Source organism: Gorilla gorilla, chromosome 11 (genome assembly GCF_029281585.2).
Source record: "Gorilla gorilla gorilla isolate KB3781 chromosome 11, NHGRI_mGorGor1-v2.1_pri, whole genome shotgun sequence".
Classification (NCBI taxonomy): domain Eukaryota; kingdom Metazoa; phylum Chordata; class Mammalia; order Primates; family Hominidae; genus Gorilla; species Gorilla gorilla.
The window spans coordinates 76383837-76455925 of NC_073235.2; the positions used below are offsets into that span (position 1 = coordinate 76383837).

A 72089-nucleotide genomic window follows, 5' to 3' on the forward strand; every position below is an offset into this window, starting at 1 on the left:
GAAAACCAAATTGTGTAACAGGTAGCATGTCAGTTTATATATTTTAAAACCAAATGTTATTCCATAATCATTTATGCAACAACCCCAAATTTCAAACAATATTGAACACAATACAAATTTTTCATAAAACAAAACTTTTAGGTCTGAGTAGGCAGTACTGGAATTTAAACTACAATTAAGAGCCTAAGGGGATGCTTGCCCTATTTTAAGTGATTGTAACGCAGGAGTGTTTAACAGAACCACTTGAGCAGCTGTTTCAAAACACATATACACTCCATCTCCAAAGATGTTGATTTAGTAAGCTGAGGTGGCTACCAGGCCTATGGAATCTCTAAAATGCTCCCCAGCAATTTCTAATGAACAATACTGTTTAAGAACTATTTTCTATGAAATAGGCTTGACATGCTTTCAGCTTATATGTATGTGTATTTTTAAGTATCTTAAGCATTGCCAATATTTTGAAAGACCAAAGTTATTTACAGGGCATCTGACTTTCTGCGGTAGGTGTAGCTCCTTTAAAAGGTTATGTGCTTTTTGGTTGAGTCACTTTTCAGTAATTAAGCCTCAATCTATAGAAAATGAGATGCTCTTTAAGTGATATTTTCTTACATTAAAATTTGAGGTATACAGACAATCGAGTCCACTAAATGTTACAACAGGAATTATTTGTACATAAATATATTCAATATGCACTAACTCTAGCCTTTACAAAAATAAAGCAATTGACAAAACACCTATTAGAGTATACCTACCCTGAGAATTATACTCATACACAATACTAATAGGTTTTATAATCAGAAAAAGTTGACATCAGAGCAAATCTTCAAATGTTGTTTCCAGAGTATATTCAACATTTTAAAATATAAAAATAGAAATATTTAAAATTATCTACACTGAGGTTACATAACTTTGGTAAAAGTTCCAAAGTTCACTAATATATTCCTAGTGGGCACTAAAAAAATCTAAAACTTTATTTAAATAATTTTCAAGACTACTTATTTTCTTCATTGCATTCATTCTCCACGAATTCATAAAATATGCATGGACACCTATCGATTCAAAGTACACCATAAACTTAGTGTAAAAATCCAGTATTACTTAAAACATCTCTACTATCATTCAAATGGTTTAATCTGACTTAATGGGCAGTTTGCTCAAGTGAACCACCTGCTGCTCACTTAATTCTCTTCACATTAATCTTAATTTTAAAATTCTAAAAATTACCTAAAGGATTTTAAGATTCAAAATCTAATCCCTGTAACTTCAAAATAATTGTCAATTCTAGTGGTTCCTTTATATTATTCCAAGTAGAACTTCCTATTTTACATCACAAGCTTAAGTCTCACATTTAGAAAAACTGTCCATGTTTATGCGTGTCTAGAGTTCTCCAATGCAATCAGGTATTACAGACAGAGTCAGACTGGGCCTGGAAAACAGAAAATGGACATCTTTACCCCCACTGTATACATGTGTTAAGAAACTTGATTTTTACTTTAAAACATCTACAATACACAATCACATTAATACTCTTTCCTCCTACTCTGCCTTTATCATGATGAAACACATGCAAATTCAAAACGCAACTTTTTCAAGTAACTCCTGCCATGGTTACCAACGCTTGTCTTATCGTTTTCAGGAGTCTTAATGTAAATTCAGGTTTTCGATAAATCAAAATATTCTGCATTGCTTTAAAACGGAAAACAAAAAAATTGCAAAATGGTACTGATAAAACTGATATGAATCAATGTGGGCTAAGGGCTAAGACTTTTTTTCAAAAATTGTATTTAATAAGCTCATTCTTATTTACTCTAGGTAAAAAATTAGTAAATGACCAGTGTCTCTATATATCTCTTCTTCAAATAAATGCCTGTTTACAATTCAGTGTCTAAAATCAAGAATCTAAAAATAAAAAGCCAAGTTGAAGAAAAATAAACCACCAATTCTTACCCCATACCACTGCAATATTTTTTATGCATAGGAATACAACAAACTCAAAAGAAAAAAAAATAGTGTTTTATTAACTACCACACTGTTATAATACACTTTAAACGTACAATAAGGTAGCCTTTAAATTTGAGGTGGTCTTAAGAATAACAAATGAACAGAATTCCAAATTTTTGAAATAGGTGAACTGCTGCAGTTACAGGTATACATTTAGGAAAACTGTATAGCTCTTACAAGACCAGCAATGTAACTTTATTTTGTACATTTTTGAATTGAAAATATAAACAATAATTAAAAAATAAAAAGAAAATACAGCATAATAAAAAACATACGTTTCTCAATTAAATGTACTGGATACATATAAATTTTAAGGGAAGAAGCAAAAAAGGAAAATGATTGATATTTAAGTGCAGACTGACTACCTAGACAAAAAAAAAAGACTTAAAAAAATATCATAAAACCTCTAGTTCTTCTATGACTAATATCCATATGGTTGGAGTATCGTCACTATGGAAGTGATTTTGTTATGTTTGCATATGTTATACTTTACTGGTAATTTACATGATGGCTTTTAAGGCCCTGGGAGACATGGTTTTTGGAAACAAGATTGGATAAAAATCACTGCTAAGACGCAATACACCTTATTTTTTTGGTCCTCCAATAGTCAAGAAAAGGGATAATTCACTATAACATTCTCTTACCACCCAAATGCCTCAACTTATACATTTTAAACTTTTTTAAACATTGGTTATATTGCCCAACTTCGTTATTGAAAGAATATTAACAAGACATTATTTTGGCAAATTAAATCTTAAACATGGCTTTTCAACAGGATTTAAAAGGTGACTATCCCTAGAGTTCCATGTTAAAATGTAGTTTTCAAAATCTTACAAGAGTAATGCTTAAAATATTGTACATAGTTAACCTAATTAAAATAATTAGCTTCAAAATGACAAATTGATAAGCTAAGTAAAGCCTACACTATGTAACATTTGCTTGGAAACTTGATTTGTCAGTTATGCATAATAAAAATTCCAGTCATCAAGAAAATTACAAAATTTTTTATCATAACATGATTTCTTTCACCCACCAGCTTTTTTATCTTACAATAGATAAATACCAACATGTTCTCATTTTTACACTAAACCACACAGGATTGATGCATTTGGTTAGACTACCATTCGCATTGTTAAATTCAATTTTCTCTTTATATAACTTGGTAAAATTTCATTTCTTCTAGATTCCAAAAGTACCTACAAAACCCATGCAATTTTACCATTTTTAATATACTATGGAATATCATACAAAGTAAGGCATTTCAGTGTCATGTATAACCAAGTTACTGTCAATCCAAAAATTTTTGCACATCAATAAAAAGATATCTAAGAACTTAGGAACAATATTCTTCTCACTACTGTATAAAAATAACCACAATGAATAAGTATTTGTGTAATATTTACTCCATTGTCTCATTTCCAGAAACTGTGACAAGCTGTAAAGGTATTTCAGTGTTGGTAAGGATATCTTGATTGCTGGTAGCGGAAGTATTAACAGTTCCTATCCCTGAAACAGAACCTTGTTGAATATTTGCAAGGATAAGCGTTGTTCCTCCTGCAGTAATCAAAGTATCATCTCGCGCAGCTTCCACAGATGCCAGCACTGTACTGCTAGAGTGAATACCTTTTTTATTCTGGTGTGTTTTAATATGTTTGGCAAGGTGGTCACTTCTCATAAAGCGTTTTGAACATTCTGGACAAACAAATTTCTTCTCACCTGTTAAGAAAAAAATTAAGTTACTTGGTTTTAAAAATTCAACTTTAATAGCTCAATCATCTCCCCCAAAACAGAAAGTAAGTCAATGCTGACAGGTGAGGATGGGAGCAGGGGTCTATTAAAATTGTATTCATTTTACAAGCTACCCCTGCCAGATTTCTCTTACAGAATATTTCTTCTTAAATCTTTCATCTTTACTTTTTGATGAATAGCAATCTTCAAACATGTATTATATAATAGATGGATATTCAAATAAGACTTTAATATCTCAACTACGCTAAGAGTTTGTTTGAAATACCTGTGTTAAGATGCCAGCTAAAAAATAAGCATCTATAACACACTTTAAAGTCTAAATAAAAGTATATTCTTTCACGCTATAATTAAAATACTAACATGCCATGTTCATGATACTAAACCTTCAACTCTTAAATATGAATTAAAGCAACAGGGTACTTCTAGATTAAAGAAATGACACCACAAGCTTGAGATCCAAAAAGAATGAGTAATCCTTAGAAAAATGAATCTGGCTAGCTGACTTGACTTCAGCTACAACAATCAAGAACAAGTCTAATATGTCAAGATGTTAAAGCTGTTAAAATCCTGATGCCTAAATTTATTTCCCAGCATGAATAAAGTAAGTTTAAATACAAAAGACAGACTGAACTTCTATTATGTTGAAGATCGACTCTGCAAGATTACCAAAAGAGAAGACAAAAGGCCAACCTAAAAGGAATTCAGAGAGAAATCAATAAAAATCAATCAATAAATCTAGTAAATATTTTCTTAATTCCTTTCTTCAAAAATGTCTTAGCCTGTATCCTTTGTTCTAGCACCTCTACTCTACATAGGTCTTTATCAGACCTCATGCTTCAGTCACATCCTAGTCTCTCTCTCTCTCCAGACTATCTTCCTTAAAGACCAAATTTTATTACATCAGAAAACTTCAAGATTATATTAAGTGATATGGAAATGCAAGGGTAACTTGCAGATGATGTAACAGTTTAGATGCTCCACTGCCTAATTTACAAGGACCTTTAAAATGTGCCTCAATCCTACTTAACAGAAATGTTTTGTAAAATCTCATCCTCATTCACCGCTACAAAAAAAAAAGGTCTCTCACTTCTTCTATTAACATACCACCATTTTTCTACTAAAGTATTTCCCAGTTTCTCTTGTAACATTAGTCCTGAGAGGTACTCCATGGCAAACGGCACAAGGTTAGGAAAGGCTACACACACATTACATCACTAACTTATAGATGCAAGCTGTCCATCTAGCATTTAATTTAAAGGTCCGAAGAGGTACTGCCTTGAAGGTACTTATACCCTCTTTGGCCCACTATTTCCTACACTTATTTGATCATTGACCTTTTTCTCCCTTTTATATTATTCCTTTTTACAACCTGCTGATAAAATCCTACTGAGGAAAATTCTGTTAACAGGGCCATCGTAAGGTCTATTATCCCATACTTTACTATCCCAAGCAGTAATTATCTCTGTTTCTGAGCCTTTTCAACAGCAGACTGCAACGCAAAATCTTTTTCTACTTTTTTTTTTTTTTGAGACAGGATCTCACTTTGTCACCCAGGCTGCAGTACAGTGGCATGACCTTGGCTCACTGCAACCGCCGCCCCATGGGCTCAAGCAATCCTCCCACCTCAGCCTCCTGAGCAGCTGGGACTACAGGTACACACCATCCGCCCGGCTATTTTTTGTCTTTCTAGGAGAGACACGGTTTCACCATGTTGCCCAGGCTGGTCTCAAACTCCTGAGGCTCAAGCAATCTGCCTTTCTTGGCCTCCCAAAGTGCCGGGATTACAGGCATGGGCCAGCATGCCCAGCAGCCTTATCTACTTTCTTAATTGTCTGTTGCAGTTTCATGTAGGTTAATCTCATCTGTCTACCTACCCAATGAGAGAAAGGAACTAAAACAATTAGAGCATCTGTATACTACTACAGACCTCATAGGTAATTTTATACAATACTGAAGGCCAAAGTAGGATATATGAAGCAATGTCAGAGATAGTTTATTCGCTTAACCTAATAGGGAACTTGGATTGGAATCCAGATGACTTCAAAATCCATGTTGTTCTCCATTTTACCATGCTTCTTCCAAGCTCTCTAGGGATTGTAAATACATATTTTTCAATTCTCCAGTGTTGAGCATAGACTGATGAACACTTTAATCATTTACATGGTAGTAGGAAAAAACTATCTCTAAGTTAATACTGTTAGGTTTCAGTGTAGATCAGTCACAGGTCCATTTCATTTAACAACCACACAACACTATGTAAAAATAATATAATCAGAGAAAGTCTTCACATCAACATTGCCTTGGTTATTCCTCAGTGAAATACCTTTCCCTTACCTCAGAGATACTAAAAACAAAAGGTGAAATGCCCAAATATGTCAGAAGAAACAGTATTTTTTGTTACAGTGTTAAGGGGAAAGAAAAAAAATAGGATAGATCAAGAGTAAAAGCTGACAACTAATTAAAAATGTTAACAGAATAAAAATAGTATAAATGTGGTTTAAAGCATTCAATAATGTCAACAAAAGCCACCCAAAGTCTACTTAAATATAACTTTATTTTAGAAGATAAGCCAGACTGACTTGTTCTTTGGAATTTGTGTTATTAAGATGGTGTTACTAAAGGTAAAAATTGGATGTAATTCATTGTATTTTAAAGATTCAGTTCAGTAAGGAATGCTAATAAAAAAGAAGTCAAGGCAGTTATGTAGCCCTATAATTCATTTTTGTCTGTTAAAAGTAAGTATTAGTAACCTGTATGTGTTCTTCTGTGCCTCTGTAATTCATCACTTCGAGTAAATCTTTTACCACAGTACATCCAGTTACAAACAAAAGGGCGTTCTCCAGAATGCCAACGCAGATGAGCTCTCAGATGTGAGGTCTTCCCATAGACTTTACCACATCCTGGTATATGACAAATGTGTTGCTTCTTTTTCCCAAGATTGGTACCTCTAAAAAACACACACAGAATAATATATACTTATATGAAAATATTCAAATGGACATTACCATTTATATCATATATCCCCATGTTGAATTTTAAATAGAAGACATTATCATTACAAAGTCAATCAGAAACCAAAACCATTTAAAATCAGTTTAAATGAAAATTTATGTATTTCAAGCATATACATTTTATATATTAACCTTACTCCAGAATTAATGTGATTGTTGTCCAAATGTAAATATGCTCAAGAATTATGTAATTAAAAGGACATTTCATATGTAAAGAATGTACAATAAAGCTATTTATTCTTCTATCAGAACCATTCACAAATTCTACGCATAAGCCTGATCCACTTAATTATATAGGAAACTAAATGTGGTCTGTATTCAAAAGTCGTCAGATAATCAAAAATATATTTAAACCAAAGAATGAATACGTAACTGATCACAGGTACAATTAAAAGATATAGGCAGCTTTAGCAGACTTTAATATGATTTAAGAATATGTATTCATATTTGTGTGGCCACACTCTGAATATACACTGACTTGGAGAAAGCTTTTTTTTTAAATCTAGCTAAAGCAATGGTCTGAACTCCCTTAGCATTAGATGAGATAAATACAAATCAAAATTATCTTTACATTTAAAATTCCCTTCATATTAACCATGTAAAAGATACCCAAAATTAGACACAAGAGATATAATAAAATACAGTTTTCTCCACATCACAAAATTGGACATTTATTACATTTCAGTATTTGATACCAAGAGCAGGGTTTAGAAGATATGAGATTAGATGGGTGAACAGAGGTATCTTAGCCTAAGCAAGAAGAAAACTTTTTTGATCCCAGAATTGATCATTTGAATAGTATTAAACACTACAGAAAATGTTATTTCTCAACCTTTTAAAATAAAAAAAAAAATTAGGCTTGTTACTGAATAAAAATAAATTAGTTTTTAAAAAACATGACACTTTGGACAAAACAATTTGTATAAACTTTACAATGTTTCTGAGTTTTTTTAAAAAAGTACATTTAGCCCCCTCCCCAACTCCCCTCCTCCCCCAATCTCACAGTTTAGGCATATCCTGTAAAACTTTCTATAGCCTGTAAATCCTCCTGTATACAATACACCTATCGTTTTTCAAATTTACTGGAAAAATGCATATTTCCCCACATTTATATTTTAATGTACTCACACTCAGTAGCATGTGAAATTGCCATAGGACAAACAGTGCTAAACGGTGCAGTGCTGGCTGTTAGATGCCATAGGTGTTCTGAACAGGGAGACATCAATGTGGGCTCCAGTAGTTAGAGAAGGCTTCGTGGAGGAGGTGGGTAGGATTTAGATAGAAAGGAGGGAAGGCATTCCAGGCAGAGGAATAGCATAAGTAAAGACAAGGAGGAGTCATGCTGTTGTCTCAAGGGCAAGGATGTCATAATCTAACACAATTCTAGTTTCTGCTCCAGTCCACCCCCAATTTCTACAACTCTCTTCAAAGAGCTGAGTTGAGTGAAACAGGTTTTTCTGGCTCCCTTGCAATGCCAAAGTCTTATTAACCAAAGCCAATATTGATTCCATTTAATTTAGATTTTTAAATTTATTATTTAAAAATCCCTAAGAAAAACAGCAATGTTTGTGGCTACTGGTGTACAAACCAATTTTACATATCGTGTTCACCATAGCAATTTCACAGAGAACCCAATTCAGTTCACTCGTGTACTCATTATTTCATGCCTCTCCTCTAAGCCTACCACTCAGGTCAATAATCAACGCGCTTTTACAAACTCAAAAGTGCATTTCACAAACTTAGCAAAATTTAGCATGGGAACACTAACAAAGCACAAGACTAACAAATTAACAGCAACAGATCTGGGTTCTCAAAGAAGCGAGAAGCTAGGGAAGGTATTTTTAACTGAATTATTAGGAAATAAGAAATATTATTTGAAAATGGGACAGGCATCTAAGAAAGAAAAAAACATAGGGGTGGGGTTGCACACATATTTAAGGAAAAAGCTCAACATCCAGGCCCAAAATTCTATTTAAAAAGAAAATTTCATTCAAAGTAAGATATAGATATGGTAGATGTGGATTTACGGCATGTCATACCAAGGCTTGAAGGGAGAGAACTGAAGTGAATTTCTCAACAAAGTTCAGGTAAGAAAAGATTTAAAGTTTTCTTCTTGATTAATATCCACACCACTAATGCCTATAATATAGGAAAAACTAATAATTTTACGTTTTTATTCTGGAGTGTCTAAACTTGTTCCCAATAATTTAATAATGCTAAGATAGAGTGGAAGCTAAACTGTGGGTAGAGGAGTTAAGAAAAGTTAAGTAAATACACTCTCTTCTGCTCAGGGTGGGAAAAACAGGACATAAACTGAAATGCTGACAAAGAAAACAGATTGTGCACAATTTTAAAAATATGGACTGATGTTTAATCCATACAAAACCTATATAACAATCATGCCTCTAGAATGTATTTTACTTACAATTATTTGTCTCTCACTAGGTTATCTCTCACTAGTTTAAACAGTCTCTGAAAGCTGGTTCTGCTCAATAAATATTTCCTAAATAATTACAACTTTTAAATATTTTATATTTTACGCCTTACTTTAAAAGGTAAACAAATAAAATTTACTTCTCTAAAGATGAATAAAATCAGTTCTCTAAAAATGCCATCTTGCCCATATTCTTTAAACAAATAATGGTTGCAAAAAAGACAAATATTCTAAAAAATTTTTTTAATTACTATCTGTATCAACTTGCAGAATACTTTAGAATAGTTTGGATTTACTACCTATGTTATGCTTCTATCAATTAGGTACAATTGTCATTTATACAAGTGTGTCTATCACACATATACTGCTGGAATTTTGTTCAAACAAGCTCTAAGAAACAATATAGTTTCTTTTCTTAGGAATCTCAATTTTTCTTGCTTAGAATAAGTGAGCTATTAAAGAATGAAGTCACAAAAGTTCTAGAAAAAATATAAATGAACATTTTTATAATTCTCAGAATATGGAAAACTTGTAATAGCATGGTAACAAGGCATCTAATAAAGGAAAGGCTGACCAACTTTAATTTTTTGTGCTTAAAATGTTTGCAAGGTGTAAGTGATGGAACTGTTTCTTTACTTGTGTAATAACAATGCATTCTATAAACCACTGACAAAGGCAATGTAAAACTGGGAAAAAACATTTGCACGTGACAGAGTTACATAAATTAACAGATTTACAAAAAAAAGAAAGAAACAATTCAAAAAATAAATTTTAAAATGGCAAAATAACATCCCCAAAAATGCTCAACCTCACCAAGTAATTTAAAAATATACTAAGACAATATTATGGTATTTTTCATCCGTCAGACTTTCAAAGGTTAAAAATAATTGTAAAATTCATTGTTGGCAAAGGTGTGGGAAACTAGATACTCTCACACACTGCTGGTTAGAGTATAAACTAGCCTTTCTAGCAGACAATTCCCTTTAACCCAGCAATTTCACTTCTGCCAACTTATACAAATAAAATAATCAGACAAATGTGCAAAGACATACGTGTAAGATTATGACAATAAATTCCCAACAAAAGATGTTAAATCACTCTACATCCATACAATAGAATACAACAGAATACTATACAGCCATAAAAATGATTCAGACTATATAGACTTGAAAATATGGTCACAAAAATTCTCAAAACAAGAACAGACATATAAAACAGTGAGAATAAGATGATTCTACTTTAAAATACATGTAACATCTTAAAGGACATATACAAACACGTTACTAGCTTAACTTGAAGTGGGGTGGGATTTTGGTGTTTTTAAATGTCCTATGTGTCTACATTTTTATGAGCATGTTTTAGTTTAATAAACATAAACTAATTAAAACATTTTCATTTTAAAATAAAGAGTAAGTGAAACAAAGGCCAGGCCTCCGTTAGATTTGACTTTTGTGAATAATTTATCTTAAAAGCCCCTCTAAAATGAGTTTCAGAAAAGTTACTGCCTAGTTAGAATTCACAATTTTAATTGACCAAAATATGTCAAAAAACAAAATTTTAAACTAATTACAATAAACATGAATACCTAAGGATCAGATGTAGAAGGAGAGTCACTTGGGAGGCAGTATAGTTTAATGGTTAAGGCTCTGGAGTAAAACTGGGTCCGAATCCCTGTTGTGTGTGCTCTTAGGAGTCACTCAACCTCTCTATGTCTCACTTCTAACACCACTGGGAATACGGTAAACTCTCAATGTTACCAGTTGTTAACAATTATTATTACTGGAAAGGGCTGGCCAATGTGCAACTCAAAGGCAGATAGAAAAGCTCTATTAGATCAAGTTTGTTAACTCTATTAAAAGTACATTTTATCTACTTAAACAGTGCATTTCTAAGAAAGGTATGTTAATTTTCACCATGACAAGGGATTTGGTTAAGTATGGCTTTAGAGTTCTATCCGTTTTTGCTCTATATATTTCAAAGCTGCACAAAAAAGGGACCGTGACTATTAAATCTTCTTGGTGGAAATTTAATATTATTAACAAGAAATACATCTCTGTCTTATTTGGGGCTTTCACCTCAATCCCGTCTCGTGTGATATATTAACACTGCTATCCAAGTTTTCTTTTTGTTAATACTTGCCTAATAAATCTTTTTCCATCCCTCATCTTCAATATTCCTGTGCCAATTATTTGAGGTGTTCTTTATAATTAACATCAGTCTGGATCTTGTTTTTTTTTTTTAAAAAAATATGATCTGAGTCTCAATCTCTTCATTATTAAGCTCAGTACATCCATATTTAACATAATTTCTGATCATTTTGAGTTTACTCCAGTCATGTTATTCTGTCTTAATGTTTACCTTTAAAAAGACTGAACTGAAATACAATCCCATTTTTAAAAAAATTCAATCTATTAAGGCTTATTTTTCACTTCTATTGAAAATGGAAATACTTATGCTTATCAGCCATTCCTGAACTTAATTTTTACGTAACTACTATTCTCAACCTAAAAAATCAACTTTTTATCTATGTTTAGGCAAATTCCATTGCTGGTTTGCAAACAGGCTAATTTCTGATCAGTGTGGGCCTGTTAAATGGCATCTGCTGTACTATTTTTGAAACAGCAAACTAATAATTTTAGTTTAAAAAACATTGAGAACTGAAAATCCAATTCCATATATTTTGTTCTCTAACTTCTGCCACACGCATACACACACACCAAAAATGATCATGTAATAATTTCTCATAATTAAATGACATAGCATGCAGTATTTCAAAAATCAGAATGATATTAGCACTCTTAAAAATATATATGTGTTTCATGTATGCATACCTTCCACCACCTTCTTTACAGTTGGGACAGGTGCAAGCTACCCTCCGAAGTCTTTTTCCTTCTTGATGTTGTTGGTCCCCTTCTTCATCTACCACCTGTACTCTTAAGTGTGTTAGGTCATTGGTATTCAAGGTAGAATCACCACTGAGCTGCCACTCTTCAGGATCAGGTTCTTCTTCCTTGATCCTAATATCTAAAGGGAAAAAAAAAAACAAATACAGATGAGAAACAACCAAATGGCCCAAAAAGACAGCATGAAATTACATGTCTTCTCCCAGTGTTACAACCTTGCATACACTACTTCTCGTGCCTAGACTGTTTTCCAGTTATTTTGTTCCTCATCTAACTCACCTCTATCTATTCTTCAAGACTAGTTGGAGAGTAATCTCCTGTATAAATGCTTATAGTAGAATTAATAACATTAATTAGTTCATATGTCCCTTTAGATAATAAATGCTTCACTCAAAGTTCTCGGAAAATACAATCTCCCTAAATGAACAAGTCTTCTGTAAGAAGGAACTTCCAATATAGGTAATAATCTACCTGGAAAAACTTTCTCCTCTACTTTTCTATGCCTTTTATGTGCAAATAATACATAAAGAGATGTTACAAGATTAAGTCAGTTCATATAGATGAGACCACAAAGTGCTCACTAAAGACAATTAATTGCCCAAAAAGTGTTATACCCAATTTCTAATCACTGCACTCATTCATACACATCTGGGTATACTTTCAAATTCTCACCATAAAATCAATTAATGTAGTAAGCCCTAAATAATTCTCCTTTGCATACCAACTTAATACAGATACCTTAAAAATAAGTCTTCAGTACCAGGCACTTAAGTTTACATCTTCCTTGGTATCCCAGTATAGATGACAGGAAAACACTTTTTTTTTTTTACTGTGCTGTATTAGTGTCCTACATGGTGGCTAGTTATTCTTAGAAATCCACTATTTATAAGGCTCACGAGAAACGAAAGTAATAATCCATCAAAATGACCCATAAAAGTAAGAAAAGGTATTCAACATTGTTAAATATCAGGGAAATAAAAATTTAATTCACAATGAGATATCATTACACACCCACAGAAATGACGAGAAATTTTAAAACAGACCGTACAGACTGTTGGCAAAGAAGTGGAACAACTGAAACTCCCACAGTGATCGTAGGCGTGTAGATCAGTACAACCACTTTGGAAACTCTTTCATCTATATCTTCTAAAAGTGAACCTATATATACGCTATAGCTCAAACAATTTCCCCCTAGGTACACAACCTACAGAAATGCATACACTTAACACCAAAATACAAGTACAAAATTTACAGCAATGTTATTTGTAATCACCCTAAACTAGAAAAACTCACATATCCCCTAGTATTGGAATGGAAAAACAAATCATATTTGTTCATACAATGGAACATGTTAAAACAATGAACATTAACAACAACTTACATGCAACAGAAATGAATCTCTCAAAGCAATTTCCAACAAAAAGAAGCCCCCCCGCACCCCCTATGTATTCCCTTTATATACAGGGAATGGGATCGTGTATGATATTTATATAAAGAAATTTTCATTTATATAAGATTCATAACAATTGGCAATGATTCCAACCATATGACACGTTGGAAAAGGCAAAACTATGAAGACATTAAAAAAGATCAGTGGTTGCCAGGAATTAAAGGGGAGGGAGGGATGAATAGGCACAGCACAGACGTATTTTCATTTCAGAGTACTGAAAATACTATGTATGATGTAATATAGGTGGATGCATGGCATACATTTGTTCAAACTTACAGAATGTATAAACACGAAGAGAGAACCCTAATGTAGAGTATGGACTTTGGGTGATAATACATCAAGCAAATTCATCAACTGTTAACAAATGAACCACTCTGAATGATGGGTGATGTTGACATAGGGAAGGGTATGCATGTGCAGGGGCAGGGGGTAAGGTATGTCTCTATACTTCCTTTCATTTTTACTAAGCATCTCAACTGCTCTTTAAAAATTTATTTATTTATTTATTTATTTATTTTTAAGCGGAGTCTTGCTCTGTGGTGGCGTGACCTCGGCTCACTGCAACCTCTGCCTCCCGGATTCAAGTGATTCTCCTGCCTCAGCCTCCCGAGTAGCTGGGATTACAGGTGCCCGCCACCATGCCCGCCTAATTTTTGTATTTTTAGTAGAGACAGGGTTTCACCATGTTGGCCAGGCTGGTCTCGAACTCCTGACCTCAAGTGATCCACCCACCTCAGCCTCCCAAAGTGCTGGGATTACAGGCATGAGCCACTGAGCCCAGTTTAAAAATAATTATTTAAATGTGAACGGAGTAGGTGCTCCATGGGGATAGAAGAGTGGTGACTGCCTACTTTTGAGGGACATATATGACTGAGTACAGGGAGATTTCAGGGTTGCTGGTAATATCCTATTTCTTGATCTGGGTGGTAGTTTTCCTATGTGTTCATTTTGTAAAATTTCATCAAGTTATATACATTTGATCTGTACATTTTCTGAATGCATATTATACTTCAATATAAAGATTATTATAAATTAAATATTTTAACGTAATTTATAGGTGATTAGTTAGGAACTGTTAAAGACAATTTTTTTGCTTTACCTCTAGTTCCCACATAGTTGACTAAACCTTCCCCCATTTTTACACAAATAATAAACTTAAAATGAGTGTGTCCCACAAATTAAATTCATAATATGAAATTTAGAATATAATTTTATTCACTCAACAACTATGTGTATGGCTACGATGTGCCAGTCACTGTTCTAGGTTCTAAAGGATAAGGCAGTTAGCAAGTTAAAAGTTCATGCTGACTGGGCAGGGTGGCTCATGCCTGTAATATCAGCACTTTGGGAGACCGAAGCGGGAGAAACGATTGAACCTAGGAGTTCAAGACCAGCCTGAGCCAACAGAGAGAGGTCCCGTCACTATCCAAAAACAAACAAACAAACAAACAGGCCAGGCAGACATGGTGGCACATGCCTTGTGGTCCCAGCTACTCAGGAGACTGAAGTGGGAGAATCACTTGAGCCCAGGAGGTTCAGGTTGCAGTGAGCCATGATCACATCACTGCCCTCCAGCCTGGGCAACAAAGAAAGACCCTGACACAGTTTAGATATTTGTCCCAATCCAAATCTTATGTTGAAATGCAATCCCCAGAGGTAGAGGTGGAGGCTGGTAGGAGGTGACTGGATCATGGGGGCGGATTTCTCATAAATGATTTAGCACCACTGTCTTGGCACTGTCCTAGCAATAGTTAAGAGATCTGGTTTAAGTGTGTGGCACCTTCCCTCCTACTCTTTCTCTGTCTCTCACCTCCCTCTACTTCTACCATGTGATGTGCCCATTCCCCCTTTGCCTTCTGCCATGAGTAAAAGCTTCTTGAGGCCTTCCCAGACCCAGATGCCAGCACTATGCTTCCGGTACAGCCTGCAGAACTGAGTCAATTAAACCTCTTACAAATTACCCAGTCCCAGATATTTCTATATAGTAATACAGGAATGGCCTGACACAGTCTTAAAAAGAGATGATAGTGGTCTGAAGCTAAGGTATTGATGAGGAGGGGTATAATTGTTCAGTCAGAAAATATGTTTAAAGTAGAGCCAAAGACATCTGCTAACAGATTGATAACAGGTTATCATGTGAGGAGCAAGAACAAAAAGAAGTTAAAAACACTCCCAACGTTTTTTTTTGTTTTTTTTTTAAATCCTGAGCAACTAGAAAGATGGAGTTGCCATTAACTGAGATATGGTAAACTGAAGGTAGAAAAGATTGCAGGGGAGGGGTGCCAGTCAGGGTCCTATTTTGAAATATGAAAGTTCTGAATGCCTATTGAATATCCAGATGAAGGTGTTCATCAGACAGTCAATGGGTTTGGAGTTCAGGTAGAAATCTGGCCTGCCAATATCAGCATATACATTAGGCATTGAGAGTCATCTGGAATATAATGTAGACAGGAGGAAACCCTGCAGCACTCCAAAATTAACAAGCAGAGATTAAAAAGAACCAGCAAAGGGGACTGAGAGTGACAGTGAGATATGAGGAAACTGGTGTCCAGAAACCAAACTGAAGAAATCATTTCGGGAAGAACTTAACTGTGTCAAATACTTAAAAAGTCAAGTAAAATAAAGACTAAGAAATGATCCTTGGATATAATATTGTGGTAGTCACTGGTGATCTTGACAAGAACTGTGAGCACAAAACCCTGCCTAGTATAGACTCCAGAGAGTGGAAGGAGATGAATTGTAAACAAGTACAGGTTAACTCTTTCCAAGGGTTTTGCTATAAAAGCAAGCATTATAAAATTGGCAGTACAGTTCCTAGGTTAGCCCACAAGGGTAGATTTGACACATAAGGGTACCTGAAGTATTTGTAAATCAGCCTTTATATTCTGTAGCAATAGTGCATGCTAGCAGTATAAAGAAATGAATGTGCTGACTTAAATTTGATTAATATTTGAGGAAAAGTATGCAAAAAATTTAAGCAATGAAAACAGAAATTCAAGGAAATGTGTATAACACATTTAAGAACTTTATAAACAGCACTGTTTTTTTTATTATGTCTATTCTCCACCTCAAAATGTTTAAGTTTCCTTTTCATTTGACGAGGTATTGCACTGACAGTATCTCTGTCCTGTGATTATGGCTGTTTTCAAGGCCTACCAATAAAACAAGCTTGCAAAAGGGGTATGTACAAAAGAAAAAAAAATTCTGCATACCTGGGCAAGAATTGAAGAGAAAAAAAACAGAAAATTTAAATAATGAAATACAGACATACACCCACACACACAATATGGTTACAAAGATAAGGCTAATTTTCAATATTAGTTAAGTATCAATAACTCAGGGCATGCCTAGATTTCTATTAAAAATATTACAAGAAAATCTTAAATACCTCTTCCTAAAATTAACTGCTAATTATTTATCAATAGAGCTAATAGAACATTTAAGATAAATTCTTAACCAACTTATCAAGTCTGGAACACGCATACTTAATTTAAATAGCTAACATTAGATAAATATGAATTACAGTATGGTTGATAAAATGAGACATTATCTTTTATCAATAGTGTGCCATTAAGATTTTGTTGTTCTTATCAAAGTCTTTCATATTCTCTGCCTTCAACTTTTTTAAGCACTGAAGTAATTTGATTCTAAATCAAATTTGATTTAGAATCAAATTACTTCATTTGATTCTAAAAGTTTATTTTATTTACATTTTCCCTTTAATCAGCTTCACCTGCCATAAAAATCATCTAACAGAACCACCGGATAATCCTACAATATCTCATGTATTATAAAGTTTCATTATTCCTCAGATTCCTATGGATATTTCAGAGGTACCAAGTTTTTTTTCAACTTTTCTTCTAAGGGGATAGTTCTAAATTATAGATATGAGTTCCTAAAAATATAACTTCACTAATGCTAAAAGAAGTTAACACTTTAGGGGTTAGGTTTTTAAAACTAAATGTTATCCCCTTACCAAATATAATAATAATTTTAAAAATATAGATGGATGGTTAATCACCATCTCTGCTTTAACATCAAGCAATCTCTTCCCCCAGATGCCATCTCCTTAGATTTGGATCATTACTCTTCTATAAGGTGCTCCTTTCCTCTCATTTGAAATTAATCTTTTATTAACCTTTCATTTTTATAGCAGTTTTCCAAATTATTTTATATACACATACATATGAACATAACCAGAAATGACTGATTTTCTAATATGTATTACAGAAGATCTCATTTTATAGTCTTACCACAAATATGTGAGAAAAAGATGATGTGACCTGTAATTAGTACACTGACTAGCGAGATATTCACTTCACCTTATTAAATCTGAAGTACTAGTTAAGCCCCTGTTAAGGGGACTCCTACTCTCTTCAATGATGAATATGATGGCTAAACACATAAGATAAGGATTTACTACTTGTAGAGCACTATTCTAAGTGCTTACATGTATTAACTCATGTCATGCTCCCAACTACGCTGAGTTTAATATTATTTTCCCCTCCTTTCTAGATGAGAAAACAAAGAGGTTACGTAGTTTGCCTGAAGTCACACAGTTGAAAATGGATGGAGCCAGGATGTAAGATGAAAACTGTGCAAAACCATATTGCAGATATTGCTAAAGATCAACTCCCTACCAGGGCCAGTTCATTCATAGGAACAGCAGCTGTAAGTTAGCTTCCCTGTATATAAATATATGCAATTTTAATTAGTTTCAGTTTAATTAAATCAAATCAAAGTGAGTTTAAAAATCTAGGAAGGATAAAGAAACTTTAGTACATACATAGACTATTTTTTCTTTGTTTGAGACAGAGTGTCACGTCGCCCAGGCTGGAGTGCAGTGGCGTGATCTCAGCTCACTACAACCTCTACCTTCCCAGGTTCAAACTATTCTCCTGACTCAGCCACCTGAGTAGCTGGGATTACAGGCATGCAACACCACACCCAGCTAATTTCTGTATTTTTAGTAGAGACCGAGTTTCACCATGTTGGTCAGGCTGGTCTCAAACTCCTGACCTCAGGTGATCCGCCCACCTTGGCGTGATCCGCCCACCCAAAGTGCTGGGATTACAGGCGTGAGCCACCACGCTCAGCTACATATGCTATTATATGTGAAATATTCTATTGTATATACATAGTATGTGTATGTAGCATGTGAAATCCTGTCACACACTACAACACTGATGAACCTCAAGGACATTATGTTAAGTGAAATAAACGAGTCACAAGACAGCTATGATTCCATGAATATGAAGTACCTAAAGTAGTCAAAATCATACAAACAGCAAGAAAAAAGGTAGTTGCCAAATGGGGGAGAGATGAAAAGGGAAGTTGGTATTTAAAAGGTAAAGAGTTTCAATTTTGCAAGATGAAAAATTCTAGAGATGTGTTACACAACAATGTGAATACACTTAACATTACTGAACTGTACACTTAAAAATTGTTAAGATGGTAAATTTAATGTTATGTGTTTTTTACAATTTTTTAAAAATCTGGCAAATCTTCCCTGTTGTCCCACTCCCATAGAGGACTTATTTTAGGAACCTAATGGATAAAATCCTCAATGTCACAGGTAAGAAGGTCAGAGAAACTATGAAGGATACACAGCAATACTACAAGTTATTGTAACACACAATACTCTTTCCTAAGGCTCTGCCTTGTCCCCATAAGCTTTAAGGACTAGTTTTCCTCTCCCCTTCAGATTAAAAAAAAGACTACTTTAAATTTACTATAAAGGTTTTTTTAAAAGCTGTTCTACCAGGTTAAAATAGTACACACACAAAAAGATAAAGTTCTCAGTAATTCCTAACTGCTATCCAAGAAACAGCAGGAAAGTGATCTGCTATAAGCAGCTGTAACTCACAACTCTCAAATCAAATGTACTAAATGTTCATCTTAAAGGTAGACTGAATTTTTAGGGACAACTAAAGATCTGAAGCTGCCTATTATGAATAAGGTAAAGTATCCAAACTGCTCTTGATTCAAAACAAACTATGACTACAACAGAAATTGGATCTTAATGTAGTTTACCTCCTTTCCCACCTCCCAATCACCTAATCTAAACATTGTATCACAATGTCTAGTCTAACTTAGTCTAACTACTTGAGGACAAAATACACTGTTTTTCAAGCCTCCTTCTTTAGTAAGACCAATAAAGGAAACATACAAAATAGCAATAATATATATTATTTTTTAATCTCATCTCTTGGTATTTAATAGATGTACCTATTATAATCTTATTCTCGGTTTTCATGCCTTCTACCAAATAGATATATATTTTCTTCCAGGTTCTATGTATGTATTTATGCTACTCACCAAGAATACAAAAATGAGGCAGGTGGTCTTTCAACAGGACAAGTGCCAAGCATCCTGTAGAACGCACCAGAGGCTGGTGGCTCACGCCTGTAATCCCAGCACTTTGGGAGGCCAATGAGGGAGGGTCACTTGAGTCCAAGTGTTTGAGACTGGCCTGGGCAACACAGCAAGACCTGTCTCTACCAAAAATAAATTGGGCCACAATGCCCAGATAATTTTAAAATTATTTTTAAATAATTAAAAAAAATTTTAAGAATGTAAAAATGGCTTCCACATTAATTCTATTAACTAAGTCATTCCAATTGCATATTGCAATAAAACTTTTTTTTTTTTTTTTTTTTTGAGACGGAGTGTCGCTCTGTCGCCCAGGCTGGAGTGCAGTGGCGCGATCTCGGCTCACTGCAAGCTCCGCCTCCCGGGTTCACGCCATTCTCCTGCCTCAGCCTCCAGAGTAGCTGGGACTACAGGTGCCCGCCACCACACCCGGCTAATTTTTTGTATTTTTTAGTAGAGACGGGGTTTCACTGTGTTAGCCAGGATGGTCTCGATCTCCTGACCTCGTGATCCGCCCGCCTCGGCCTCCCAAAGTGCTGGGATTACAGGCGTGAGCCACCGCGCCCGGCCGCAATAAAACTTTTAAATTCAATGGCTTGAAGTCATTTCTTAAAATATTCTAAAAAAAAAAGCCATGAAAGAACAGAGTTGGTTATGCTTTTTAGATAGTATTGTATTAGTCCGTTCTCCCACTGCTATGAAGAGATACCTGAGACTAAGTAATTTATTTTTTAAAAAGGTTTAATTGGCTCATGGTTCTGCAGGCTGTATAGGAAGCATGATTCTGGCATCTGCTCTGCTTCTGGGGAGGCCTCAGGAAACTTACAATCATGGCAGAAGGCAAAAGGAGAGCTGGCAAGTCACATGACCAGGGCAGCAAGAGGGTGGCAAGAGGTGCCACACACTCTTAACTAGATCTCACAAGAACTCACTATCACCAAGACAACACCAAGGAGGATGGTGGTAAGCCATGGGAAACCACCCCCATGATCAAATCACCTTCCACCAAGTCCTTCCTCCCACATTGGGGATTACAATTGAACATGAGATTTGGGTGGGACTCCAAACCATATCAACTATATATCTTTTTTTTTTTTTTTTTAAAGACAGGGTTCTCACTCTGTCGCCCAGGGTGGGGTACAGTGGTGTGATCTCCGCTCACTGCAACTTCCACTTCCCAGGGTTCAAGCAATTCTCCTATCTCAGCCTCTCAAGTAGCTGGGACTACAGGTGTCCGCCACCACGCCCGGCTAATTTTTGTATTTTTTAGTAGAGACTGGGTTTCACCACGTTGGCCAGGCTGGTCTTGAACTCCTGACCTCAGGTGATCTGCCGGCCTCGGTCTCCCAAAGTGCTGGGATTACAGGAATGAGCCACCCCGCCCGACCTATATCATTCTTATAACTTGTTGAAATGCAATGGTAATGGCATATATCACAATATAAATTCATTTTCTCAAATTTAAGTAACTTGAGATCCTTTTAAGCTTTAATTATAAAATATTTTAATTAAACTTTGGAAAACAGTATTATTTACTATTTCAACTTTCAATTATTTGTGTATCGCTTTAAAAATATATCAAAAACTTCTAAAATTCAAAACCTGCAGGGCATCAGTTATTTAAGAGAGTTATGATATCTTGAACAAAAATTTCTCCAGAATCAATTACACATTTACCTACTTTCCTTGGCAGGAAGCTCAGAATGTTATTTAATCTTTGTCTAATTATTCCAATTCATTATTAAAAGTAATTTATGGTATCAAATAGGCCCTAGAACACTGAACTAAAAACATTCATAGTTATAGTTTTTGATTTCTTCTACTTGTTTTTCCTGCCTTCTTCCCAACTCTGGTGATATCAACTCTCCATCCTCCACCTCCCAGGTTACCGTACCCATCATCCCTTCTACTGTACATTTTCTAAGCCAGTTTTAAATTTGGAAATCAGTCGGAATTGTTAAAACTGTATATAAACATTAAATAAATTAAGACTAAAGAAAGGATCTAAGGCTACTCTTAAGAAACTCAAACCCTTCAAAATGAAGATGGCCACGGCACGTATATCTGCTTCAGTACAGGAAATTTCAAACTGTTAAGTGTCAGCAGAGAAGAGGGCCCCAGGCCCTCATGTAAGTCAGAGCAGCCCCATTAATACTAGTTTTATACACTGGAGTTCTGCCTAAGATGTCATTTGAGGAAAAGGCTCTGCTCTAGCAATGGACTAAAACTGATGTTTCTGCCACTGCTGCAATGGCTAGGGGGAAAACAAACAACCAACAACAACAAAAACACATGGTTTGGGGTTTTCTTCCTTCATTAAAAAAAAAAAAAACAGAACTGCCTTTAAATAAAATGATTCCGTTCCAACACTTTCTGCAGACTGTAAACAATCCTGAGTTGGTATCAATACAAATAGAAGAAAAAATGCTTTAAATGATCCACTAAACGACACCTATGTATTGCTTTGAACCCCTAGTTATTTACAAGCTTCATTGTTTTCTATTTTCCCGTGTCTGCTACCTAAATCATCTCTGCGGTATTACCTATATAATTAGAGGACCCTTAGTCACCATGTGGGTTGGCTTTCACAAAGAATAAAAGCCAAAGACCTGGATCTTGGCAGTTTTAGAATTTGTACATTTTTCTTTTGCCCTCAAATTTTTACATATTTGATTCAAACATTTATTGAACAACTATATTGGGTGAACATTTGTTGACCAAAATTCTAATCTAACACATTAATCAGAATCAGTGAAGCTGTGCTACAGTAACATCAATCACAAAAGCTCAACGGCTTTGATACAACAAAAATTTATTTTTCACTAATTTCAAATGTCCAATTCAGGTTGGTAAGGGAGATGTGATCATGACAGTGCCTCAGGAGTCCAGGCTCCCCTTGATACATGCTTCCAGGCTCCACCTGATACATGTTTCCAAGGTTGCCTTGCCAAAGGTGAAAGAAAACGTGGCAAATCACATTCTGCTCTTTAACTTCCACTCACATTTTACTGGTTACAAAAAGGCACATGGCCATGCCCGACATTAAGAATTAAAGGAAAGGGCAAATCAATGATTATTTTATGAAGAATCATGACTCCCTAGTCCTCTGCTGTCAAATATTTATTCTTCCCACATGAAAAAATACACCTGTCCCTCCATTCAGAAGGTAACCCAAATATCCCATCCAGTCTCAGCATCAAGATCAAAGGACAGGATCTGCGTTGATGGGGAAATCACCTCTATATCAAGTCCAGATGCAGCCCCTCTTCACAGAGACCTATTTATTAAAACAAGTTATCTACTTCCCTTCACACACACAATACACACTGACAATATAAAAAATGCTCCAGTTCAAATGAAGAAAAGAAGACAACAGTCAGTAGTTCATAGCAATTCATAAGCCAGGCTGAACAGATTGTGCAAGGGCTCTCTGTCCTGGAAGGTGGGGAATGCTCTGACTGACCCTTGGGAGGAGTTTCTAAGTCTGCTGTTCTCTGTGCCTCTAGGTTCTGCCTTCTGGAAGGTTTTTCCTGGTCTGTTATCTTCTACCGCTACAAGTGAAGTGAGCATCAGAGAGTGTGACTCCTTAGCAGATCAGAATTCTCAGCAGGCAGACAGGTTAGGGAGGTATGGGGCAGAGAGCAAGATCATTATGTATCAAGCAGTTATACTTTATTCAGACTTTCGTCTATGCCTCTCCCTGAAAAAATTAGAAGGCTTATCTATTCGATTCTATCCAATTCCAAGCGCCAATGTCCAGAACCAAAGCTTTTTTCTAAGATATGCCTCTTAGATTTACTACTTTTCTTTGCTTTCTTGCCCCATGAGACAGTGTGTCTATTTCTCTCTAACTATGGGTACCTTGAGTTTACCTGGCTTTAGCAGGGATTCCATACCTTTAGTCTCTTTTCCCTAACCCAACTGAAAAGCAATTCCCTCTCAAGTTGGCCTTTACTCTGAATTACCTTAATCCTTTCAGACATTTTAACAATGGAAGTGATGGTCATAACCCTGACTGGATCCTGCCAAAAGGATGAATTATAACTATCTACTCAAAAGCCTTTTCAGTTGTGTCTCCTACTGATTGGAAGTAAGAAGCAACTACTGGTCAGGCACAGTCGCTCATCCCAGTACTTTGGGAAGCCAAGGTGGGAGGATTGCTTGAGCCCAGGAATTTGAGACTAGCCTGGGTAACACAGGGAGACTGCCTCTAATTTAATTAAAAAGAAAAAAAAAGGAGCAGCAGTAATTGCTTCTTCTAATCCTACAAATTCCCAAATTTCTGGACTCTGTATTGCTTTTCATTCATACTTGCAAACTAACCAATTATTTTCTAGCTCATCTCTTTCTTATAACACCTTGTCGAATGAAACCAGTACCAGTTAAAATACAATTTGTTTTCCAACCTTGTCCCAAAAGCTTCAAATGCATTAAGTATATTACTTGCCTTCCAAGTTATTGCACGTAAGTTTTATATAATAATATCGTTCTCTGCATCGTCATGTTTCTAGCATCTAACATCAGTTTCCTTGCTGCCTGATTCTCAGGCCAATGCCACAGTTGAAGTTTTTTGTTAGAGCATACTATTCCTTGTATAAATTTTGACTTAAGTGATGATAGGCTGTAATAATATAGGTGCTGTCTAATAGAAATACAATGCAAGCCACATACGTAACTTCAAATTTTCTAACAGCCACATTAAAAAAGTAAAACTCAAAGGTAAAATTAACTTTAATATATTTCATTTAACCTAATATAGACATACCTCAGAAACACTACAGATTTGATTCCAGACAAGTACAATAAAGCTAATATTGCAATTAACCAAGCCACACATTTTTTTGGTTTCCCAGTACATATGTTTATACTATACTGCAGTCTATTAAGTGTGCAACAGCATTATGTCTAAAAAAACAAAAAGTACATTAATTTTAAAAAAACTTTACAGCTAAAAATTGCTAACAATCATCTGAGCCTTCAGTAAATCGTAATCTTTTTGCTGGTGGAGGGTCTTGCCTCAAAGTCGATTGCTGCTGACTGATCAAGATGGTGGTTGCTGGCTAGTCGCGGTGGTTCACATCTGTAATCCCAGCACTTTGGGATGCCAAGGCGAGCAGATCACTTGAGGTCAGGAGTTCGAGACCAGCCTGGCATTTTTTGTTGTTGTTGTTGTTTTTGAGATGGAGTCTCACTCTGTTTCCCAGGCTAGAGTGCAGTGGTGCAATCTCGGCTCACTGCAACCTCCACCTCCCAGGTTCAAGCGATTCTTCTGCCTCAGCCTCCCGAGTAGCTGGGACTACATGTGTGCGCCATCATGCCCGGCTAATTTTTGTATTTTCAGTAGAGATGGGGTTTCACCATATTGGCCAGGCTGGTCTTCAACTCCTGACCTCGTGATCCTCCCACCTCGGCCTCCCAAAGTGCTGGGGTTACAGGTGTGAGCCACCGCACCCAGCCGGAAAATCTGTTGTTTAGTGTGGCCATTTTCATCAATGATCTTAGCTTCCGGATAACTTCTTGCAGCTTCTACATCAGCACTTGCAGCCTTGTCTTTATGTTATGGAAACAGTTTCTTTCCTTAAACCTCATGGACCAGTATTCTGCTAGCTTCCAACTCTTTCTGCAGCTTCCTCACCTCTATCAGCATTCACAGAATTGAAGAGAGTTAGGGGCCTTGCTCTGGATTAGGCTTTGGTTTAAAGGAATGTTGTGGCTGGTATATCTGGCCAGACCACTAAAATTTTCTCCATATCAGCAATGAGACTGTTTTGCTTTCTTATCATGTATTCACTGGAATAGGACTTTTAATTTCCTTCAAGAACTTTTCCTTTGCATTCACAACTTGGCTGTGTGGCACAAGAGGCCCAGCTTCTGGTCTATCTGGGCTTTCAATATGCTTTCCTCACTAAGCTTAATTATTTCTAAGCTTTTGACTTAAAGTGAGGTATGTGCAATTCTTCCTTTCACTTGAACACTTAGAGGCTACTGTAGGGTTATTATCAATTTGCCTAGTTTTTTCTTTTTCTTGAGACAGAGTTTTGCTCTTTTGCCCAGGCTGGAGTACAGTGGCGTGATCTCAGCTCACTGCAACGTCTGCCTCCTGGGTTCAAGCAATTGTTCTGCCTCAGCCTCCCAAGTGGCTGGGATTACAGGCGCCTGCCACCACGCCCGGCTAATTTTTGTATTTTCAGTAGAGATGGGTTTCACCATGTTGGCCAGGCTGCACTTGAACCCCTGACCTCAACTGATCCGCCAATCTCGGCCTCCCAAAGTGCTGGGATTACAGGAGTGAGCCACCGTGCCCGGAATTGGCCTAGTTTCAATATTGTTGTGTCTCAGGGAGGAGGGAGGCCCGAGGAGAGATGAGGAAACGGCTGGTTGTTGCAACAGTCAGAACATACAACCTTTATATCAATTAAGTTCACCTTCTATGGGTGCATGGTCTGTTGTGCCCCAAGACAATTACAACAGTAACATCAAAGACCACTGATTACGGATCACTGTTAAGAAGTATAATAATAATGAAGGTCGGGCGCAGTGGCTCATGCCTGTAATCCCAGCACTTTGGGAGGCCAAGGCAGGTGGATCACGAGGTCAGGAGATTGAGACCATCCTGGCTGACACGGTGAAACCCCGTCTCTACTAAAAATACAAGACATTAGCCAGGCGTGGTGGTGGGGTCCTGTAGTCCCAGCTACTCGGGAGGCTGAGGCAGGAGAATGGCCTGAATCCCAGAGGCAGAGCTTGCAGTGAGCCAAGATAGCACCACTGCACTCCAGGCCTGGGCGACAGTACGAGACTGTCTCAAAAACAAAAATAAAAAATAATAATGAAAAGGTTTGAAATATTCCAAGAATTGCCAAAATGTGACACAGGGACACAAAGTGATCACATTCTGATAGAAAAATGGGGTCAACAGACTTGCTCAAATGCGAGGTTGCCACATTCTTCATTTTTTTTTTAAGTAGTATCTGTGAAGCACAATAAGATAAAGCATGCCTATATATCCAAAGAATTAAATTTCAATCTTTTATCAATAAAAATTATTCATGAAATGTTTTACATCCTATTTTTTATACTAAAACTTGAAAATTCAATTTGTATTTTATTACACTTACAGCACATCTCAATTCAGTCTAGCCACATTTCGAGTGCTTAATAGCCTCACAGGGCTAATGGCTCTCCTATATAACAGAGCAGGGCAAAATTAAGTTGCAGTAACAACCCCTCAAATCACAGTCGCTTAAAACAAAGGTCTATTTTTTATCCACATCCATCGTAAGTCAGCTGATGCTGCTTTCCTGACTTATGGATCAATGTTAATGGATCAATCACCATGACGTATTTCATTGGCCAAAGCAAGCTCCATGGCTACACCCAACTTCGGTGTGCCCATGAAGAGAACCAGAAATATTAGGAAGACAGTACAAATGACTAACATTTATAAAACTTTATATATATATATATAAAACAGTTATAAAGTAACATTTATAAAATCACAATTTAAAACTTTCAAACTGTTTTCAATAAATTCTACCTTTATTTTCCTTTTGCTCTGATATTAGCCTGCTTCAAAAAGCAAATGAAATGATAAAGTGGTAGAGCTATACTACTTGAATAAACTACTTCCATTAACTAGATAAAACAGTAAATCTAAGACAAATAAAATTTTACCATGGAACATCATTTGCCCTTCAATGAAATTCCTGAAGATTTAATAAAAGCAAATGAAAAGTGGAAATAAGAGTTGGATGTGGTGGTGTACATCTGTAGTCCCAGTTACTTGGGAGGCAGAGGTGTGAGGATAGCTTGAGCCCAGGTGTTCAAGACCAGCCTAGGCAACATAGTGAGACCCCATCATTACAAAAAATTAAAACATAAAAAAATTAGCAAGGCACAGTGCGGGGCACCTGTAGTCCCACCTACTCAGGTGGCTAACACAGTAGGATCACATGAGCCCAGGAGTTTGAGGCTGCAGTGAGCTATAATCATACCCCTGTACTCCAGTCTGAGTGAGAGAGAACTTGTCTCTAAAAAAAAAAGAGCAAACACTTAATTGATTAGAATGGGAAAAAAAGCAAAAATGGAAACAGACATCAAATACCATTTTTTTTATTCATTTTGGCCATCAAGTACTTCAAATCCTCTTTAAAACTTTCTTACCAAGTCTTTTTGAGTGGTTACTGCTGTTGAAACAAGTATAGGCTGAAAGAAAATTAAATAGGAGTGAAAAAACCAATTTATTTATAAAAAGTAGGGAGAAAGCAGGAAATAAATGACATAATGTTAATCAAAACTAAAGATATTTTCACCAATTTTCAAAAAGATTTCCTTACACTCTTTAAAGTTAACTTTCTGCCATTTATTAACACTGTAACAAAAAAGTCAATTGCCAGGCCGGTAATTCCGGCACTTCAGGAGGGAGACAGGAGGATTACCCAAGGCCAGGGGTTCAAGACCAGCCTGAGCAACACAGCAAGACCCCATCACTATAAAACATAAAAAGTAAAAAAAAAAAATAAAATAAAATAATTAAATCAGCTCTCTACTTATTTATCAACAAATACAAGGTATTACCTTCAAGGTCAAAAGCTTTGCTTTTACAGTTCTAAGGCTGAAACTCCTTTCTTCTAAAAATAAATACATTCTATTCCATCTTCACTTAAACATTCAAGAAAGAATTTTGGCATATAAGAGGATCCAAGGTAATGAATGGCTGAATTACATGAAGTAACGGGAATTAAATACTTTAAGTGGTAGAAAATAAAAAAGCATCACAAAGAAGGTCTTATGTAAATATAGCAGCAAATTTTGCTTAGGGAATAAGTGTACTGATATGTTGACTGGTATCAGATACCAGCAATTAATTCTTTCTTCCAAAACCTGTTTTAAAGTTGATGTTCTAGGCCAGGTGCAGTGACTCATGCCTGTAATTGGAGGCTGAGGCGGGAGAACTGATTGAGCCCAGGAGGTTCGGGGCTGCAGTAAGCTATGATTATGCCACCGTACTCCAGCCTGGGTGAGACAGTGAGACCCTGTTTCCAAAAAACATAAAGCTGGGTGTTCTAACTTATTAATGATCAGTCCAGGTTAAAAGAAGCTAACTTTTAAATAAAGCAGAGGCTATCACGTCTGCTAGAACTATCTAGAACTGACAGACAATCCATGTAGATGCTTTCCTGATGGAAAATAGTAAGACAAAACCAAAACCCAACCAACAAAACAACCAAAACCAAACTATCTGAGTGCAAACTAAACTTTACAATGCCAAATGTCAGGGGAAAGAGAAATCCTGTTTTCCTGTCACCCAAAGAAATATATTATTACCCACTAAAACTTTATTATCCTAAAAGAGTATCTCAGAAATGGTAGAAAATGTACACACTTCCTGCACGTTTTACTGATGCTAACGTAATAGTTTTATGGTCCACACTCCACCAGCCCCAAAATTTCCCAAAACATCTTCCTCTTTATAATTCCCCTGCTCAGTTTTATCAATTCTCCTGACTTCAATTGTGTCTATCAACCCTCTCCTACAGAATTCCATTCCTTTGTCCTAGGCTCAGCCCTCCATCTCTACTAGCAACAATTATTTCAACCACAAATTCAATCCATTCCAACTAGTGTCATCTTGGAGTCCCCAGATCAGTTTTCCCCTCACAAATGTGCCAATGATATAACTTTAAAACAACGGATTCATCTCTTGTATTCCTGATAGCTAATCACCAATCCTATAAATTCATATTTTGAAATGTCTGGCATCCTTCCTTCCTTCCTTTCTCCCTGTTTAACTAAAGTAGCCCCTTTTACCTTTTTTGTTTTTTTGGTTTTCTTTTGAGACGGAGTCCCGCTCTGTCACCCAGACTGGAGAGCAGTGGCACAATGTCAGCTCACCGCAACCTATGCCTCCTGGGTTCAAGCAATTCTGTCTCAGCCTCCTGAGCTGCTCGGACTACAAGCACACGCCACCACACCTGGCTATTTTTTTTCTATTTTTAGTAGAGACAGGGTTTCACCATATTGGTCAGGCTGCTCTTGACCTCAGGTGATCCACCTGCCTTGGCCTCCTAAAGTGCTGGGATTACAGGTGTGAACCACCATGCCTGGCCCCACTCCTACCTTCTTTAGTGCTAGTTTCCTCCCATTCCACTCTGTTCTGGAGGTATGTCTTCCAAGCATTGATTTATTCACGTTATTCCTCTGTTCAAAAACTTTCAAGGGCTCCTTAAGCAAGGTTAAAAATAGTGCAACCCTCACCAATAGTATTCAGTGCTTTTCATTCTCTCACCATACTTATTCAAATGTGTCCTATCAGCCACTAGTCACCAAACTGCCCAGATTTCTATTCATGCTATAACAGCATTTCCCAAAGTAGTTCCTCACAAGTAACCCAATGAAATACTAATCAATACAGATGTATAATCTAAAAAAAGAAACAAATGCTGCTTCCTTTCCTTAAATTGGTTTATTTCCCACAGGATTTCTCAGAAACTTTAACATGCTAATAAGCATTTTTATAACATTTAATATTACCTATTAATATCTTACGAACCATTATTCTTACCTTTTTTTTTTTTAAACCTTGTTAGTAAACATCTTCCTCTCATCTCTCTACCTATACAAATCTAGATTCCCCATTAAACTTCTCTCTTCTCTATTAGATCTCCTGGAGCCTTTTTTGATTTTCTGTTCCTCTGAACTTCTACAGTTATCTGTATCATGCAATTTAGTGACTTACTATATTGATTTATATTGCAGATCACACACTGATTTATATTGTTGATTACTACTCCATGTATCTATCTTAAATACTCCAATAAATCTGTAAGCTTCTTGAGAAAATGAACACATACATACTTCTACAGACAATACAAAAAAAGTACACAGTTGACTATATACATTTTCACAGTAAGAAACTTGTTCACCCGCTCTCTCAAGTTCTTGAGCCTTTATTAACCCTGTGCCCAAACAAGGCTGCCAAATGAAAGCAGCAAAGACATTTATTAAAAATATATCTGACTTTCCCCTTCATATGCAAGAAAAACCAAGAACACTTCCACTGCAGTTTAGTGTGACTGGTTATCCCCTGAAATTTATCAACTACCTTCTTCATTAACACAAGAGATAATGCAGGGAAATAGCCTAAACAGTCAAAACTTCATCTTCAAGGCTTTCACAACAGAACCATAAAATCCTCTTCCACTTGTGAATCAAGTAAGTATTCAAACCCTGCCCAAGCTGTTACTATGAAAAAAGCTTACTAACTCAAACATCACAGGAGATGTTGGAACCAAAATTAAAGTCCAATCTTACTATACGTTAAATTTCTCGAAAAAAAAAATTTTTAAATAATTCTGATGCTCACTAAAGTCTGAGAAAAAAATGTTTAAAAAGAAGTTTTAAAATATTTTTTAATCCAAATTTTCTACTCATTAAAAACATAAGGCTAAAACTCACATTCTCAAAACCTTTTTACTCTAGAAAATCTCCAATATATACCAAAGTAGGAAAGCATAACAAACTCCCATGTACCCAACACCCAAATTCCACAAACTCTGGGACAATTCTATTTCATGTATAACCCAAACTACCTCATTTTGAAACAAATCCGAGATATAACATTTCACCTGCAAATATTTCATTATGTACTGCTCAAAGATAAAGAACTTACATTTTAAAAATCTCTCATCATGTTATTCTTAGAATAAAAATACACTAAATCTACAGTGTTAAAAAATGACTTTAGGACAAGTCATTTAATTCTCCTAAATTCTGTCATATGCACGTAAGACTAAACCTAACGTTCCTCTTGCTTCTCTTAGTTTCTTCCCCCACAGGTTTATATGTTGGCTTCTGAAACATAATTCTTAATGTCAAGAGTTTTTAAAAAGCTACAAATTTAACACAATTACAGAATTGGTAGAGGTATGAAATACAGAATGCAACTATCACATCTGAACAAAGTTATAATCCCAGCACTTTGGGAGGCCAAGGAGGGTGGATCACCTGAGGTCAGAAGTTCAAGACCAGCCTAGTCAACATGGTGAAACCCTGTCTCTGCTAAATATACAAAAATTAGCCGGGCGTGGTGGTGGGTGCCTGTAATCCCAGCTACTCGGGAAAGGCTGAGGCAGGAGAATCACTTGAATCTAAGAGGCAGAGGTTGCAGTGAGCCGAGATAGTGCCATTGTGCTCCCGTCTGGGCAACAACAGCGAAACTTTGCCTCAAAAAAAAAAAAAAGCAACCAAACAGGTAAAATTTACATTACACATTTCCACACAAATCTACGTTTATTCTGTATTATTGGCATCTCTTCATTTTATCCATCAAAAAAAAGAATGCAGAAAAAAAAGATGAGTAAGCAATGACTGCCCAATCCCAAAACAAGAAATACATGTTAGCTGTAATACAAGACAAAGGACAAGTGCTATTAAACAAGCAGTAATTCAAAGGTGGCAAGAAGAAGGGAAGGCTGCGGGATAAGGCAGTATCTGGGCTAAGTCTTGAAAGATGTCAACCTGAAGGTTACTCCACTATTCCTGTTTCTAAAGTGCTGTGGGGTTCAATGTTAATATACCATTTATCACATTATACTAGAATCATGTGCATGTCTGTCTAACCCAATGATTCTTAAGGGGGAGATGAAGAACTGTCCTCCAGGGGACATCTGGCAATGTGTGAAGCCATTTTTTTTTATTATCACAACTGCAGGGGGTACAGAGTGCTACCAGCATCTAGTGGGTAAGTCAGGAATGCTCCTCAACATCCTACAATGCAGAGTACAGCCCCACAACAAAGAATCATCAGGCCCAAAATATCAACAGTGCAGAGGTTGAGAAATCATAGTCTAACTTGTTAGATTATGAGCACCTTTAGTGCAAGAATTATCATATTCATCTTTGTAATTCCAGTATCTGGCATGCACAGCAAGAGCGCTGTAAGTTATTTGTAGACTCAACAGACCTCAATTTAAAGGTAATGGAAGAGCCAGTAAAGACTTTACAGAAAGCAACATGATCTGTGTTTAGGGAAAATGACTGATACCAAAATGATGTATTGGAACAGTTTCTAGTATCTTACAAAATTTAAAATGCACATATTCTCCAACCTTGGGATTTTGCTTTCAGATGTATATGCTTCAGATATGCATACTTTAACAAAAGAAATGATACATCTGTATAAGGATATCTACTGCAGCATTTTTGAAATAAGATTAAAAATTTTTGTGACATCTGGCCAGGCACGGTGGCTCATGCCCGTAATCCCAGCACTTTGGGAGGCCGAGGCAGGTAGATCACCTGAGGTCAGGAGTTTGATAACAGCCTGGCCAACATGGTGAAACACTGTCTCTACTAAAAATACAAAAAATTAGGTGTGGTGGCATGGGCCTGTAGTCCCAGCTACTCAGGAGGCTGAGGCAGGAGGATCACTTGAGCCAGAGAGGCGGAAGTTGTAGTGAGCCAAGATTGCGCCACTGCACTCCAGCCTGAGCAACAGAGCAAGACTCCAACTCAAAAAAAAAAAAAAAAGTTACATATGATTTTGGGGGAGGAATTAAAAAGATAAAAAATGTAAAAATTTTTTTAAAAAATAAATTTTTGTTAATGCACCAGAAAGGAGGGGGAATGGAAAATAAAAGTTGTTTTTTAAGAGGAAGTCACCCAGGCTGGAGTGCAATGACTCAATCATAACTCACTGTAGGCTTGACCTCCTGGATTCAATCAATCCTCCCATCTCAGCCTCTCTGAGCAGACAGGACTATGGGCACACATTACTGTGACCAGCTAATTTTTTTTTGTTTTTTGGTAGAGGCAAGGTCTTGCTTGGTTGCCCAGACTGGTTTCAACTTCCTGGCTTCAAGCAATTCTCCCAGCCTCAGCTTCCCAAAGTGCTGGGATTATGCCACCACACTCATCCTAGATTAGATGTCTTAATAGTAGTCTAGGACAGCGGTCCCCAACCTTTTTGGCACCAGGGACCAGTTTCATGGAAGACAATTTTACTGCTGACAGGGGAGATGGTTTCAGGGTGAAACTGTTCCACTCACTCAGATCATTAGGCATTAGATTTTCATAAGGAGCTTGCAACCTAGATCCCTCGCATGTGCAATTCACAATAGGGTTCGGGCTCCTAAGAGAATCTAATGCTGCTGTTGATGTGACAGGAGGCGGAGCTCAGCCAGTCATGCTTATCGCCCACTGCTTACTTTTTGCACTGTGGCCTTGGCACCCGGGGGTTCGAGACCCCTGGTCTAGGAGACCAGTAAGAGCCACACTAACAAACTGAGAATGGAGAGGATGAACAGATAACAAAAATATGGCAGAAACAGAACAAAAAGGACTTGGAACTTTCCACCAGGAAACAGAAGACTGAAGTTTGCATGTGTGCCCAGCAGCTAAAGGTAGCTGGAGAAAAAACACAACTGTGCTAATTATTCAAGCAGGCACCCAGTACTGCTGCAATTCTACATCTCGCATTTCACTTTCCGATTCTCAGATGACCACTTCATACCTTCTTCCTTCTCAAACTTCCTAACACCTGGCCCTCTCACCCATCTTAGCTTGTTTCTTATCACAAAAGGAAATAAGGAACAATCTGACAAGAATTATCTTATCTTCCAATCAACATATCTATATCTTTGAATGTCTATCCAATGCCCTTTCCCTGTTATAATGACCCCTACTCCTGTGTCCAACCCTTAAACCTGTGTCCTGTATTTCACCTTGCTTGTTTTCTTAAAACATCCCTCTCTCATCCTCTTTCATACTTTCTCTCCTCTATCATTAATTTCTGGCGAGATTCTTAGAAAACCAACCTCCTCAACCAGGTCCACCTCCAGCTACCATCTATTTCAATGTTGCTCACAACACGAGTTAAAAAAAAAAAAATTGTCTGTAATTACTCTCACTAAGTCCTCTTCACCTTTTAAATCATTCTACTCATGCTTTCCTCCCCAGCACTCTAATGAAACTACTTGTTAAAAGTCACCAACAATCATTATCTTACTAAATCCAATATCCCGTTCTCTCTCCTCTTATGTACCCTCCACAATATATGAATAGATAATGCTAGGCATGGTGGCTCATGCCTGTAATCCCAGCACTTTGGGAGGCTAAGGCAGGTGGATAACGTGAGACCAGGAGTTCGAGACCAGCCTGGTCAACATGGCAAAACCCCATCTCTTCTAAAAATTACAAAAAATTAGCCAGACATGGCAGCACACATGTGCAGTCCCAGCTACTTGGGAAGCTGTGGTGGTAAGGTCACCTGAGCCCGGAAGGTCGAGGCCAGTGATCATGCCACTGCACTCCAGCCTGGGTGATAGTGAGACCCTGCCTAAAAAAAAGAAAAGAAAGGGATAAGCATTCCCTCCTCCTTTCTCAAGTAATTTACACACTTGGCTTCCAGAATATACTTGGCTTTCATGGAAGCTCCTTCTGTTTCCTTTGCTAGCTCTTCCTCTACTTCTCACCCTCTATATGTTGGGAATGCCCTAGGACTCATTCCTAAGGCTTTCCCTCAATTTTGGATACTTAAGTTTCAGTTCCTGAATTTCTATTTGGTTATTTTACAAATCTGCAGTGTCATTTCTGTTACAGTCTCCAACTCTGTTAAAATATTTTCAAGCTTGGCTTGTATTCCCTAGACCACAGTAAGTAGTTTTTAGTCTATTTCCATTGTTTCTGCTGGTTCTCATTCATGGTATCTTACCTTCTCATATGCCTGGTGGGTTACATTTGATTCTGTGCCAGACCCTGCATTTAAAAAGTCTAGAGTAATAACTTGAGGCTCAGAATATGATTTCCCAAGCTCTTCTCTATGTATATTCTTTCTCTACTAAGTTAGAAATTCTTAAACCAGCTGCACTTCAAAATCACTTTGGGACTTTTACAACACAACTTTCCTGGCTTCATGCAGAGCAATTAAACTAGAATTGGGAGGAGGATGAACACAAGTTGTTGGCATTTCTAGAAAGTTCTCTGTGAGATTCTACAATGCAGTCAAAAGTTGGGGCCAGGCGCAGTGGCTCACGAGGCCTGTAAGCCTGTAATCCCAGCACTTTGGGAGGCTGAGGCAGGCGGATCACTTGAGGTCAGAAGTTCAAGACCAGCCTGGCCAGCATGGTGCAACCCCATCTCTATGAAAAATACAAAAATTAGCCGAGCGTGGTGGCGCACACCTGTAATCCCAGCTATTTGGGAGGCTGAGGCAGGAGAAACGCTTGAACCCAGGAGGCGGAAGTTACAGTCAGCCAAGATCATGCCACTGCACTCCAGTCTGGGTGACTGGAAAAGAAACTATGACCTGAATATTTCATCGAGTCATATCTGTATACACTAATGACACCCTAAATTCTACCTCCAGCCCAACCTGACCACTAGATTCTGATATTCCACTGTTTACTGGAACCATCCACTTGTAGATCTAATAGTCATTTCAGATTTAACAAAGCCATAAGACTTAATTCCCACTTTACTCCACCCTTCCCCAGATTTTCTTCATTACTAGCCTAGCCAAACCATCATCTTTTGCTTGTACAGTCAGCCCTCCACAGGTTCTATATCTGTGGATCCAACTAACTGTAAATCAAAAATGTTTTTTTAAAAGCACAAAAATAAAAATACAAAATTTAAAATACAGTACAACTATATATATAGCATTTACATTATATTAAGTATTGTAAGTAACTAAGATGATTTAAAGCTTGTGGGAGGATGTGTGTAGGTTATATGCAAATACTACAAGAGACTAGTGCATCTGGGGATTTTGCTATTCTAGGGGGTGTAGGGAGTATCCTAGAACCAATGCCCAATGGATACTGAGGGATGACTCTATTGCTCCATCAGCCTTATGCTTACTCTGAGGCAGGGACCTGCTAGCGTGATCTTTTAAATACATAAATTATATCAGTTCCCTATTTAAAACCTGCCAATGTTTTCCTATGAGACATGAAATAAATCCAATTTCCCTACCATGGCGTATATTATCTGCCCCTGACTGATTCCAGTCTTATTTTCTAACACTCCTCATTCATGAAATTCCAGCCACCTTGCTCATTCCCTCTTCCTGGAATACTCTTTCCTCCAAATATCAATGTGACAGGTTCCTTTATCAATGTTCAGATCTGTAGTTCAATTTCATTTTCTCATAAGGCGGGATTTCCTAACCATCATATTTAAAATAACCACCATACTCCATGGTTATTCCATAACTCTGCTTTATTTTCCTTTTTAATTTTTTTTTTTATGAGATGGGGGGTCTCACTATGTTGCCCAGGCTGGTCTCGAACTCCTGGGCTTAAGTGAACCTCCCACTTCGGTATCCCAATGTGCTGGAATTAAAGGCGTGAACCACTGCTCCCTGCGCTGCTTTATTTTCTTCAGAACACTAATTATTCAAAAGTATTGTATTTGCTTATTTGTCTTCATCCACTAGAATACAAGATTCATGAGACGAGGGACTTAGTCTTTTTCACTGCTGCAAAGAACATTACCTAGAATAGTGTAATATACAACCATTTGTCACTTAATGACTGGGATACATTCTGAGAAATACATCATTAGGCGATTTCATCACTGTACAAACATCACAGTCTTTCTTACACAAACCTAGATGGTATAGTCTACTACATATCTAGGCTATAGGTATAGTCTATTGTTCACAGGCTAAGAACCTGTAGAGCAAGTTACTCTACTGAGTACTATAGGCAACTGTAAACATGATGGTATGTATCTGTATATCTAAACATAACAGAAAAGGAATCATAAAAATAAAAGTCTTACATCTTATGGGACCACCATCATATATGTGGTTCGCTGCTGACTGAAACATCATTATGCAGCATGTGACTGTACCCTCAAACATTTGTTGACTGAATCAACGACTGACAAACCTAGGTTGCTGGGAGAATGATGGTCCTATTTTCATCAGAGAATTTATGAGATTTAACGAAAACAACGTCACATGTTAAGTACCTTCATAAAATAAAGCTGACGGCCAGGCATGGTGGCTCACGCCTATAATCCCAACACTTTGGGAGGCCAAGGCAGGCGGACTGCTTGAGCTCAGGAGTTCGAGGCCACTCTGGGCAACATGGCAAAACCCCATCTCTAGAAAAAATACAAAAGATTAGCCAGGTGTGGTGGCACACACCTGTAGTCCCAGCTAACTCAGGAGGATTGCTTGAGCCTGAGAGCTGGAGATTGCAGTGAGCCAAAACTGCACCACTGCACTCCAGCCTGGGTGACAGAGCTAGACCTTGTCTCAAAAAAACTGTAAGTTGAATACAAAAATTGTCCCCAAGAACCACTAAAATGATGAGGCAGTTTAGAGAACAAGCTGTAATAAAGTTCTTCTCTTGGAATAAAATACGGCATTACTGAAAAATACATCAACACTCTAATGAAGAGCACACATCAGGTGATTTCCATTCTTTTATGTTCATCCAGAATCCTTATTTGCATTATTGTTGCTGACTAAATTATGGGGTAAATTTGGTTATTAAACTAAATATACTATTCCAAAAAAATTAAAGAGAAAAGTACTAAAAAACAAAACAAACCAAAAAAAACCACCAGTGGTGGGACGGTGGTTCATGCCTGTAATCCCAGCACTTTGGGAGGCCAAGGCAGCTGGATCACTTGAAGCTAGGAGTTTGAGACGAGCCTGGCCAACATGGTGAAACCCCGTCTCTACAAAAAACAAACACTGAGCAGCCATTTGTTCAAGATGCATTTAATAAGTTGAATTAGTTGAGCTCTCTAAAATTCTATGGTTTAAATCACATAGCTATATCAGAACAAGTAAATGGTTATAATATTTACTAATGTTAAATTAAATACACTTCAGGTTGATGAAAGTATCATCCTTAAGGATGGGTCGCATGGAACTATGAACACTATTTTTCCATAGAATACTAAGAAAGCAAAGTGTGACCAAAACCATATATTTAAAATTACTTTATTTTAAAGGTCACACAATGCATTTTAGATCTTCTAGTCTAAGAAAGTATAATTTAAAATTCCCAATTTCTTCCACATACTGTTCCCACTTCTGTTCCCATCAGAAGACTTGTAAATCCATACAAACTAAATTCAAAAACTACACCTCAAAGTTTCTAAATTGTTATACTAAAAAGTCTAGTAAGAACTTATGTATACCTCAACTCAACATGACTAAACCTGAAGGCAAAAAAATGATAACATTATTTGTAGTGTGGGACAAAAGATTAATATCCCAGATATATAAAGACGTTTACAACATCTTCATGTATACACTATACAAGAAGTATGCTATACTAGTGGGGGAAAATAAGCAAAAAACATAAAAGGCAATTTAACAAAAAAACACAAATAGCCAATGAACATGCACAAATGTTCAACTTCCCTAATAAAAACTCCACTGTACACTACTTGTGAGGTGAAAGAGGTAAATAACATCTTAATAATATGAAAATAGCTTTGACTTCACTCTTCCATTAAAGGATCACGGGGACACCTCCCCCAGGGGTCTCAGACCACACACTGAGAACCACTCCATTAGTATTTTGGGATAATATTATATGATGTCAGATTTGCTTTAAAATAACCCAGCAAACGTCAGGCCTGGTGGCTCATGCCTTAATCCCAGCACTTTAGGAGGCTGATGTGGACAGATCATTTGAGGTCAGGAGTTCAAGACCAGCCTGGCCAACATGGTGAAATCCCATCTCTACTAAAAAACACAAAAATTAGCCAGGCATGGTGGCAGGCTCCTGTAATCCCAGCTACTCTAGAGGCTGAGGCAGGAGAATCACTTGAACCCAGGAGGTGGAGGTTGCACTGAGCCAAGATCGCACCACTGCACTCCAGCCTGGGTGACAGAGCAAGATACGGTCTCAAAAATAATAATAAATTGATTAAATAACCCAGCAAAAATAAAACTTTAAATGGTAGAAATAAAGGAAACAAGAATAGCAGGGTGTTCATAATTGCTAAAGCTGGGAAAGGGGTACATGGAAGGTTCATTATATATTGTTTTTGTGTACTTTTGAAATTTTTTGTATTTCTAAGTTACCAATATTACTGATTTTTTTTTTTTTTTTAAAGAGATGGGGGTCTATCTTGCCCAAGCTGGTCTTAAACTCCTGGCCTCAAGCAATTCTCCCACCTCAACCTCCGGAGTAGCTGGAACTAAAGGCATGTACCACCACACTGGGATTCAAATCATCAATTTTTTAAATCCATTTCTGTAATTACTGTTATTTCCTCATTTCCAACTCATTTCCTCAGGATCCATTTTTCCTACTTAATCCTACAGTAGTTAGTTCAATAAAGGTCTTTGAATAATAGTATTTTAAATATCTTCACTAAACTCTGAATCTTGAATAGTAGTTTAATTGCCCACTGAATTCTGGGCTGCTGGTTATTTTCTCTCAGCACTCTGAATATTACTCCACGATCTTCTGACATCTGTGTGGCTAAAAAGATCTGCCTTTTTTTTTTTTTTTTTTAAGACAGGGCCTCGGTCTGTCACCAGTGTGGAGTGCAGTGGCACAATCACAGCTCACTGTAGCTTCAACCTGCCAGGCTCAAGCAATCCTCCCAACTTAGCCTCCCCAGTAGCTGCGACTACAGGTGTATACCACCACGCCTGGCTTTTTTTTTTTTTTTTAAGGTAGACGGAGGGTCTTACTATGTTGCCCTGGCTGGTCTCAAACTAACTCCTGGGTTCAAGTGATCCTCCTGCATTGGCTTCCTAAGGTGGTGGGATTAGAGGCATGAGTCACCATACCTGGCTGGGCTATCATTCCTTGTAAGTAATCTGTCTTCTCTCTTGTTAACATTTAAGATGTTAATGTAACATCTCTGTAATGTCTGTGATTTTAGTTCAAGTCAGAGATGAACTTATTTCTACTTATTAACATACTTGAAATAAAACTTGATCTGTAGATTGTACTTCTTCAACACAAGAAAATTCTTAGCCATTATTTCATCAAATGTTGCTTCTCTTGCCATTCACTTTATTCTTTTTTTTCTGAAATTCCTACACTGGTGGTTCTCAATCTATCCTCCATGTCTTAACTGCTCGTTCATTATCTCTGTGTGGTATTCTGCGTAAATTCCTAAGCATATTACTATTTTCTCAATCCATTCTAAAGGTTGTCTTTTTTCTCCCCGAAAAACTTTTATGTTTCATCTAAGAAAAAGCACTACCAGTTTAAAAAAAAAAAAAAAAAAAAGAGAGAAACACTGACATGCCTTGAATAGCAAGATGCACTCCGATTTCAAAAATTTGTCTCAGAATCAATGAAATGGGTTTCTCATGCACAGGATTTGATTGTTTTTCCGTTATCTATTGTTTTTGTTTCACTTCTTTTCTATAGATGCTATTGCTTCTTTTATCTCACTGACAATTGCAAGCATACTGATTCTCAAAGTCTTCAACAGAATGTTTTATTTTCTTTAATCTGACATGAATTCATCTCCTAATTGTTGATTTTATCAGCTATCTTTCACAGATTTTGCCTTCAAGTATTTTGGAATTTAGGTTTTCAGGATCATCTTGAATACAATTTTTTTCTTTCTTTCTCAGTATTACAATTTTGGGTCTGGCATTTCTGCAAGCCCCAGAACTCACATATAACTCTTGTAAGCAGTAATACTGGCTATATCACAAATCCAAACACTCAGCTAACAGTTCAATGGTTCAGATTGGTTCAGATGTGGTGGTCCTAAGACTGTGCTGATGTCCTCCTATTTTCCTGCATCATCGTCTCATCTCCGTAAATCTTCATTTAAGTCATACCTCAGGATAACAAACAGCAACAACTTTTTGTAGCTCCCCTTTAACAAAAAAGAGCCCTACTCCAGGCTCTCGTTTTCAGCAATGAATCTAACTCTGGGTTTTTCTGCATGTAGGGTACTTTTATCTACATTAATAGCTAATTAAATAGGATGTAATTCTTGACCTAAATACTTAGCAAGTATAGGAAGTCCTTATACCCTTATCCAAGGTTTTGCTTTCCACAATGGTTTGTTACCCATAGTCAATCACAGTCTGAAAACATGAAATTAAAAATTCCAGAAATAAAGACTTCACAAGTTTTAAATTACATGCCATTCTTTGCACTAAGAAATCTCATGCTGTCTCATTCCATCCCACCTGGGACGTGAATCATTCCTTTGTCCAGCCTATCCACTATACATGCTACCCACTCATTACTATATAGTAAAAATCATAGTGTATATAAGGTTTGGTACTCCCTGAGGTTTCAGGCATCCACTGGGGGTCTTTGAACTATCCCTCACTGATAAGGGGGGGGACTATTCTATTTTCATCCTCCTAAAACTAAAAATTAAGCAATATTGTAAAAAGTGTATATGCAGTATAATTATGACAATATTTTAAAATATATGACACTAAGTCTTATTCCTAAGAGATAAGAGAAAATTTCACTTTCTACATTAAATATTTCCATAATGTTTTTGTTTTCCATATCAAGCCATGTATTACTTTTGTAAGCAAATCAACTTTAAGTACAGAAAACACATAATTGTAAGACTCAAAATCAATAAACCAAAAAAATCGTTGGAAAATCAGAATATGAATAGGTTTTCCCCAAGCATTAAAATAAAAATCTTAATTTCTAAAATTTAAAGACCATAGCATGCAATACATACGTGATTCACAAATGAAGAGGAACTCAGACATAACCAAGCTAAGTGGTATGATACCTAAATAAACCATCCTCAGGTTATTTTTGATAAGACAACTTTAAAGTCTACAGAAAGCAACAGTGTAAAAGTCTTACACAACAACCTTTTATGTTGTGTAAGAGGGGCAAAAGGAGGTCTACCAATTACTTAAAATCAGCACAGATCATAGTCATCACATTTTGTCTATTCTTTCTGTAACTCTAAAAAAACCATATTTCCATCATACACTCTACTTTTCAAGCAATAGGGTTGGCCTTTTAGCAGTATTTGTGCATTTCTATAATCAACCAGTTCTGACAGTGATCCCTTAGGTAAAATCAGTAAAGATTTATCTTTCACCTTGTTAGAATCACAAATAAAAATGTTTCAGAAGACATTTCCTCCACTTACCATGTAGAAAATACTTTATTCAAGGCTAGTATCTTTACCCTCAAAAAGGAAAAAAAAAAAAATCTGAAATAAAAATAACCAAAAAAAGGGAAGAAAAATACAATACTGATATAAATTAAAGAGCACACTGCCAAGACACTATAGGATAGTGAAAAGAACAAAGCCTAGTTGTGAAGCCTTGGGCCAGTTACTTTCCTATCCAACCGTGAGAATAGTAAATAGATTAATGTAAGAAAGAATTATATGAGTTAATACACCTAAAAACACCTAAACAGTACCCGATAGAGTAGGAGCCCATAAGAGATCCATCCCTCTCTTTTGCCTGTCAATCTTTAAATACTTAAATATTAAGTTAAAAAATCCTGCCTTTTTTAAGGCGTCTATTTTCTCAAAAAAAGATAGCTACCAGTTAACCTGCAACTATCCAGTTTTTCATGAATGGGCAATTCTAAACATTAAGTTGTTTGCTTTTAAGAAGAAATGACTTCAATAAACTCTTCTTCCAACTTCAAACACCTGACTCCATTTTAAATGTGCCCAGTCTTGAAAGATTAACTGTATTTTAGATAAAACAAAATCTGACAGAGGACTAAAATTTGAGAGACTGAATTAAGTCTTGGCTTAAATTTGGGGGAAATTTTGACATTGGAAAGATACATAAATTCATACTTTGCCTCCTCTTACCCAGTTTCAAATACACAGCAACGATAAAGTAAAAATGAGACAACAATGAAGTTTCCTAAAACAGAATGCATTTCTCAGTGGGCCACAAATGGACAGAAATATGTAAGATTAGTAGGGTTTCAGCTTGGCGCCTGATGTTTCCAGGAAGATGGAGATTTGCCTTCTAAAGGATAAGGAGTAGTAAAAGTACCCCAAAAAAGAAGGGAACAAAGTCAGACTTACTGCTTAAAACAGGCTGGAGTAGAGGTCATTTTTGTTAAACGGGTCCTTTAAACTTAATAAAAACAAACAAAAAGGCAAGTTCCAGAGCCCTGGTTTAAAAAAAAAAAAAAAAGTACTTTCTCCTTTATTTTGGGAAATTGTTACATTAATGTCATGCTTATCAAAAGTAAAGTGCAGGCTAGGCACAGTGGCTCATGCCTATAATTCCAACACTTTGGGAGGCCAAGGCAAAAGGACTGCGTGTGCCTAGCAGTTCAAGACCAACTTGGGCAACATAGCAAGATGCCATCTCTACAAAAAATTTAAAACTTAGCTGGGCATGGTGGCGCTAGCCTGTAGTTCTACACATTCAGGACGCTCAGGCCAGGAGTTTGAGATCACAATGCGTTATAATCATGCCACTGCACTCCAGCCTAGAAAAGAGACCCTGTCTCTTAAAAAAAAAAAGAAAAAAGAAAAAAAGGCAAACCAAGGATGTCAAAGTTTTCAGCATTTTCATCTGGGCATACTACACATAACACTGAAACAAATGTTTTGCTCTGATTTTCCAGCGAGAAAAAGCATCTTAACATATCTCCCTTCTTGCCAATTAGAAAGACAGTATACCAAGAGAAAGTTTATATCCTCAAAATGAATTTATTACTAAATATGCTATGTCTTATCCAGCATTTTTATTCTCACTTGCTTTAACTTTTACTTTCTCAAATAATTTCCCCATTCCTTTAAAATCAGGACAAAATTCAAATTTAATGGCTTTCTGATTTATTTTACCCTTCCTGGGCAACATTCAATAAACTAAAATTCCATTTTGTATTCAATATACACAGTGTTTCTATTCTGATAACATTTGAAAAGAAATTACTTTACTGAAGAACTTGGTGCTTTATACCAACTTCATTTCATGACCAACATAAATCCACAAAAATCAAAGTTTCTAGATTTCTTTTCTAACACCTATAGAACGCTGTAACATTAATTTTGTACACACATTAAAAACTAGTTTCTAAAAACTATCTTTTATGTCTTCAGTAGTCTGTCACTTAACTCAAACCTTTTAGTCTCAGAACTCCTTTCCAAACTTACATATTACTGACGTTCACAAAAAACTTCTGTTCATGTAGTATATGTGTATACTGATACCATATCATAAACAGAAATTTAAATTTAGTTCATTTAAAAATAAATCCATTACACGTTAACATAAATTAACATTTTATGAAAAACATTTTTCAAAACAACAAAAAAAGTTTAATGAGAAAACCATGTTTTACATTTTCACAAATCTCTGTAATGTCTAGAGTAAATAAAAGAAGACATTTAAAGTCTCAGATCTGCTCCTGCATTCAATCTCTTGCAATATGGTTCGGGCTGAAGCATATGAAGAGTATCTACTCACAGATATCTACCTGGAAAGGGCAAGAATAACTTAATATCCTTTCAGCCAATTGTGGGTTTTCTTTGAATACTACACCAAACTTAACAGGTGGCAGTTTCTTAAAGTTCAGTCCAAATGCGGAATCTGACACTACCTGTAAACTTTCTATACTGTTATTGGTCTATCTCGCACTTTGAATGGATCTTTTACTCATGCATGATTTTATAATATAATGAGTTGGTCATCTGAAAACTGCTGGTTCACTGAACTATCATACAGATCTTCCAAGTGTTAGCACATTTCATTAAAATACAGTATCAAAAAAGCTTTGTTAGTATCACTATCCATCTCATCAGAAAAATATTAAGAAGGTATCAAGCTCATAATAGATTTTTCTAAAATTCTAATTTTCACTGGAAAGCACAAATTTTGTCATCTGCAGCAGCAAATGCTTTCCAGTTTTTTTCCTTCACATGACAGGCTCACTTCTTTTTTTTTTTTTTTTTTGAGGAAATATCTGTCACTTAACTACATTAATCTCAAGACCACAGTTTATCATTTTCAAGTAAAAACAGTATTTGATGAAAATAGCATCTAGTTCAGCTTGCAACTCACAGAACTGCATAATTGAGGAAAAAAAGTGGTTTTTTAAAGACAATTCTTATTTTGATATGCAGCAAAAATGCTTTATTAAGGCATACTTCCCATTTCATCATAAAGAATACTACAAAGAGATGCAGTAGGAACTACAAAGCAAAACCATTAAAGATATCACTTCACACCCACTAGGATGGCTGTAATCAGAAAGATGGGCAATAATAAGGTTGGTGGCGCTAGAGAGAAATTGGGACTCTCAACACATTGCTGATGAGAATGTAAAACGGTATGGTCTCTTTGGAAAACCGGTTAAACCCAATTGCCATATAACCCAGCAATCCAGTCCCAGGTACATACAAAAGAAAACATTTCCACACAAAATACTACCTACACAAATGTTCACAGCAGCAATATTCATAATAGCCAAAAAGTGTAAACAACCTAAATGTCCATCAGTAGATAAATAAAATGTGGTATATCCATACAGTGGAACAGTATTCAGCCATATATAAAGAAATGAGGTAATGACACACACCATGACACAGATGAACCTTGAAAACATCATGCTAAATGAAAGAAACCAAACACCAAAGGCCACATATTGTACAATTACACTGATACGAAATAACTGGCAAATCCGAAGGGACAGAAAGTAGCGTAGTGGTTGTCAGGGTCTGAGGGGAAGTGAATGACGAGTGACTGCTAAAGGGTATGGGTTTCCTTTTGAGGTAATAAAAAGGCTCTGAAATTAGATAGTGATGATGGTTGTACAACTCTATGACCATAGTTACAACCAGTGAATTGTATAAAGAGTGAGTTTTATGGTATGTGTTATATCCCAATAAAGCTATTATTTTTTAAAAGACATGCAGCCCTCAAGGGTCAAGATTTAGTAAATATCTTTTCTTACTGGTTCATCAAGGTCATTCTTGAGTGAAACTGGGATTTTTCTTTAACTGCAAGTGCATGGTCATGAAGAATACAGCAACAACTATTACAGTTTGCTGTCACTGCCTTGATTTATGCTAAGACACAAGCAGTTTTATCTACCACCACTGAAAGTGTCAACACAGAGAACAAGACAAACAATTTCTTAGTGTAGCTTGATGTGAAGGACCTCTGAGAGGGTCTCAGGGATATCCAATGGTCCACAGATCACATTTTAAGAACTACTGTTCTAGGCCAGGAGCAGAGCGGTGGCTCATGCCTGTAATCCCAGCACTTTGGGAGACCCACACCTGTAATCCCAGCACTTTGGGAGGCCCACACCTGTAATCCCAGCACTTTGGGAGGCCGAGACAGGCAGATCACTTGAGGTCAGGAGTTTGTGACCAGCCTGGCCAACATCTTTACTAAACCTCATCTTTACTAAAAATACAAAAATTAGCCGGATGTGGTGGTGTGCACCTGTAATCCCAGTTATTCAGGAGCTAATCCCAGTTATTCGAGAGGCTGAGGCACAAGAATTGCTTGAACCCAGAAGGCAGAGGTTGCAGTGAACCAAGATCACACCACTGCACTCCAGCCTGTGTGAGAGCGAGACTCCATCTCAAAAAAAAAAAACAAATAAAAAAAAAAACTACTGCTCTAAACCAGTTTCAGAAATCCTAATCCCAACCCCTAAAAAAAAATAATCACAGCTTCAGAAGGCTCAAATGCAATTAAAGGATTTCCAAATACGGATCTGAGGTTCTAAGACCATTCCAATTTTCTAAGCATGTATCACAAATTTATCAAAAGAAAAAAGGTAATCTTTAAATGGTGATGGGAGTTACGTGAATCAGTTCAGTTAAAGTGTCCCAATTTAAGAGTTTAGAATCACTGACCTGGTGAAAGAATGTTAGTAGTACAATCTCCACAGAAATCCAAATACAAAACAGAATTAAAGTAATAAAGTTCAGGATTTACTGCACAACAAAACATTCAATCAAATGTTATCTACACAGACAACATTAATAGGGTAAAAATGACACTATCTCTTTTTAAACTTTATTATTTAATTCTTACACAACATTCAAAGAGTAGACTTCAGAAATGTCTACCCATACTATTGACAACTATTTCTAGCACAGCTAAGTTTAATGCCCACTATCACAGAATCAAAGAATTTTTGGTGTGGAAGGTCACCTAGACAGTTACCTAGTCCAACACCTCCATTTTACACAACAAGGAAACTGAGTTTGCAAAAGAAAAATAACTTGGTCAAAATCATACACGTAGCAAGTGGCTGAGGCATATTTACTCCCTGTACCATGTTTTCACTATACCAACCTGACTCCTCAACCAAATATAATGCATAAAAATTTTAATTCACATCACACTAAGGCCAACCAAGACACCCTACCTGCCAAATAAAAATTTTATAATGCCTGACAATATCAATCAGATGTCAAAACAAATACAAAATTAAGAAAAAACTATAAATGTTAATTGGCATAATAGAAACATGAATCCCTAACTTCAACCACTACAAACTTTCAAAGAATAATTTGGAAGATACTTTGATGTCTACTTTCATACAAACATATTTTCATACAAACATTGATCATTACTTCTAATGTGAGTCTGATGCTGATAAATACCTAAAGCAAAAAATTTCCCTCTATGTATTCACTGAACTTATTTACGGCATGACATAACTTAAGACTCACCTGCAGGACTGTCAGCATTCTCTCCTGGATGTAGCTGTATACCAGCAGAATCTATAGAGTTCACTGTAACTGTTTGTAGATTTGGCAACTGACCAGTGCTTAGACTAACTGGAGTTGAAGTGAAGGCTCCACCTGCAGCAACTTGACCAAGTGTGAGGGTTTGAACAGGCGTCAAAGTTATTTGTTGGGCAGCAGTATTCTGTATTTGCAAATTCTGCAAGTTCTGGACCCCTTGTACTTGAAACGTTTGCCAAGTTACCTGTCCAGAAGGGGTCACTGTCTGTGCCTGAATTAAAAAGGTTCCAGGATTCAGCTGCAACTGAAGATTTTGCAAAGCCTGTTGTGATATATTTTGACCACTGGCTTGCACACCATGGATTGTCTGTGGTGTAATACCTTGCACAATTTGGGCTTGACTGGTTGGCTGCTGAGACTCTTGAAGTTGTAGATGCTGTACAACAGGCTGTGCTGTAGAAACCTGAATATTCTGTGCCTGTGTCTCTTCAGAAACAGGCGACTGGATATAATTTCCCTGAAGATCTGAAGAATGAACTTGCCCACTAGATGTAGTCAAGCTATTTGTGTTTTGTTGTAATATACCTGTACTATCTATCGTAACAGGCAACTGTGATGAAGAGGATGTTGGCACAAATAAATCTGTATCAGTATTAGTTTCATTAATATCAGGAGAAACCCGCTCACCAGTCCTTTCTGAATTGTCTGAACTATCCATAGCTTGTCCTGTGTTTATCAAATGTCCGTCGGCATTAATGCCTGCAGTCATTGTCTGAGAACTGCCCGAGAGTCCCAAAGAATCTAGATCGACACTATTGATTGGTACAAACGTAATATTTCCTGGCAGACCAAGAGGCACATTAGCAACTACTTGGGTTTGACCAGGAAAAGATGAACCACCAATTGCAACTCCCTGAACCTGGACTTGACCAGTCTGTGGTATGAGATTCTGGATGTTAGCAGAAGGTGTTCCAGAGGCAAGTAAGGTTTGATTAGAGCCAGGAATGATCTGAATTTGACTGCTTTCTTGATTTATACCCCCATTATCTGAAGAGCCTGTGAAACCAATTTGAACCTGCTGACCATCTGCTGACTGGATCTGTGGTATCACTTGATATTGAACACTGGACACTGTACCATTTGATGAATCTGATCCTGGTGCAACGGAAAATATTTGTTGATTCTGCAAATTCTGAAGGGGAAGAACATACTGCCCACTTGAAGTAGCAGCACTTGGAATCTGGACTAGATTACCAGCTTCATCTTTTATAGTTGTAGGTGTGGCTGACAAAACCTCCCATCGGTTTGGTGCTCCTCCTAACTGTGCAGAAGCCAAATCACCTGTCTGGATGAAGAAAACAAAAAGGTGATATATTTGTGGTATATTTAAATCAACCCTCAAAAAATTCTAAAAACTGGTATAAATCCTACTACCTGAAAATTCAACTTATCTTAAAACACAATAGAGTTCAAATACAGGAGCAGTACTATATGAATTACAATAATTATCACTTCCAGTTTTGTTACTGCAAAGACAATTCATCCTATTTGAGTGGGATAAAAAAAATTCTCAGAATGTTCATCACAACCACAGACCAATCTTCTAATCCTGCATCTATGATCTCTAACACTACACACTTAAAACACAAAACAAAACTGGAGATGGCTATGACCAAATCAGGTGCATTATATTTGTGTATAAAAAGGAAACATAAGCATAGTGTATTAAGTCATCCGACTTAGAAAAGATTTATTGCTATAAACCTAAAATCAAACAATGAAATCTACTCTTTTGTGGCATCTATTAACATACTCTAAAGTAAACTCATGGCTAGAACTATTCCATTAAGCTATCAAACTCTACTTTTTCCATGAACTAATGAAAAACAAAGACCTTAAAAAAACTTAATGAGAAAAAGTCATTGCCCTGTGACCACATAACAACATAGCCCCATTTGAAAGGTTTCTCTAGGATCAGAAGCTGGAGGATACACACTGTGACTTTACTTACTAGTCTAAGTTTTCAGTAGAATGTCTGGCATATACCTTTTGTATTCTGGTGTATTAATACAATTTGAGGGAGAGAAAGATAATCTAGGGTTTCATTATATTCTCAATGGGAATCTCAATGGGACCATAAAAATCAGTTGAGACATAGACAGTTCCCTCAACATAAACCATTCTATAAAACTTAATGCAAATATGATAAACAAAAAAATCTTAAGTTTCTTGAAGAAACTCACTACCTAATTTTCATGAAGACATAGTTGAGAAATATATACAGTTATTTCAGTGGATGAACCACAGTTAAATGACTGAATTCAAACATTTGAACGTAATTTACCAAGATGAAATACACATGTGAGTAAACCCATGCCATACAATCCCAATCTTCAAACGGTTCACTGTCAATCCAAGCAGACATACACACATCCATGCTAATACAATGTGAAAAGTAGCATAGACTAGTCATATGATCAAAACACTCTGTGGAAGACACAAGATTGAAAAAAAGATTTCATACACAGATAAAGTAGTATTAGAATACAAGATTTTCCTGTAGTCAGTTAAAAAAGAGGCACTAATAAAAGCATAGAAACAATAAAATCACAAAAAGAAACCCTAAATAATAATATGCAGTTTGGAGTTGAAGAAAAGATCCCAAAAAGGCTCATATTCATAGAGGAAAGTAATGGGGAACAGGACTAGATATTTTTATCAACGCTTGTAAATGGCTTCACAGATCCCACTAAATTGTTTGGACTTTATCCTGTAGATAGTGAGTGAAAGCTATAAAAGGTTTATAAAAGGTTTATAAGCAAGTGAGTGGTGCAATCACATCTGTGTTTTATAAAGATAAACTAAGGCTCAATGAAGGAGACTGAAAGAAAGGGAGAAGAGACTAAAGGCTGAGAAATTGTGGAACCCAATACAAATTTCTAGGCCTGAACTATAAAATAGCGATCTGTCTTAAATACACTTAAATTATATTTACTAAACAATTTTAAAATGAAGCATCAGACATTAAAGTCACATGTCACTCTGAAACTTCAATCTGGTATAGAAATTACAATGTTAAGTCACCTTTCCTAACATTACAGTGACAAATGTTTCATTTCGGTCTCTTGGCATTTTAAGTAAACTACAAATATTTAAATCTATATACTAAAATCTACACTAAAGTGTGTCTAAAATCCAATCTTTATCTTCTTAAGGTTATTGCTCACCTGGAGGATCCACTGAAATTTTTTCTGACCAGCATAAAATTTACAGGTACTGAATTTTATCAAAGAATATAGTAACTCAGACACAAATTAATTTTATAATACTGGCATTTTGTCCCTTTTCCTTTCTTTAAAAAAAAAAGTCAAATTTACAGCACCTAAAGTGTTTTGTTTTTTTTTTACAAAATAGTAATAAAGGCAGATATTCAACCATCACTGAACAGCTTTCTAGTCAAGAAATTCCTTGAAAATAAATACAGTTAACGCAAATGACAAATCTGAGTAAATATTGCCCAAGTCATCCCCTCTCCAGAAGCTAGATAAAAATAAACTGTAGTGCCATTTTTCTCAGCAATTCAGGCCATTAATTGAAGGAAAATCTCTAAACCTAGAGCAAAGTGATGTATTCTGAACTTTTCTGAATAAGCCTGAAATGAAAAGCATTATTAAAATACCTGTGAAGCACAACGATGGGAAAAAAAAAAAAAAAAAAAGCAACAGGTAATTTAAGGAAAAGAATCAAGCAAGAAAAAGGACTTTTTTAATTTAATAAATTTGCAGTTTTAAAAAAATCTGCTGAATACCCTATTTTCTAAATGGAATGGAAAAAACACATTGAATCAAAAAACTACTAGATGATTTATGCTAAAACTACACTCGACAATATATTACACAAGAAAAAAAAAAAGCTCAGAACTGAGTTCTAGTTCTGGCTACACTGTGGAATTGTGTGAGTTACAGCAACTCAATTTTCTCATGTCAAAAACTGGAAAAACATTACCGTGCAGGGTCATAAGAATCGGAAGAAAAATATTAAATTTTATAAACTATTGAGCACTGTGCAATCCCAAGATCATTGTGATTGCTAAGATTATGAGAATAGATTTGAAAAACATCCATTAAAATTAGCCTAGCACAATTCCTGGCACTCAGTAAGATCAATATACATTTACTGAATGAAAAGTTATTTTACTTTAAAATCATTGCAAACACAATGACAGAATGGATCAAAACAAATTTTGAGGTATTAAGAGCCTTCTATGAAAAAGTCTAAACCAATTTTAAGCCTATTTATTCCCACAATTCCACAATGAATCAGCTCCAAATATTTCAAAACTACAAAGCCTTGTAAAGCACAATCAAATTTCTTTGTAAAAGAAATTTCATCAGCAATATACCACTAAAAGAGATAAAGTACACTAAATACCAAATGGGAGAGGAATAAATTAGAAAATCATCTGAGACCAAAAAAAAAAAAAAAGTTTGAAAAATGTTTGATGTTCGACTACTGGAAACACTACAGAAACGAAAGAATAAAAGGAGATTTAAAAACGTACAACCGTGACAGGGCCGGTGGCTCACGCCTGTAATCCTAGCACTGTGGGAGGCTGAGGCGGGCAGATCACTTGAGGTCAGGAGTTTGAGACCAGCCTGACCAACATGATGAAACCCCGCCTCTACTAAAAAGACAAAAATTAGCCAGGCATGGTGTACATCTGTAGTCCCAGCTACTCGGGGGCTGAGGAGGAAGAATGGCTTGGGCCTGGAAGGCGGAGATTGCAGTGAGCCGAGATTCCGCCACCGCACTCCAGCCTGAGTGACAGGGCGAGACTCAGTCTCAAAAAAATAAAAATAAAAAAAAATTAAAACAGGCAACCTAGACGAGAACTAGTATTTGGTTCAGAAGCAAGATAATCCTCTACATAACCTATGTCTACGTAAGTTTACAAACCAAATTAAAAATCCACCAGTGTTTCTCTCAGTACCTTTCTTACCGGACAATTAACAAACAAAACCTAGGCGGGTGGATCCTTTGAGTCTAGGAGTTCAAGACCAGCCTAGGCAACATGGCGAAACCCCATCTCTACAAAAAATACAAAAATTAGCCAGGCATGGTGGCACGTGCCTGTAGTCTCAGCTACTAGGGAGGCTGAGGTGGGAGGATCAACTGAGCCCCAGTGGTTGAGGCTGCAGTGAGTTGTAATCACACACCTCCATTCCAGCCTGGGAGACAAAGCGAGCCTTTCTCAAAAAACAAACAAAACACCATCTAACATGAATGTTGGCATTAGTACAGTAAAAAGTTGTAACTAAGGCACTCTAAGTCTCTCTACATACAAATATACCTGTGGAAACGGAAAAAGAAAAAATTCACACCACCTATTGCATAGCATTTGGAAATGATTATTAACTTAGTTCCCACGAATGCCTTTATGAAAGCCAGGAATAGGAAAGGAAGGAGTATAACTGGAAACAAGAACAGGTGTGAAGCTGAGGTGGAAACAAATTAAGAACTTAGGCAAATATTCAAGTTTCTTAAAATCTTCAAAGAGCACTAAAAGAACTCAAACAGACTTCAAATAGAATTACCCTACCCAATGAATTAGTTACAATGACAGCACAGGTCTTATTTTAAATAATGGCGAAATAACTTTTTTGAAGTAAGCTATTACTTATTTTTTAGCTCAACATTTATGTGCCAAATTAAGGAACACTAAATTTACAACCTAAACCAAAGATCAAACAATCACTTTCATAATAGTCACTTATTTTAGGCCAGGCGCAGTGGCTTACGCCTGTAATCCCAGCACTTTGGGAGGCCAAGGTGGGCAGATCATGAGGTCAGGAGATCGAGACCATCCTGGCTAACACGGTGAAACCCTGTCTCTACTAAAAATACAAAAAAAAAATTAGCCGGGCGTGGTGGCACACGCCTGTAGTCCCAGTTACTCGGGAGGCTGAGGCAGGAGAATGCTGTGAACCCAGGAAGCAGAGCTTGCAGTGAGCCGAGATCGCGCCACTGCACTCCAGTCTGGGTGACAGAGTGAGACTCTGTCTCAAAAAAATAAAAATAAAAATAAAATAGTCACTTATTTTATTCCACTAAAGTAAAAGTGAAGTAAATTAATAATCCACAAGTTCACATAAATGCAAACTGGTCAAAGTTAATACTTGCACAAAGGTCTACTTTTTTCTATTTCCTGGTTTACTACTAAAATTAGCCTCAACTTAAGTACAAAGGAGCATTGCTATAAAACCATCTTTCAGAGTCCATGTTGTACGACATTATATACGAGACTGCTTTGTGACTAGACTTCTTCAGCAATGTACTGTGGGTAACCAAACACCCTTGGCTAGGATCCTCTTTTATGACAAATTCCAAATTCAAAATCCAAATATTAAAAGCAATCTTCAGCACAGTTGATTGGCTTTTCAAGGCCCTTTTAATCTCAAAATACCAAGCTAAACTGGCATAAAATTCATCTGTATGTGTATATTTCCACTTGTTTAAACACAACAATATATATGCAATGTGGAATCCTGGACTGGATCCCAGAAGAGAAAATGGACATTAGTGGAAAAGCTGGTGAAACACAAACAATGTCTGGTTAGTAATGTCATACCAATGTTCATTTCTTAATTTGGACAAATGTATCATCATTATCCTAACATTAGGGGAAGCTGGATGAAGGGTATGAGATGACTCAGTTCTGTATTTCCAACTTTTCTATAAATTTAAAATTATTCCAAAATACAATTATTTAAAAACACAGCTATAACCTCTCATAATTCCCAGTCATTTGAGTAATAAAAGATTATCTAAGCCCATGAACTCATGTGAATTTCCTTTTCTAAGATGTGCTGAAAAGATGTCTTAAGTTCATATTTGCACTGGAAAAATAAATTTTTAGCAAATTTTCTATTTGCTAAGGCAATACACACAAGCCAGTCTTAACAATTTTACTCAAAGTGAAAAATCTTGGGTGCAGGTACCAGACATCATAAAGAAATATATGGTTTGGGTTTTTTGGTTTTTTTTTTTTTTAGGCAAAACTATTTTACTATGATTGGCAAATTATGATGTATTTGATTGATAAATCTCAGATTTATCAGATTCTAGTTCGTGTTCATGTGGCAGAATACGTGTTGTCAGGAGTGATTTGGTAATTCAGAGAAGCAGCTGAAGAAGCATGGAAACTTCCCTACAAGTATATGGCCACAGCTGGCTAAGGTTGGAGACAGTATTCCATCCTTGGGCCTCAGACTCACATATGTATGTACATACACATATTATTCACCCATATTTCCTTCCTTCTCCCCTCCCCCATCTGTAAACTGATATCTAAACTTTACAAATTACAGTTACAAGAAAAGTTTTGTTCCATTTGAAATACAAAAAAGATCAGGAGAAGCAATCTGCTTTTTAATTTTACTTATGCAGTAGTTTTTTAAGATACAGTCAATTTGTTTTGGCACTTTGGAACTAGAGGGATACAGTTCATAAAAAAATCTACCAACCCTCAGCGAAGCTGAAATGAGGTGAACAGAAGACGTACCAATCCATAAATGTATTTAAAAATAACAAAGCCTAATATAATTTTACATCTTAATCTGCTTATGAAAAAACAAGACATTAAAACTATTCACATCCCCTATAACGAAGCACTAAAATTACAAATTATTTACCAATAATAGCTTAACATTGGTTTAACTTAAAAAAAAAAATACCTAGACATACTAAGCATTTGTTGCGGACTATACCAAATACTAAACTTCTGTCTTCAGTGACTATTCAAAGTATCACTCCACAAATCAATTCCTATGATCCACCACACACACACACTCAAATGAGAGGGTTTTCATTAATAGGTGAACAAATCTACACAACAGTGATGACCCAAATGTAAAATTCACAATTAACAGTCTAAAAACTGTTCCTATCCTATTTGTATTAACCCCTCATGTAACACAGGCGAGCTCCTCCCCTTGCCCCAGACATTGAAAACACTACAGAAAGAATCCCACCATATCTTACCTGACTAGCAGTCGTAATAAAATGAAAACATACTTTTGCCAACCAAATTCAGCTGTAAGTATTGTACTACTATATGCATGTAAATACAATTCCTTACACATACTTTTCTAACACTGTTATATTCACTTTCAAAACCTAAACTACTATCTAAGCAACTTGCTGATTTCAAAGGCTGCTAAATGTTTCATTTACCCCGCCTTACCAAAAAAAAAGTCACTGCAAATTTTAGTAGTCTGCAAAAACTAAAATTCAACGATTTTGAATGGTCAACTAAAAAAGCAGAGTCTTCACTCCTGCATACAAAAGGGTAATTCAAAGAATAAACCCTCATTTTTTTAAATAATGTATGATTTAAAGCAGTAAGATCCTGTAACGTCCAACAGAAAATGCTCCAGGTTCAAAAATACTAAAAACTAAAGACACTGCCTCTAGTTGATACTATCTATGGCCGATAGGCTGTGCTTGAAAATTTTGTAGTGTTAAGCGAAGGAGTTTACAGCACTGATATGAATTGCTCAAACATCCATTTTGGAGTCCTCTACCCCCGCCCTCTCAGACTTCATTTTGTGAAGATTTTGCGCGAGGTGCTGCAGTGACAATTTCGAGAAAGCCTGGGCCGGCTTCAGATCCAAACCGGGATGCGAAAGAGCAGGAAAGGGCGCCCTGGAGCCCAGCGGCCCGTGCGGGTCGGGGGAAGCGCGGGCGCCGGGGAGGCCTTTTGGGCGGGCGCGCCACGGGTCCGGGATGGCGGGCGCCCGGCCTCGGCGGGGGCGGGCCGCGCGCGGGACTTACCGCTCCGGCGGCGGCGGGGGCCCCGGCTGCGGCGGCCGCCTCCTCCTCGTCGTCGCCCGGCGATGGCGGCCCTATCTTGCTGCAGGTAGCGGCCAGCAGAGCGAGCGGTGACGGCTGAGTGTCCTACCCCCAATGGGCGGGTTCAGAGAGGGAGACAGGGGGAGGGGGTGGCGGTTAGGGCCGGGCCGCCTCTCGCACAGGAAGTACGACTCGGTCCCCGCCGACTGCGCCCGGGCGAGCGCCAGCCCGCGCTCTCCTCCTCCTGGTCCCGCCGCCAGCCCACGCCTGGCGTCCCCCGCTCCAAGCACCCCGGCTCCCCGGTCCGCGGGCAGGCGGGCGGCGGGCTGCGCGCCGGGCCTCCGCCTTCCGCCCGGAACCCACCCCCGGGAGGGCACGCTGGGGCCCACACTCACACGCGCACAAAAAGGCGGCAGGCAGGCGAGGCGGGGCGGCGCGGGCGGGGTCGGAGCGTTGGCGCCTCGGGCGGGCAGCTCCCGGGGCGGGGGGAGGGGAGTGGAGGGGAGGGGAGAGACGAGGAGGGAGGGGTGAGGCGAAGAGGGAGGGGAGAGGCGAGGGGAGGAGAAAGCGGCGCGAGGGGGGAGCCGGGCCGGGGTTCAGCCGCTCCTCACCTGGGCCGCCGCCGCCGCCGCCACCGCACCGTTTCCGTGCTGTTGCTGCTGCTGCAGATACTCGCCGTGGCCGCCGCCGCCGCCGCCGCCGCCGCCGCTATCCACGTCCAAGGCAGCCATTTCCTCTTGTTTCACGGGCTTTTCGGGAGCTGCAGGCACAGCGCGGGGGGGTGGGGGTGGGGAGGAAGGCGGGTGGCGGAGAGGGAGGGGGCCCGCGGGCCGAAGCGAAATTACTCCCAAAGCCCGGACCCAGGCCCCTTCCCCTCCCCCACCCGCCCCCCGGCGGCGGCGGCGGCGGCGGCGGCGGCGGCTCCCTCCTCCCCTCCTGCTGCTGCCCCCGCCCGCCGCTGCCTGTAACCCTCCTCCTCCTCCTCTTTCCCTCCTCCTCCTCCTCCCCGCGCTGCCCCTGCCCCCTCTCCTCTCCTCCCCTTTCCCTTCGCGCCGCTCGCTCTCACTCGCGCTCGCTCCTCTCGCACCGTCAGTCACTCACACACGCCCGCCCGCGCCCGCACACAGGGGGATGCGCTCCCGGCGGACCGGGCCGCCCGCCCCGGGGCCTGGCGGGGAGACGGCGTTGCTGGGGCTTCGGGGGTGGACGGTGGCTGGCGGGGAGGGGAGGGAGGCGCAGGGGAGTGCAGCTTTCTGCCTCTCACAGACACTCGGTCGCACACACGGGGCCGAGACCGGCGGCAGCGGCCCCGGGCTGGCTGTGGTCGGCGGCAGCGGCGGCGGCGGCAGCAGCAAAGGTTGCTCTCTCTCGGCTTTACGTACCGGTCATAGTGTGTTTAGGGCACCTCAGGCGGGGCTCCCCGCCGCCTTACACATGGTGAGGAGCGAAGGCGGCGGCGGCGGGAGAGGATGCGGGAAGCGGCGGCGGACACGGCCGGAGCGGTCCGGGGATTTTTTTTTCCTATTTTGATTGACTGTGCGGGAAACACAAAAGGTGGAGCCTCCAGCCCAAAAGGGGGGAAGAGGGTGACAGCCCGCCCGGAACTCCCGCCCCTCTTCTTGGCCCTCATTCGCCGCCGTGCTCTTTGTCGGCTGTGCTCATTGGTCCAGGCGCCCGTCCGTCGGTCTGCCAGGCGGCGCGCTTCCTGTTTGCCCCCGGGTGGAAGGGGAGAGACAATGAGCGGCCGTGGCAGCGTAGGTTTTCGAGAGCGGCTACGGCTCGCCGGTTACCCCGCTGTGCCCGCCTCTCTCGCCGGCTGCCGCTGCCAGGCCCGAGGCGCAGGCCTCCTCCACCTTGCAGGCGCTCGGAGCAGGCCTAGCCAAGCTGTAGGGGAGCTGAGCTGGGGAGGAAATTCGTCCCCGGTGACTCCTGCTCCACTGGACGCTTTCTCCATCCCGGCAGCAGTCTTGGCCGGATCTCCCCAGGGCCTCGCGCTCTTGGAGCCGCCGCTTCCCTGCGCTGCCAGGAGGCCACCGCTGCTCAGCCCCGGGGCTGCTGCTGCGGCCGCTGCCGCTACTGAGCAAACCAGACCCGCCCCACGAGCCCGGGGGGAGGGAGCTGGTATTAGGGGAGACACCCCCTCCGAGGCTGGAGGAGGATTTTTCTCTCTCACATCCAGCTTCCTGATTCACAGTCACAGCCATCTCGCTCCCAGCCCCCTTAGCCCCAGTTTTCCAACCGGTCTCCCACTTTCACGTACCCTGAAGGCAGGCATTTAAAGCAAAAAAGAAATCTCAAGTCACCTCACATACGGAAGGAGAGTTTTAATTTTGGCCACTGGCACCAAAACGGGCACTTAAAAGTATATTTCCTTTTACTTGTGGTATGTGTATGTATTCAATGGGGCAGAATTCTGTGTTTTAAAAAATCGGTCACATAATCATTTTGCTGCACAAACGTATTATTCCCGGCCTCTTTATCCTCTTGGTACCAAGTCAGATATCTACTGAAACAAGCCCATCAACCACTGCCAACGTTTTTTAAAGTCGTGAACCGGTGAACTACCTTTTTTCCCCTATTGGAACATTTTTGTTGTATTTTAAAATCTTGTTTCACTTACTGGATTAGGTTAACACTCCTTCCTTCTCTGGCATCCTTGATATCTTGCTGTCATCCTGAGGGAAAATGCTCAGGTTTTAAGTGTGTGTTTTGCCAACTAAGAGACATCTCTCCCTGTTACCTTCAAGTATAGTTGCCAAGAAAGAAGTTAAATTCAAGAGGTGGAAACACTGTCCACAATACCTGTTTTTTAGAAATCTGGCTCAAGATTCAGTTTTCCCATTACTGTGATTATTATATTTTGTGTGATATGTGATGTGCTGGTGGATGAGGTTGTGAAGTCCAAGCACTTTAACCAGATTTTGTGTGTCCTAACTTAATAGGTAATCCATTTGTGAGATACTGAGTTTGCATCCCAGTTCCAAAGCACTTAACCGCCTGTGCTGACAGGATCAGAAACATTGTATGGTTACTTTGCTCTTAATTGTACAAAGATCAAATTTCCAGGGAATTAACCTAAAAACCACAAACATGCGGAAACGAGACTCAAAATTCTGAGTCCAAGAATAGGGTTCATCTCTTCTAATAGTAAGTCCTTGTAGTCTCATATTTAAGTGGAAAAGTCACTTTCAAAGTTGAGTGGTATAACCTATGTACTATTTTACAACAAAAACTTTTAAGGAAATAAAAGTCACAAAATAACCTGATTTGGGGTGGGGAAAATGGAAAAAGAGATGGGTGCCTTGAAGAGCGGGACAGGTGAAAATAAGTGGACTGGGAGGGAGAAAGGGAAGTCACTATTATCACTCTGTTCCTACCTGGATCTCTTGGGTGGAAGGTAGCTCTTTCCCTAGAAAGGATATTTCAGGCGTTTTCAGTTTTTTTTTTTTTTTTTTTTTTCAGGAGTGGGGATATGTTCTACGCTATCGCCATACCCTTTTTGCAAAGTGTTAGTCCAGCCACCTTGAGAGCAAAGTACTTGGCCACAGGAGTTAAATTCGTTTCTTCATTGATACCAATTGGCAAATGATATGAGACATGAATTGTCTTTTTTCTTTCTTTTTTGGGGGGTGGGGACGGCACGTCCGCAGACCATTTTGACAAGCAAAAAAAACACTTCTGAAAAAGAAAAAAATAGCCTAGCTGAGCGTGGTGGCTCACACCTGTAATCCCAGCACTTTGGGAGGCCAAGGCAGGCAGTTCACTTGAGGTCAGAAGTTCGAGACCAGCCTGATTGCCATGGTGAAACCCCATCTCTACTTGAAATACAAAAATTAGCCAGGCATGGTGGCGCACACGTGTAATCCCAGCTACTCAGGAGACTGAGACGGGAGAATCACTTGAACCTGGGAGGTGGAGGTTGCAGTGAGCCGAGATGGCACCACTGCGCTCCAGCAAGACTGAGACTGTCCCAAAAAAAAAAAAAAAAAAAAAACCTACCTGAACTAACTATACTGCTTTTGATGCGATGCTTTTAAGAGATACATATGGAGGTAGGGTGACAAAGAGAGGTTGGTTAATTGGTACAAACATACAGTTAGATAGAAGGAATAAGTTCTAGTGTTCAATAGCACAGTAGGGTGACTATAGTAAATAGCAATATATTTTATATTTCAAAATAACTGGAAGGGAAGATTTGAAATGTTTCCAACACAAGAAATGACAAATGTTCAAGGTGACAGGGGAGAGGGGGCAGAAAAAAAATGTCCAAAGTGATAGATACCCTAAACACTCTGATTTGATCATTACAACACTGTATGCATGTATCAAAATACCACATGTACCCCATAAATATGTACAAATATGTATCAGTTTTTTAAATTTTTTAACAAAAGATGCATATACCAAAAGCATCACTCACAACTTTAGTCAGATTCAGAGAACCCTCTTAGACCACACTTGAGTTATTGTCATGGAATATCTTTTTAAAGTGGCTGGAAATGAAGATAGTCTCTTGAAAGAACACCTTTTCCTACCTATTTCAGTATTGTAGTCAAATCTTGAAATACAATTTTTTTTTTCAATGGCATGGTCTTGGCTCACTGCAACCTCCGCCACCCGGCTTCAAGTGATTCTCCTGCCTCAGCCTCCCCGGTAGCTGGGATCACGTAGCGCCCGCCAGCATGCCTGGCTAAGTTTTGTATTTTTAGTAAAGACAGGGTTTCACCATGTTGGCCAGGCTGGTCTTGAACTGCTGACCTTGTGATCCACCCGCCTCTGCCTCCTAAAGTGCTGGGATTACAGGCATGAGCCCGGCCGAAATACAACTTAATTAAAATACTTATTTTCTTATTAGAAAGCTGCCTCTCAATGGCACCTACTGCCACATTTACATAGTAACCCAAAATTGCAGTTGCTTAGCAGGGAGAGAATCACAGTGCTGGATATTATTTATACTTTTTCTTCCAAAAACGATTTGAGGAAGTACTGTGCTGGCCATTGTTTACATCATATTAGGAGATCTGGATGTCACTTTCTTTTCCCATATCCTCGATTTCCTCACTTTTTAAAATGTCATATGTTTTTGTAAGTTTTCTTAAATCCTTTGGAAATGTGATGACAGTGAAAAATCCCTGAAGGCTTCTATACACCTGCTGGCATGGAATATTTTGCAACCCGTTTCTTCCCTACAAACAGAAGAGACAACTAAATATTGTTTGATCTACATCTGCAAGAGCCTAGCCGTTCAGTATTAAAAAGTGATGGCCCTGGTTAACGGTACCACACCTGAAGACCTATGCCCTTTCCTTCACTCTCCCTACTTCTGCATTTCTTCCCTCCTGAACATCTATCAAGTGGACCATATGAAATTGCCAGTATTCGACTGTTTTTTATCTTAAAAGGTGACAATTCTATATCATTCAACCTAAATTAATGTCTCAAGAACATAACCTTTGTTTCTATTATTGTGACCTTACTTTTAACCATCCTAGAGCTCTTTAACCTGTTCACACTGGATTTCAAGGATCTTAAGTTGTTCTACTACATAATCACTATCACACTTCAGAAACATTTTAGTTTACATTAAATACACTTAACCCCCTCATATTTCATCTCTTCCTTTCTCAAAAATAGTAAATAACCTCAAGCCATTAAAGTGTGATGTCCTTAAATGAGGAACAACAACCTTCAGCATGGAGTGTATTCATACTTTATGATTCAATTAGATAATAGAATTTGTTTATTTTCTTTGGTCATATAATCTCAAAAGAGTCAATGATACCCAAAGCCTAGTTAGAGAAAGTAAGAGAAAGGGGAAAAAAATAATGATGTGGTTAGGAGAAGGTTGGATAGAACTGTAGAAAATATTGAAGGCAGCTTTTACCTGCTTTAAGGAACAGAATTTTTCCAGTTCCCCCTAAAATGGCTGAGTGCTGCACCATGTCATCACTCCATTCCAACCAAACAGCTGGAATAAAAAATGCAATTATACACACACATATATATGTATAAACTATACACACATAAGTATATATGTATAATATATGCATTAATATATAAACAGAACAATCCATAATTAAAAGAGATGACCATCATGGATAAATCTCAATATTGTGTGAAAAAAGCCTGATTATAGAAGAATAAATGTTATGCTACTACTGTATTTATATAAAGTTTTTCAATGTACCAAATTATATTCTATACTATATATGGATATATACATATGTAGTAACACTGTAATTGCAAAGGAATGGTGTGCTAAATTTAAAATGGTGATTACCCTTGGTATGAAGAGGAGAATGGCATTTGAATGAGTTTCCCATGGGCTTTGTTTACATTTGCAAGTTTTACTTAAGCTAGGCTGAGTGTATTATTATTGTATTCTCTATATTGTTCTCTTTGCCTGAAATACTATGAGCATTATTTTAAACTAGAAAAAAAAAAAAGTACCTGATAGGAGAAGTACTGCAGTAAGTTTGCCCAGGTAACTCATCGAAGGGCTGGAGCAAAAGAGAATGATTCAAATATACTAAGTTTCCCAGCTTTTAGTAACTGGAAAGATGAACTGAAGTAAAGGATCTTAAAAGGGCATGAGTAAGTGGTGGGCCATTATGAGTTTGTTCTTAGATGTGCTGAGCTGGAGGTGCTAGCAGGACTTCCATGAGATGGATAGCCAACAGACTGTTGTCAAATTGAGTTTAGAGCCACAGAGAGAAGCAAGGGCAGGCTTGGGTTTGGGGACTCTTACCATCTTCACAGGCCTTTGTCCATTTGTCTTCAAACATAGCTATGTTTGAAGATAAACATTCCTTCCTATCTTTAAAAATCCTCCATGTGACTGTGGTTGTCCCTAGCTACTATCTTTTTTCTTTCCTCCCTTTCCCTGTCCAAAGTCTCAGTAACTTGCTGTCTTCCTACTGCCTTCCTAATATAATTCTACACCCAGTTTCAGCATTTGACACTGTAAATATTTCCTCCTTAACACTCTCCCCTCCCTTGAACATTATCAGCTTTCTGGTTTTCTCTCAAATATATATTTCTCTGTATCTTTACAGTGCAGTCCCATAAAAAGCTACCTGTGGTGATGGAAATATTCTGTGTGCACTGCCTATTACCATAGCCACTGACCACATGTGACCATTAGGAACTTGGAAATGTGGCTAGTATGACTGAAGAACTGAAGGTTTTTTTATTTTAATTAAAGTTAAATGTGAATGGCCACATGTGGCTAGTGGCTATCAGACAGTGCCGCTTTAGGGTTTCTTTTGTTTTTGGTTCCCCAAGCTTTTCTTCAGAAGCTGGAAACACAGCATTCTGCAATGTCAGCCCTCATCTCCAAACTCACTCCCAAATCTCTATCACCTGTCACCTGAGTTCTTGTTCTATATCCTTTTTTTTTTTTTTTTTTTTAAAGACAAAATTTCACTCTTGTCGCCCAGGGTGGAGTGCACTGGCATGATCTCAGCTCACTGCAACCTCCACCTCCTGGGTTCAAGCGATTCTCCTGCCTCAGCCTCTGGAGTAGCTGGGACCACAGGTGCGCGCCACCATGCCCAGCTAATTTTTTTTGCATTTTTAGTAGAGACGGGGTTTCATCATGTTGCCCAGGCTGGTCTCAAACTCCTGACTGCAAATGATCCACCCGCCTCGGCCTCCCAAAGTGCTGGGATTACAGGTGTGAGCTGCCGCACCCGGCCATGTTCTATATGTTTAAGCACTGTGAATTCCTCTTGAATGTCTCACTTTCACCTCAAACTCAGAATGTTCAAAACTAAACTCATAACTTTCTCTACACAACCAGCTCCTCCTCCCCTCTGATGCTTCTGTCTGTGACAGTGAGGCCATCATTCTTTCAGAAGCCCATACGGGAAATTACCTTTGACACATCTCCTCCCTTCCCTCTCCCATAGGCAGCCACTTACCAGATGCTGGCTGCCAAGTTTTCCTGCAGACACTCTCAGCTACCTGTTCATTGAAATCACATTTATTGAACCCTGCTCTACAAGATGCTGCATGGTCCCTATCCTCAAGGAGTGGATATCCAGTTAAGAAACAAAATATAGGGCTGGGCACGGTGGCTCACACCGGTAATCCCAGCACCTTGGGAGGCCAAGGCGGGTGGATTGGGAGGCCAAGGCAGGTGGATCACGAGGTCAGGAGATGGAGACCGTATTGGCTAACACAGTGAAACCCCGTGTCTACTAAAAATACAAAAAAATTAGCTGGGCATGGTGGCGGACACCTGTAGTCCCAGCTACTCAGGAGGCTGAGGCAGGAGAATGGCATGAACCTGGGAGGCGGAGCCTACAGTGAGCGGAGATCGTGTCACTGCACTCCAGCCTGGGCGACAGAGCGAGACTCCGTCTCAAAAAAAAAAAAAAAAGAAAATATAGGCCAGGCACAGTGATGCATGCCTCCCAGCACTTTGGGAGGCCAAGGCAGGAGGAACACTTGAGCCCAGGAGTTCAAGGCTAGCCTAGGCAACATACTGAGACCTCAACTCTACAAAATTTTTTTTTTAATTAGCCAGACATGGGGGTGCATGCCTGCAGTCCTAGCTACTTGGGAGGCTGCGATGGGAGGATTCCTTGAGCTCAGGAGGTCAAGGCTGCAGTGAGCCATGATTGCACCACTGCCCTCCATCCTGGGCCACAGAGCAAGAAGCAAAATGTAAACATACACAAATTCAAATAATAGAGAAGAGAAATAACAAAGCCTACAATACATCAGATGCTTTGCCAAAGGACTGCCTTCCGAATTCAGAAATCACTGGGGGGGTCAGTCAGCTCCTTCTGGAAAGGATCAAAGCATGCTTTGCCCTGGCCCACTTCTGCTGCCCTAGACAGGCCTCCAGACTTTCCTCTCCTTTCTGTTCTATATCTACCATCAAATTAATCTTCCTTAACCTGGCTCAAAAAACCTGAGTGATTCAAATGATCTAATGCATATCAGGTCATCTCTCCCAACTCCTCACTGTCCTGTAGTCACTCTAACCACAAAGTTTACTGGCCCTCTGCCACCAGGATTTTCCTTCTCCCCTCCCCATGCTTCAGTTCAAGTCTTAACCTCTTTCCATAAAGCCACTGCTGGCCAGGCGTGGTGGCTCACACCTATAATCTCAACACTTTGGAATTCAAGACCGGCCTTAGCATCGTGGCAAAACCCCATCTCTACAAAAAATGCAAAAATTAGCTGGGCATAGTGGTGTGCACCTGTAGTCCCAGCTACTCTGGAGGTTAAGGCAGGAGGATCAACTGAGCCCAGGGAGGTCAAGGCTGCAGTGAGCTTTGATTGTGCCACTGCACCCCAGCCTTGGTGACAGAGACCGTGTCTCAAAAATAAAAATTTAAAAAGCCAGTGCTTCCAGCTATTGGTCATTCCCTCATCTCTAACTTTCCATTAACCTTAGAGTATACCCCTTAATATTACTCTTAATTCATGATTTAGTATTGTCACCACGATTTAAATGATAAGCACTTTGTGCACAAGCATTATCTTACTCTTTTTCTATGGTTCTTAAGCAGTGATTTCCAAGGAAGGAGAGGTATCATTTGAAAACAAAACAGCTCTTTGTCCCATAGGGATGTTTGTAAAAGCTATGACACTTAACTTACTGGAATTTCAAATATTAAAGGAAAATGTGAGACTTTTATGCTTTATCAAAAGAGGCATGTTGTGTAATGAAAGAGTAAGGAGACAATTTTTCAGTGTTGAGCAAATAGAAGATAATTAATAGATATCTGTTGAACAATACATTGATTTCAACAAGCCATGAATTTGGATTCTTTTAGGATTAAACATTCAGACTTCTTATTTTAATGGAGAAACTGTTAGTAATATGACCTGCTGATTGTAAAGGGGCCACAAAACTGGTACTCACCAGCTGAACCAACTATCAAAACCATAAGGATATGTTTGAATGTTTTTGTTATGAACCATTTGATATATAAAATGTGCACAATGTATACATAAATTATAAAACAATAATAGATGGTGAAGTCACCTAATTTAAGAGATTTCTGGAACTGATTAACACCTATAATTTTTTTTTTTTTTTTTTTTTTTTTTGAGACGGAGTTTCACTCTTGTTGCCCAGGCTAGAGTGCAATGGTACAATCTTGGCTCACCACAACCTCTGCCTCCCGGGTTCAAGCGATTCTCCTGCCTCAGCCTCCGGAGTAGCTGGGATTACAGGCATGCGCCACCACACCCGACTAATTTTGTATTTTTAGTAGAGACAGGGTTTCTCCATGTTGGTTAGGCTGGTTTCAAACTCCCAACCTCAGGTGATCTGCCCACCTCGGCCTCCCAAAGTGCTGGGATTACAGGTGTGAGCCACCGCACCTGGCCAACACCCATAATTTAAAGGTTCTGTTACCTTTAACAGCAAATGACTTTATTTTTGCTCTAATTACATATATTTCACTGAGTTATTTTCTTAGTCTAGTATATTAAAACTGTGGCATTTCTTGGCCAGGCACGGTGGCTCACGCCTGTAATCTCAGCACTTTGGAAGGCTGAGGTGGGTGAATCACCTGATGTCAGGGGTTCAAGACCAGCCTTACCAACGTGGTGAAACCCTGTCTCTACGGAAAATACAAAAGTGAGCCAGGTGTGGTGGTGTGCGCCTGTAATCTCAGCTACTCGGGAGGCTGAGGCAGGAGAATTGCTTGAACTGGGAGGTGGAGGTTGCAGTGAGCCAAGATCACCCCATTGCATTCCAGCCTGGGCAATAAGAGTGAAACTCCGTCTCAAAAAAAAAAAAAGCATTTCTTTAAATTCTATAGTCAATATTCCTGTCTTACTCATTGCATTGGAATTATTTTGTTTCTGGCATGCTTGCTAACTCATGAGTTTGTACTTTTTTACTCTATTTTGAATATTCTGATTTCACATTACTGAGATAATCTTTCTTTCTTTTTTTTTTTTTTGAGACAAGGTCTCACTCTGTCGCCCAGGCTAGAGTGCAGTGGTGCCATCTTGGCTCACTGCAACCTCCACCTCCTAAGCTCAAGCGATCCTCCTTCTTCAGCCCCCCAAGTAGCTGGGACTACAAGCATGAGCCACCATATCCGGCTAATTTTTGTATTTTTTGTAGAGATGGGGTTTCACCACGTCGTTGCTCAGGCTGGTCTCAAACTCCTGAGCTCAAGCAATCCACCTGCCTCCACCTCCCAAAGTGTTAGGATTACAGACGTAAGCCACCGAGCCCAGCCTACCATGAGATAATCTTTCTACTTCATATTTCCTCCACACTGAATTGAATAAGCCACTTATCTGCTTATGTCCCTAGTCTACTCAAGTCATTTCATTCCTTCTTTGTATTGACTGACCCTCCCTCTAGTTTTGTATAACAAGCTTACTGCATGTTACTTCTTCCAAATCACTGACATATAAAAATGAACAAAGTTGGTCCTAATATTGATCCCTGGAGCGTTGTAACCCATCCATTCCAAACTATTCCACACTTTGATATCAAAGTCAATGTTTACTTAAGTAGTTCATCCCTATACTACTTATCTAACTTCTAGATTAGTTGTTTGTCTGTTATTCTTTTCATGGTATTTTATCCTAAAATACAAGTAATTGGTTCATGGCTTCCCTCAGCTGATACTTGTTATTAGACCCAGAAGTTATTTCATATCACTGAGGCAGATGAGATGTGAATCCATGCTGACTCTTTTTAAATTAAATCATAACTTTCTGATATTTCCATTTGCTGATTTCCTACAAAATTTACCAATGTCATCTTCTCTACAGAATTTAATACTTCTGAATCTCATGCTCAAGAGAAAAAGGGATATTTAGGGAATGAACAATAATTTAATGAGGGTTTTACTTATTAAAACTGACATAGACCTAGTCAAAGATAAAGTATTTCAAGTCACTTTTCTCCTTATTGAATTTAAACATCTATTAAGAATCAAGAAGCAGGCTAAGCATGGTGGCTAATGTTTATAATCTCAGCACTTTGAGAGGCTGAAATGGGTGGATCATTTGAGTCTAGGAATTCATGACCAGCCTGGACAACATAGGGAGATGCTGTCTCTACAAAAAATAAAAAATTAGCTGGGTGTGGTTGCACCCGTGGTGGCATGCACCTGTGATCCTAGCTACTCTCGAGGCTGAGGTAGGAGGATTGCTTGAGTCCAGGAGGTTAAGACTGCAGCAAGCCGTGATCGAACCACTGCACTCCAGCCTGGTCAACAGAGCAAGACCTTGTCTCAAAAAACAAACAAACAAACAAACAAAAAATCAAGAAGAAACTATTCGCATTACAATAGTGAAAATGTATCAGAGTAGTCAAAATTCATAGAACTGTATACCTAAATAGGGTGAATTTTACTATATGTAAATTATACCTTATTTTATAAATAGGAGAAAAAAGTAAATAGAATCTTCATTTTATGTTTGTTTTGTTTTTTTTTGAGATGGTGTCTCACATTGTCACCCAGGCTGGAGTGAAGTGGCACCATCTTGGCTCACTGCAACGTCTGCCTCCAGGGTTCAAGTGTTTCTCCTGCCTCAGCCTCCAGAGTAGCTGGGATTACAGGCACCCGCCACCACGCCCGGCTAATTTTTGTATTTTTAGTAGAGATGGGGTTTTGCCACATTGGCCAGGCTGGTCTAGAACTCCTGACCTCAGGTAATTCAGCCACCTTGGCCTCCCAAAGTGCTGGGATTACAGGCGTGAGCCACCACGCCTAGCCAGAAGCTTCATTAAAAAAAAAAAAAACAAAAAAAAACTAGTAAATACGGAAAGTGAAACTGTGAGAATAGCACAGGGGATGGTCCAGGCTCCTGTACCTGGGGGGTTTAACATAGACTAATTTAATTGTGGAAACTTTTTTGAAGAGGAGATGGAAGTATATGAACAAAGGCTTAGAAATGAATATTTTGAAAGAAAGAAATCCATGGATAAACAGTGGAATGGCAAGAAATGCACATGTTAGGCCGGGTGCGGTGGCTGACACCTGTAATCCCAGCTCTTTGGGAGGCCAAGGTGGGCGTATCACCTGAGGTCAGGAGTTCCAGACCAGCCTGGCCAACATAATGAAACCCTGTCTCTACTAAAAATACAAAAATTAGTCAGGTGTGGTGGTGCATGCCTGTAATCCCAGCTACTTGGGAGGCTGAGGCAGAAGAATCGCTTAAACCCAGGAGGCAGAGGTTGCAGTGAGCCAAGATGACACCACTGCACTCTAGCCTGGATGACAGAGCGACACTCTGTCTCAAAAAAAAAAGAAAGAAAAGAAATGCACACTTTTAAAAGTGTGTTTAATGTATGCTAAAAGTAAATGCATAAAAAGGCCAAATGAATAAACCCACAGAGTTCCTCACAAACACATATATTTCTGCAAATATAACAGCAAGATTATAGAAAGAAAAATGGTATATATAAACACACACACACATATATATATCTGTTTTGTACACTTGAAAGCAGGAACCATCAAAAAACTTTGCACCTAGTAGGACTTTAATAAATTATTTGACTAAAGTGATATTTAACTTCTTTAGGCCTATTATCTCATTATTAGTCAGCTATTCCTAACTTGTTTTTAATTTGTCTTATTATTTTTAATAAACTTTTTATTTTGGAATGCTTTTAGATTTATAAAAAAAGTTACAAAGATAATATAGAATTCCCATATACCTCTAATCCAATTGTTAGATTAGAGCCAGTCATTCCAGTTTGCACAGACTGTCCTGGTTTTAGCACTGAGAGTCCCACATCCCAAGAAACCCCTCTTCCACACAAACTGGAATGGTTAGTCACCCTACAATGTTAGTATCTTACCTTACCATGGTACATTTGTCAAAACTAAGAAACCAACAGGGTGCATTATTACTAAACTCCAGACTTCATTTGGATTTCATTAGTTTTTCCAGTAACATCCTTTTTCTATTATAGGATCTAATTCAGGATACCACATTCATGTGTTTAGTCGGCATGTCTTAGTGTTCTCTAGCCTGTGACACTTTCTCAGTCTTTCCTTGTTTCTTATGACTTTAACTCTTTTAAGGAGTACAGTAGCCACGCTTATCTGTGAGGGCCATTCCAAGACCCCCAGTAGGTGCCTGAAACCTCAGCTAGTACTGAACCCAATTGCCATCAATAGGAACACGTTTTTGTTCATGTCTTCCACCCACAAACTTAATGCCTTTTGCATCTTAACTAGCATTTATCACGCACAGTGTCCATAAATTTTGCAATCGGAGGTGTGATGGCAAAACTAGCAGGAATTTCTTTTTCCTTCATCATAAGTGCACAGATAGAAGGTTTGTTCTTGTCTTAGATCTCAGCAACCCCAGCATATGATTTTTTTTCTTTTTCTATTGAGTTGAGAAGGTTCACCTTTTCATTTAAAGAAGGCACTTTATGGCTTCTCCTTGGCATATCTGAATTGCCAGCATCACTACTCTTGGTGCTTTGGGACCATTATGAGGTCAATAAGAGTGACTTGAAGGCCGGGCGCAGTGGCTCACGCCTGTAATCCCAGCACTTTGGGAGGCCAAGGCGGGTGGATCACGAGATCAGGAGATCGAGACCATCCTGGCCAACATGGTGAAACCCCATCTCTACTAAAAATACAAAAAAAAAAAAAAAATTAGCTGGGCGTGGTGGCCCGTGCCTGTAATTCCAGCTACTCGGGAAGCTGAGGCAGGAGAATCCCTTGAACCAG

The 72089-nt window shown here is 38.4% G+C and overlaps 1 protein-coding gene across 2 annotated transcripts; it reads right to left on the reverse strand.

The window, feature by feature from the left end:
* Window positions 1-1991: 1991 nt before the first annotated feature.
* On the reverse strand, window positions 1992-59847 carry SP3 (Sp3 transcription factor). 2 transcript variants are annotated; one of them, XM_031008736.2, is made up of 7 exons: window positions 58785-59847; window positions 58014-58162; window positions 57385-57507; window positions 48538-49897; window positions 12027-12219; window positions 6501-6697; window positions 1992-3717 (listed from the first exon to the last, which is right to left on the reverse strand). In XM_031008736.2, the coding sequence occupies exons 1-7, from the start codon at window positions 58789-58791 to the stop codon at window positions 3401-3403; spliced, it is 2346 nt and encodes a 781-aa protein (XP_030864596.2). In that variant the 5' UTR covers window positions 58792-59847; the 3' UTR covers window positions 1992-3400. The 2 variants fall into 2 exon arrangements, with proteins under 2 accessions (XP_030864596.2, XP_030864597.2); XM_031008737.2 differs by lacking the exon at window positions 57385-57507.
* Window positions 59848-72089: the final 12242 nt, after the last annotated feature.

Coding starts and splice junctions, on each gene's coding strand:
- SP3 (XM_031008736.2), bottom strand. Junction 49,898..57,384: donor CCCCCGCCGCCGCCGGAGCG/GTAAGTCCCGCG, acceptor TTCTTCATCCAG/ACAGGTGATTTGGCTTCTGC. Junction 3,718..6,500: donor GCACAGAAGAACACATACAG/GTTACTAATACT, acceptor TTTTCTTAACAG/GTGAGAAGAAATTTGTTTGT.